Source organism: Apus apus, chromosome 4 (genome assembly GCF_020740795.1).
Source record: "Apus apus isolate bApuApu2 chromosome 4, bApuApu2.pri.cur, whole genome shotgun sequence".
NCBI classification, from domain to species: domain Eukaryota; kingdom Metazoa; phylum Chordata; class Aves; order Apodiformes; family Apodidae; genus Apus; species Apus apus.
In genome coordinates, this window is record NC_067285.1 from 97,247,453 (window position 1) to 97,307,782 (window position 60,330).

Sequence of the window (60,330 nt, forward strand, 5' to 3'; positions counted from 1 at the left end):
GAGATCACAGATAGGAAAATCAGTTTCACTTGCAAAGTGATGAGATTGCTTTATGACATTATCTTTTGTTAGCCATTGAAGTTTATTAAAGATACCATAAACTGCATTATTTCTCCTCGATTTGCAGTTTATAGTGGATATGCCAGAAGAATATACTGGAACAGGAAATGTTCTTTAAAGTAAACTATCTGTTAATAGATAAAGTCCATGCAGAAATGAGTAATAACCCAGTTTGCTGCTTAACATGTGTCTCTTAACATTTCTATAGGGACAGTATTTGATAATATAGTTCAAAATATAAACTTAGTTCCTTGAAGATAGTTTAAGAAACTTTTACTACTTCTACCAATTAATCTGTTTCCAGATTTCTGCAGCCACTGTTGTACTGCACATAGCATAAAAACCAGAACTCCTGACTGTTTCTCAGTACTGGTATTCCTATGCCTAATGAGGATCCATCTAGCTTAGACATTTTCCCACATCATTTTAGGTACCTCATCCTACAGGATCCTTCAGATATGAATGTACTGAACTGGAATAAAATCCACAAGACTTAAAAATATTATCTTGGTCACAAAGAAGTAATTTTGTGCAGTGGAGTGACTGTATGAAACAGTCAAGATGTGGCAAAACTCTTTCACTCCCTCATGTCCATAGAGGGCAAAACACACACTCCTGATCTCCTGATGCACTAGGTTAATGGGTGTCCAACTCACTTCTGCTGAAGCTATTAAACTTTGAAAAGCAAAACTAAAGTTTTTTGCTTTGTTTTGCTTTTTTACTTTACATTTTCATAGTCGCAAAAGTCATCCTCACATCATTTGTTCACTTCATTAATAGCATGAAGTCACCTCATAGCTGTATTCTGTCAGATAACCACTTAAGGTATGATGATGCAAGTCTTGATTACAGTAAGTTCTTTTTAGCATGTCTGAGTTTGGAGGTTTTGGTTTGGTTTGGGGGGGTTTTGTTGGTTTTTTGGGGGTTTTGGATTGGTTTTGTGGTTTTTTTGGTTGACGCTTAAAAATCCTAGTCTTAAATATCCAAACACCCAAACTGAATGTTTAAGATTAGGTATGTTAACATCATTTAAAGGAATTTCTGCTTCACATTACAGTTTTGTGCTATACCAGGATGCATTTTGCTTTTGCAAAAATGAAGACAGACCTTCTTCCTTTCAGCCCTGGAGAACTATCAGATGGGTCTTCACCTGGTTGTTTCCATCAACTAGAATAATCTGATATGGATCTGGTAATTATTTGGGTCTTTTTATTTACTTCCAAAGCATACACATTGTACCTTCATCCTCAGATCTGTGTTGGAATCTCCCTGTGAAGACTTCTGAACAGCTAGAAAGCTCAGACTACCCCTGGATTCTGCAGACCCCATGAAGGAACACATCACTTCTTCAGACAAATATTGCAATCTTTCCTTTATCCAGGCCTGTGTTTTGAATTGCCTCCTCTGATATCTGTCACTGTCACAGAGTTCCATACATGAAGATCACTATTCTTGAAGAGTATCCCTTTTACCCTCCTCATTTTAGTTCTGGGCTTAGGCTGGGATCACAGTTGCTTATTTTAGCTATTATGAAACAGAGAAGAATTTTTCCCTCTTTAGAAGGCAATATGCTCAGCATATACTTTTCACATGAGGAAAAACTTCATTAACTGAGACTGTCGTCTGGGAAAAGTAATTGATTTGAGTAATTGATTGAGCCAGAAAGGGTAAAAGTATAAGGTTGAGAGGGCAGGGACACAACTTCAGCTTGTTTAGACACTAGCTGTTTCTTATTAATTTCCCAGCTTGCTACTTCCAGAAGAGAATTGGGTAGATCAGAGAATATAGGGTGTATAAATTATTTAAGCAAGTTTTGCAATAGGATTTGTCATTCTTCTTATAAAAGCAGCAATTAAATTTTACATTAAGTAGCAGAAACAACAGCAAAAAAAAAAAAAAAAGGGCCAATTTCACTTGCTGTGATGCTGACATTTGCTTTACCCCCGTAATTTAATATTAATAATATTTACTTAAAAATGTTGTAATATGTCATTACAAACTGAAACAAAACTAGCATTTTTCCAACATTTTTGGACAAAGAAGAATTACAGTGCTGACACGTTAGAGATATGTTGAATTATTAATAGCCATTATTTTAAAAGAACAGTTTTTACACTACCTATATAATACAGACATTAAATGAAACAAGGACAGAAGATGCAACTTCCTGAAAGAAAGATGCACAAGATGTATGAAACTGATGTTTGAGTCTAGCACCACCAAGAATTCTGCATTAGTGGGCAGGTATAATTTTTTGAATTGCTTACAATATCAGTATTGGTATTCGAGGAAGTTAAAAGAAGGGTCTGGGAGCAGCTTCCCGTGATGAAGCCAGAAGCAAAGTCCTGCAAAGCCCTGCAGGAACCACTGCTCCCACAACTCTATCTCAGGAACATGGAATCTCTGACAGTTTCAATGAAGTTATATCAGGTTTCCTGTCTGAGCCTGAAAGTCTAAAACATGAAAGGTGGAGAGAAGGGGAAAGAGACAAACACGTTCTGACTAAAGCTGATTCTTGCTGGAGTACCCAGCTCTCCTCCCTGTAAGTCACAAGTGGCATAGCTGAGAATCATACCAACACATCCAACACCCTTACAGGCAAGTTTCTATCAAAAACATTGGTGAGCTGAACCAGAGATATGATTACGTTTCAGATTCCATACATCAGAAATTACCACAATTTTTAAAATTTGCTCCTTGAAGCTTTTTTGCTCGTCTTCTGCCCAACTGTATAGTACCTGTCTGTTGTTGCTTTTCTGGTTTTGTTGCAAGCTCCCTGGGAAAAGGATTTTGCACACAGAGAAACTGGTGGTTGCTGTAGTGATTAAAATCTTTCCTTCAGTATGATTGGTTACATGATCTATTGGCAAAGATGCTGAGACTAGCCTGAGAAGAGAAGCAGGGCACAGTGACTGTCCACCAAGACTGATTTACCTATAAGAGCAACAGCACATCAAAGGAAGCAGTTTGTCTCTTTCAGCCAGTTTCTAAAGTGTTTCAGGAAAGGCTACAGTGAAGGAGGAAAGTATTTTGTTTTGTGTTTATTGTGGTTTTTTTGTTTGTTGTTTTTGTGTGTGTGTGTGTTTTGGTTTTTTTTGTTTTTCCTAAATTAATAAAACTCATATAAAATGGATTATCATATTGCAAAGGCCTTATCAGTGGGCCTTTCATGAAGTTGTTAGGTTGTTTTTTTTTTGTTTTTTTAATTACTAAACTGTTGCAGTATGGACAAAAAAAAAGCAGTGCTAGAGACCATAATATACCAAGAAAGCTTAAATGAACAGAAAGTGATTCAGAAGCAACATGGAGTTTCTTACTCGTACACCTGTTTTCCTACTTTTCTCCAAAATCTCTCACTTTTCTTTTCTTCACACTCAGAAACCCATACAAGTGACTCACAAACAGAAGAACAGGATCAAAAGATCTGCAAACAAGCAAAAACTAAATAAGGGATCAGGGTGAACTGCAAAATAACCAGCAAACAATCACAGAATCATGGAATCACCTTTAAGATCATGAAGTCCGGCCTATGACCTAGACCGTGGCACTAAGTGCCACATCCAGCCTTTCCGTGAACATATCCAGGGAAGGTGCCTCCACCACTTCCCTGGGAAGTCCATTCCAATGTCTAATCACCCTCTCTGCGAGGAAGTACTTCCTAATATTCAACCTAAACCTCCCCTAGCACAGCTTGAGGCCATGCCCTCTTGTCTTGTTGCTAGTTGCCTGAAAAAAGAGCCCAGCCCCCACCTGACTACAACCTTCCTTCAGGTAGTTGAAGAGAGTGAGTCTCCTTTTCTCTAGGCTAAACAACTCCAGCTCCCTCAGCCTATCCCTATAAGACTTTCCCTCTAGTCCTTTCACCAGCTTTGTTGCTCTCCTCTGGACCTGCTCCAGCACCTCAATATCCTTCTTGAAGTGAGAATACTCAATAGCTCAGTGTTCTTGGCTGTTTAATTTACTAATTTCTTAAGGAAATGTTAATGAGCCTAGCCACAGAATTCCCTTATTGTGTCCAGTGTTGGAAAGGTACAGCAGTGATACTCAAGAGCCAGTTGTTACAACTTTGAGAAAGGCCCACTGATAAGTAATTCACATTAGCATTGTCTGTTCTTATATGAGTTTCATTATCTCAGAAGTCATCCCTTCTTGATCATTAAGTTTGCCTGGAATACACTGTATCTCTGAAACTTAATTGCTTGCTTTGGATGTCCTTACTCATGTTTTTTACATGTGTTAATTTAGGATTTGAATAGCCAGAGGGAAGCACAAATTGCATACCTGTGATAATACACAGGCAGAATACTACATACCTGATCAAACTTTCTGGAACAAGCCACAACAGGACTAGTGAAGACAATTTCTGGTAGTCATGAAGTAGCAGGAAGCTCAGAATTTCCCGAGTTAATACAGGTATCCACAGTGCCAAGGGATGTTTTCAGACTCAGTAGCCTCATTTACCAGTTTTCCATATGTCCATATTTATCACCCTTCAGAAAAGTGATGGTATCAAGAGCAGGAAGCAGTACTCCATCCTCCTGTTTATGTAACAGAGAATTTACTAACTTACCTGGATCATTAAAAAGATGATTTTTCTTCCTGATTTACTTTCTCACTGAAAAAAAAGAAAGAAATAGGTGTTAAATCCACAATTTTTTCTGGGTAAATTTACAGCTAACCGAGGTATGTTGAACTAGGCACATACCCAGTCAAATCAATGAGGCAAGGCTGAGAGAAATTCTGTATGGCACCAAGTTCTTCTCAGAAAAATGTTTCAACATATTTCAAAACAAAAAAACTCAAGCCAAAAAAGTAAGTACCCATCTGGTATTTATCTGCAATAGTGCAAAAGAACCACTTGCCAGAGAAGCAAGTAATGTTCTCCTCCATCAAAAACATGTAATGCTCCAGCAAACCTAAGGTCCTTCCTTATCCCTCCCCTGACTCAGTTAGGCATCTATGGTAACACAGTACATAAAGATAGTCAAAGAGTTAAAACAATGCTTGGAAAGAAAACGCAGGTCACACAGTTCTCCCAAAGAGAGTTGAAGGATTCTCAGTAACAACCAGATCTGCCGAAGCAGCTTCCCATTCCTGCCTTCCAAAAATCACATCTCCCAGCACATGAAGTCAGTTGATTAAACCAAACTGGCTATTTCACTGCACTTTGAAATCTGGATTTCCATATAGCAGAAAGGACAGTCTCTTGATTGCCTAGTTTCTCCCTGTTCATTCCCAAAATCTCTTGTGCTGTGGGACGCTCCTTTTCTCTCCAGAACTCATCTGCCCTCTCATACAGGTCTTTGATATGCCATCTGTTAGGTTATTACTTGAAAGAATGCTGTTCATGCTGCTGTATATTGAAAGGACTTTTAGCAGAGGACACTACAGCTACCACAGGAGACAGTTCAAGGCATGCTGGTGCCTCTTCCAGCCTGCGCTTTCTCACTCAAATTCTTCTTTGCAGCTACAATACCCAAAGTAGCCCTGACTGTGCAGTCAATGAGCATGCCCAGAAAAACACCTGCTTTCTTTAGAGTTCCACAGTATTACCTGTGTCTTTCTTTCCTTGATCAATCAATTGAAAATATGGGTGCAGATCTCACGAGCAGCTATTCTTTCCTCTTGGAAGAGTGAACATATACTGTTCACTGTACATGAAGAGAAGTCTGCAGCAGTGAACAGAACTAGAGTGGGTGGTATGGAGAGGCATTTCTCAATGTTTCCAAAGCAGATCAAGCTTTTCTGAAACTCTGGGTAATGCATTTAATCAGCCTGCTATGTGAGGTGAGTTTCTACAGGTGCAGAGAGAAGAGAAACATCTCCCACTGAAACAAGGTAGCCAACCCCTCAACTTTATTGTGGAAGTAAACAGCTAAGAGGTATGAGTCTTCATAATTCCTGACACATTACAGACCCTATCCTTTACCACTCAACCGTTTATTTACTGTCCTTCAAGCCTAATTCAAATTTTGCATCACTGTATGAAAGTTTGTATTGAGATTTACTGGTTTCAAAAATAAACGCATTGGGGCACAAATAAATGGAAAATAACATTTCAGGCATATATATTATGTCCCATCTTCAGCATATTTTGCAAAAGGCAGGTTACCTTCTTATTTTCATAGGTACCAAACAAGAACAGCTACAGAAGATGGATATAAATATAGAAGAAAAATAATGTGAAATGGAGAAAGAAGAAAAGAAAGATATTGATTAATTAAGTTACTGCAATTTGAGATTTATAAACTAGTATGATGTTTCAAATGTAAACAGAGACTATAATTTGGACCTTATGTCAACACATTCAAATATCACAAGGAGGGGAGAATGGTGCCTAATGTCTGATTTGAAATATTTTAAGTACTGGCCATCCACTTTGGCTGATGAGGTCTAAAAATGCATTTACAGTACCTCTTGTAATTGCATGCAAATATTTTAATAATGGAGCCAGAGTATGTTTTTAGGGCATTTGTCTCTCTCCTCTTTCTGTCTGTCTAATTAGAGTCTCTACAGAGGATACCTCTATACTCATCCTGTTGCAGATCTGCAATTTTTGGTTTATTCACCAAATAAAAAAAAATATATATACCAAGAATTAAGTCAAACATTACATCTGGTGCATATTTCATTCTGTAAGATACTCATATTCAATAATACATTCACTGTTAGAGCTTGCAATAATGACAGAATGACAGAGAAGGCATACGAAAAGCGTTTGACCTTTGTGATTAAATGACAGAGAGATTTTTATTAAGTGAAAAACGTCATAAAGCCATCAGTTATACATCCAAGGGCAGAAGGTTCCCTGCCTCAACAGAAAAATTCTTGCAGATAAGACTCAGACCCAGGAGGCCTTTGCTCAATTTACAGTTCTACCATAATACTTCTCTTTGATCACCACACAATGCACTTGGGATAGTTCTCAGAAGTAATTAGCCTTTTCAGTGTCTAGGGTCATGCATCAGTGTCAAGTTTAGAGCTGAGATTTCATGCTCAATCCACAGCCTAAGAGATGTCTAAGGAAAGGATATTAATGATCAGGGAGTAGTAAAATACAAAAAGGACTTGGGCATTTGCTAGGTATGTCAATAGGGTGTCTTCTCTGTCAGCTATAAAAGATAGCTGAGCTGCAAGAAAAGCAGATGATCATCAGGGTAACAGGTTAGCTGTGTGAGGCTGGAGGCATTTACCTCAGATATGCCCATTCATGACATGTTGGTACCTGCAGTTCAATTGACTTCTTTTGCTCCTGGTTTGAGAAGTAACATGCAAAATGATAGCATGGATTCCCCCAGGGCTGCTTCAAAACGTCACAAAGCTAATAAAATCTTTCCTGAGCCTTCTGTAAATGTTTTCAGAAATGTAATGGTTAAGAGCAAGTAGTTTTCTACTTCTTGAAGCAGTACTTCCCAAAGGCTGTTGAGAAAAGTGGAGGTGTCCGTATCTGCATATATTCAGTAACTATAAAAACACCACATGGATCATCCTAATTTAATTACAGTGAGGGACAAGCAACTGCTGCTTGTACTTAGTTGGATAAACAAGTAGTGAAGTTACACTAGTAATGATTTGCACTGTTGCTTGTTCTGATGATCGGTATAATTTTATCTTCACCATTTGTTTATTTGATCTAGCAGGGGAAATCTGCTATAGAAATGTAAGAGACTTAGAGATCCCTGACCTCAACATCTTTTTGAGACTGGGGGAATCTTCAGTCAATTGGCAGGACAAGAATACCCAAGCCATTCAGCCCACATTAGAACTTACCCTAACATTAAGAAAAACAATGAAACAGGTTTTCTAGAAAAACAAACATGATTTTCCCTCTCGCTATTTAGTATTTGGGGAATTTCCAGGGGTTTATGACCTCTTAGGTATATTCATCACACATTATACAAGGAGCCATTAACCACCTGAGCTCTACTTAAATGCTTACTTCATGTTCTTGTAAGTTAAGATAAAAATGTTACTGATTCCCATGCCAGCTGTTACCTCTCTCAACTGCACAGCCACTTGTTTTCTAGTGGAAAGAAAATATTCTTCTGTGCTGCTCATTAATATGCAAGCTTCAGTTCTTCTAAAATATTGCATGTCAAGTCACTTTAGAACTGGTCTAGTGAGTACTCATTTTAAAATGTTGGATCCTTCTGCTCTATATAATCTTCCTTGCATTCCTTATTATTCAACTTGTTTCTGGTCAGAACTTTGTAAAGTAGTTCTTCAGTACCCAACAAACCTCTTCCCTTTGTGTAGTTGATTTTTTCTTTGACATTTTACACAATAATTTTTCTCATTGAAGTCATTATAGTCAAAAAAGTACAAGTCAAGGGGAAGTTCTCATATTATGTACATAGAGGTGTAGCAGGGACAGGGAGATTTCTAAACTAGGCATAAAGTTGAATTAAAGAAGTATTCAGATAAAATGGGAAAGTTAAACTCATTAGCAGAAGTTCATTTCACAGCTGCTTAATTACCACTCCTTAAATGCCAATGGTCATCCTCCATATTTCAGATAAATCCTAGACCTTTCCTCTAATGTCTATCTGTATAACTTCCAGTAGATGTCTGCTACAGATTTGGCTCTGAAAAGCCATTAGTTTTAAATATAGATTTTTAATATATTTTTCCTTAGCATAAAAGTGAACTTTCATACCTTTCTCACATGCTCCATAGCCCTTATATTTCTCTCCCCTTCTCAACATGAAGCGTATTATTAAGAAAACCTCACAAACGATTCATCTTACCTGTTGACATCTATTAAGCTCTTCCTAAACACATAAGTTTTTAGAAACACATTGTTAAAACAAATATTATTGTTGGCTTCTTTGCATAATTGTCCAAGAATACGTTGTCTTTCCTTTGAGGAAAAAAAACCCGAACACTGGAGTGCTCTTGACCAGACACAGTCTCCTTCCCAGCAGGTACAGTTAAAACACTGTAGTTTAATGTTCTGCAGCTGTGCATCCCTCCCATATTTGTGCTTAAAGAACTTCATCACTGAGCTCCCTACCTCATCCTTCTCTTTTCTACTCAGGTTTTGCAAGCAGCTTCTCTCACTTGTGGTTTTCATTCCATCTCATTACCTATGTATGTGACAGCAAAGGCCTGGCTTTTCTCCCTCTTCTAGCTTTATTAACTTTCAGGCAAGCAATTTTTCAAATAACAGCCTTTTCATTCAGTGCCTCACTGAATATTTTTCTCTTCCTAACAGCATCCTATTTGGGGACAAAAGAAGTCATTACTGCAAATAATTAATATTTGCATAACATCAATTAACTGAGACAGATACAAATATGATTACCTCCACAGAGACACCTCAGGAACTAACTAAGCTCACATACCTATAAAGCTAGTAAGTCACAGTTACCTATCTACATCATATCCTGGAGAATTGCCATGGTAATTTCAGTCTTAAGCTCAATACAAAAACAAGCTGTGTCCTGCTTGTTCTCTACGTTATATTCAATAAATCTCCAAAGAAAAGGATCCATCATGATATTTCACTGCTGTATCACAAAGATTCTTTCAAATGGTGGGGTTATATCTGGTCATTGTCAAAAGTCAAGAGATATTTGCCAAAGATTATTCCATCTTTCAAAACGCTGGTGCCTTTTAAAAAATGTTAAATAGCCTTTAAATTTAGAACAACTAAGCAATTGTAAAACATATTTTACCATTAATGTAATTGCTTTCAGCCATGTTTCTTGGACATTTTGTATTTGAAAGAAAGAAGGAAGAAATGCCAATTTGTTATACGTAAGTGGTGAATTTGATGAACTCAGCCAATTACATGATAACCTTGATCTATTTGTACCAGAGGAGAAGTAAATCACAAGGTTTTATCTGGAATGAATTATCAGACAAAAAAGGTAAAACATTGACATTAATCTTTATAATGGTAAATAGCGTAGCCACTACTTACTGCTGCTAGATTGTGCTCCAGGTTATACAGTCACATACAGGGACATTGCTCACTACAAATGACTTCAAATGGGGGCATTTTTCATTGTGTAGGGCAGCCATGTTTCTCAGAACACCATACGGCAGTAGTATACCTCAGACTTCATGGCATATGATGAGTTCCAGACAGATTGTGACTTTCATCATCCTACTCCAACCACCCACAAGCCATTAACTGCCTGGTTTTCTCTCTCTCAAGTTCACCACAGCAGTGAAGTAGCACAATTAACTGAACAGCTAGTCTTGAGACCTCACAACCCACAGAAAATCTAGCTAGCTGTTATACACATCCCTCTAAAAGTCTCTTTCAAAAACAGGCCAAGTTCTGTAATACAAAACATATTTCTTCCCTAGTTTCTTGCCAGATGGTTTACAGCCCCCTCAGCTGCTTCCTTATTTGGTCTCAGTACCTCAGAGTTCACCTCACACATCACCTAACCAGAGGCAGCATTTAATAACATTCACCTTTCAAGGTAACCACCTGGCACAGTAAGACCAATTCCAGTTAACACCTTTTTTGGGGGGTCTCCCTTCACTTCTCATCTAGAGCAGCAAATTTCACCTCATGCTTGTTAATTACAAAACACACCTCTTAAGTTCTTTCTGCAGTTAAGTGAATTGGCACCCATGAAAATTGTCTTTACAAATTTAGAGCCCACTCTCCCTGTCAATTCCTGACTTTGAAGTTTTTTTATATTTTCTCCTTTCCTGTCAAGCATTTTCAGCACAATAGTCTGCTTTCAAAATGAACCTCTGAAACAAAGAGAGTTTGTTAGCCTTCTCTTCCACCCTTGCTTCATTTTCGCTTTGTGCTGATTTAGAAATGCTCAGACATCTTCCCAGTTCTGCTTCCTACCTGGCTGTGAGTACTAGAAAAGCTGTTTCTCTTGCCCTTTGCCCTTCTGCCAGCAGCTGTTAGCACATTCCCAGCGTGGGAGACATCGATGTTACAACTGGCTTTGTGACTTCTGCATTTTGCAAAGTTCCTGCCTGGCCATTATTCTTATAAATGTACTGCATGTTCTCACATGATATCTTGGTGATCACATTCCCTTGCACAGCCATACCTTTCTTGCAGAACTTTTCATTCTCCCTCTTAAGCACCTCTTAACAAAGTTTCTCCTCATGGCTGCCACCTTTCTCAGACCCTTCAGCATCTAAAAACTCGAACCCTTTGTAGGAAGTCAAAACAAAAACCACCTTCGGCAAATTACCACTCATTTGATCATTGCATTCAACACAACTGGCTCAGTTCTATCTTCAAATCAGAGTCTGCCAGTCCTTATTTCATCCAGTTTCTTGCAGGAGCTAATGACCTCCTTAAATCATGCACTGGTTAGATGGGGCAGCTGAACATGGCTGATTAACCCAGAGCTTTTGGACCTTGTGAAGACAGGTCGGCTGTAATTTGATTAGGTGAGAATCATCAGAGAATAAGCACATCCCTGGTGTTTGCATCTAAGGAATCAAATTTGTATACATTAGAATCCCTTTAAATTCTGTCCCTGTTTTCTCTAAAATTTTACTCATCTTTGATCACAACAAAGCCTTCTGTTTGGATATGTGAAAAAATATTTTGATTTTGGGTCCTGCTCAGAAGAATTGAATATACAACTTTTTTCAACCTAACATAAGATTTAAAGCACCACATTGTTAATATAAATTTTAGCTTAGACTTGAGTGATCTTTCCTACACTTGTGTGATTTAGGTCGACATAATTCACAATCCCCCCAAAGCATACACAGTATATTCTGAAAATGCATGGAATATAGTTTCCTTCCAAGGTGTTTGTAACCCCTTGTTACATACCATAGAACTTAATAAAATCGAACTGTTGTGTCTTACAAAGTCTTTCTTAACTGTAGATTTTGTTACCTAACCTTCAGAATGTCAAAAAAATCTGCCTAAGTATCAATACAATTTAATTTATTCCTCCATCAGAATATTCCATGCTGCTAACCAACAGGAAATTGCATTTCTTACTGCGATATAGCAGGTAGTCCTCCAGTAATCTATTGTAAACTGACTATTGATGGAAGGAAGGTAGCTGCAAATAGCCAGCAATCTCAAACTGAGATGTAGCCAGGGATAGCTGAAAAGTATTAATCCATAAGTTTGGGGTGTGTTATAGGAAAAAATTCCAGGTTAGTATGTTACCGTGATTATTGTACTTACACTGGGGAAGAAGACTATGTATATTTTACAACTGTTCTTGGGATCAGACCTTAACCCTGGCCCTGGCTTAATGCCATCTGGGAAAACATTAATGGAGCTTTTTGTCTCCCAATGTATGTTTAAAAAAAGATCAGCAACTTTTTTGCTCTGGAAAAGTATTATTCCCAGTAACACAGATGTTAATGTGAACTGAAAGTGTTAAGCATATTGGCTTGAATCGGGTATTACTTGAAGAAGAAAAACAAAAAAAAAATTCCAAATTTAATGTAAGCTGGTTAAAAACTGATTTAATTTTGAGCTTATCCTCTTATAGACAACTTCCTGCAGGCAGTATTTTGGACAGAGTTAAAACAGGACAAGCTGCTTGTACAGAAAATGGCTTGGCTAGCTTGAAAGCCCTGTATCCTGTTGGTTTTAGCTAGAAAAATCCTTTAATACAACAATACCAGCAGTTCAACTCAAGAAGCAGACAAGTGAATAATTATAAACGAAACTGGCCTTGAGCTTCTACTTAAGCATTAATTAGGTAAAGTATAATGTAATTATAAAATGGAGTTTGTAACAGACCTCTCTTTGCAGTTCTTATATGGAAATAGTTAATTAGTTTGAATGTCTCCGGTTCGAGCTGAGAAATTCGTGTTTCCCAAAGCAACAGTGTCAATATTTTAAAAGTTTCTGCCCTGTGCAGGCAGACAGAAAACTACTTCATTCTCCTAATTATTTTGATGAGTGCTAGAGGCAACACAGCTTTCTTCATGGTGCTCTGACAGTCCTTCTTTCCTTAGCAACTTTTTAACTTTTTTTTTTTTTTTCCTTAAAAGGAGCATAGGCAGGGGGAAATCTTGCTGAAGTCTGAAAGCTGTATATTCTAGGCAAAGATTTTTTTTTAAAAAGCAATGACCTTAGTAAGATGAAATGTCACTATTCTGGAACTAGACGTGACACAAAGATTTTAAGATCCTGCAAGATTTATATTTAACCTTTCAAAGAATCAAAGAGTTCAAAAAAGCTGTTTATCTCAGAGGCAATCCTTTGGATATTCAGAGCAATAAAATCATTAGAGCCATTTTTAACTCTGTTTTTGTTGCAGGAGAAAGTTTTGTCGCATAGCCTCATTAAACGAGTCTATCTACTACAAAGTGTAGTACATACAATGCTAATGGTAGGTTTGATGTGTAGTGCTTATAATCCCTCAATTTGAAGCACCTTCTTAAGCAAAGTTTACCTAAATTTGAGATCATATCAATACATATTTCATACTTATTATGCCCAAACATCTCCTCTTCATTTCCATTTCTTTTCTTTTCAAAAAGGCTTTAAATGCTGTACGGCATATTTTTATCTTGTTGATGGCCTACTAATGCTGTTACAATTAAAAATATAGATAATTTATTCATGTTAAGAGAGTATCTTTCAGAGTCTAGTCAGACCAGGAGATTATCTTGTTAGCTGATGGATAAAACGAATAGAACATGCCAAAGTTTCTTCATTGAAGAAGACAAAATGTTAACCTTTACAAATTGCAGTGGAGTTTCTTTACATTTTTATATCTTTATATCTTTCTGTGACTCCTGATACATGCACTAGTAGTCACATCCTCAGTTAATCTAAATCAACATGTTTTCTTTAGCTCCATGCTTGATCAGTCAAGTGAACACAGTTTGCACCATCTGAAGAACTGGTTATTTAAAAAAAAAAAAATCTGTACTTAAATCAGAACATTAAATTTTATTCTAAATAATAGGAAGCAAATTAAAAAATAACCTTAGACACTGCTATTCATACGGGGACAGAACACTGAAACTGGCCAGCTTTATGTACAACCCACCTACAGTCTGTCAGCTGCATTTGTTCCAAAATACATTGCATAGCCACCATCTGTCAATCATAAACTCCGTAGCCAAAGAGACATTTTTGAATTTAGAAATACTGACAAACACAGTTGCTCATGGAAATGTTAATAAGGGTTATTAAACATGTTGATAAGCATTATAAACAAATATTAATTGGTTTTAACTTGTTTGCTTTTTGAAAAGCATCTGTTCCACAAAACATTTTAATAAGAAATAAGGAATTAATTGATATTTTTTCATATTAATTAGTTACCACTTTAGTAAATTAATTAATTAATTTTGATGTTATTTTGTTGTTTCTGACTTTTTACCTTACCAAAAAGTCCAGCATTTCAAGAAATAACCTTTCTTTTCTATTTGATAATGAAAGCAACTTAAAACAGAGACTGTTTTAGGACTAAGTTTGAGCATTTTAGAATTGTAAAAGCTGCTGGAGCCCATATAAAAGGATAAGAACAGCTTACTACCCATGGGGAACCAAAAGGAGCCTTAGGGAATGAACAGAAGCCAGTACATTCCCTAATATAGAAGCAATTAAGAGGTAAATCTAAAGATAGTCTTAGTAGTCTTAGTTAGATTTCAGCAAGATTCCATCTCTGGTTAAAAGTGAGAATAACTGTACATACAGAGACTCTTTAAGGAGAGTTAAATAAAAATATAAGGATATATAATTAGCCTCCAACCTGAAGTACCTCTTTGTTAATAAAAGCCAGAAAGTGTGACAAGCCTGGGTAGATCACCCTTTCTGAGACACAGGAGAAGAGGGAAATAGGCCTCTCTTCATTCTTATTACTGAGATACATGCTAAAGTTTCCATATAGTTGCCTACAGCAGCATCCTGCAATCAAATCTTCCATTATCATCTTCTCATATTTGGATTATTGTTACTTTCTTTTCTGCTTAAAATATGGCACTATAATGCAGCTTAATAAAGCATCTCCTAGTCAAAGTTCTTAGCTTGAAAACTGTCAGTTCCCTGGTTTAAAAAATAACATCCAGCTCTGCAATTTACTCCATAAGACCCACGTACATAGAAAACATCAATATTTAATCACAGTGCAGGCTAGTTTAAAACACAAAGAAAAATGCTGTATTTCAATGGTCTGAAATTGGTATCATAATAATAATTCACTGATTTTGGCATTTTAAAGTAACCACTTTACATCTAGAAGCATGACCTCATTTTACAGTTGACGTCAAAGTGTTTCTAACAATAAGGCATTTCTTATACTAAGCCAATATACAGGTGTAATGAATGCATATACAGCATGTATCCTGACTTTTTACCATAATAAAATTAAACTTCTGGATCAAAAAATCCATCAATATCAAGAAGAGGAAGAGCATCAGACTATCATATTTAGTATTTTAAACATCTAACAGATAAAAAAATAGGAAATTAAAACTAGATAACTGAAAAGAAAGGCAATTCACTCCTAAAAAAATGTAATATGAAACCTAGCAACACTTCATAAGCAAATTCTTCACAGAAGCTGTAGTCTGTGTCTGTTGCTAATTCCTATCAGATCTGTTAATATATTTTAGAGTATATATTGAAGCTTGGATTTGGGCTTCTTTGACCAAAGATTTAAAGTGTTACCTTAACAAAATAATACTTCCCTGGGGTGTATTCAATTTCTTTTTTTTCTGTGGAAAGTTGCAAAACACAGGTGAATTTTTTCCCCTCTTGTAGGTATTTTTTATAAATTCCTATGAATTTATGACTATACTAATTTTCTTGCTGTTTAAATTGTTAATCATGTTAACCAAAGAATCATAGAATTGTTGAAGCCAGAAGAGACATCTCGAGGTCATCTGGTCCAACACCAAATAATACTTCATGAACTTTTAGGAATAGCAATATTCTGGCAATAAGTTCCCCAGGGTTGTTCTAATTTGCACTTCTAAAGCATTTCCATTTATCAAGCTTAAAAGCTTTTTTGGTTTTGTTTTCTTTTATGTCATGGTACAGGGCCATCATTCACCAATAAGAAAATGGAGAAAAACCTGGCCATTAATGCCATTCTCAGAGGGTATAAATCAAATTCTACCTTTGCAGCAAACTTGACAAATTTACTTTTTTTTCACAGCTTTATTGGTCACAAGATTAAAAGGACATGTTTATTTCCTCCAGATCTCTGAATTAAAAAAAAATGAATATTTTAACTCAATAAAGTAGTGCTCAGTAAAATCCTGCATCATATTCAGGATATGGACTCCATTTCGTTATTTAGATTATCATATGCATATTACCAAAAGGTGACATAAATATGAGTGAATCTGGCTTTTATAATATGTGTTATAATAACATTTTAATATTAATAGAGAATAAAGTGTATACTATAAATTGTATACCTGTAATTATATAGTATAATCATATAGTATAAATATAGTATAATTCAACACTATACTAATGTTATAAAATTATATACTATTTATTTTAAAATTATTATTTATACATTATTGTTGCTGATATTTAACCTAAGACCTTGAGTATTATTTGTGTTATATTTATTATTTTTCATACCACCAACAGCTGTGATAATACTTCAGAGCTGTTGATTCAGAATAGTTTCTAAGGCAGTTGTATTTTTGGTAGCACAGGCTTTTTCAGATCAATAAAAGCTGAAGATGAATGGTGCTAAAATAACAGATTTTAAATTCCCTTTAAATCTAGCTTTATTACCACACATATTTATTGCACTGACTCTTCAAAGAGGGCACAGAGGCCTCATCCTTCATGTCCATTAGAGTGGCTCTACTTCTTTACAGTACAAAACTCACCAATATCAATAAACAAGAGGTACTGTGTTATCTGGCAAATTAATGATACACCTAAAAATATAATAAATTATTATTTCTCTTACTAAATAAAAACATTTAATTAATGTTTTCTGTCAATAAATAGGATACTCATTTAATCTCTTACAGAGAGATGCAAAGCTTAATCAACGGCTACAGTATTCTGCTGGTGCTAGTCCTTTCTTGAATCAGTAAAGCCTCACCAGTTTTTCCAAACCCTGGAATTTAGACTTGATACTTGAGTCCTGAGATGGTATGGAAAAAAATAGATTTAAGCTATCTCTAACCTGTCATTTTTATGTTATATCTTTTTTACTCTCAGGAAACGTAGTCTCAGCTTTTTTGAAAATAACTGTTTACAGAACATCATAACAGTATCTGTCTAAATACGCACGAATATTAACATCCACCCTGTCAACAAGCAAGTATGGAGGAAGATTAATTCTTACATTTAATTATCTTTTTATTTCATTTAAGTTTTGCCTTTTTCTTTTTTCTGCTTTTGCACCTCATTAGTCATGATCAAAGTATATTCCTCTTAATAATGCCTTAATGTGAGGCTTTGATCACATTTTCTGACTAATTTGGAAGTCTGTTAACTGAATTACAACAGAGCCTTGTATATTTGAAGTTTTTGGAACCATTTTCCTGGGGTCATCTTACTCTGACAAATTTTAGGTATTTAATTGAGATTTCCAGGAGCCTTGGACTTCTATAATTGACAGAGTAAGACATGTCCAGTGAAAAGTGAATCCAAGAGTCTCCAGAAGGTGATTTGGCCATACTATAAGCTAAAACTTTCTCAAGTGGTTTGCACTGACTAGGAAAGGAGACTCTGTCTGAACTTAAGAAACCAATTTAAGTTCTTGAAATAACAGTGATAAGTTTGTTGTGTTTTATGAACTTGCTTATGATTCTTGTTCCTATCTTACTGATGAAGGGCTATTTTCATGGTTCTCAGTTATGTGTAGGGACCAGCAATAAAATATGTGCACCCACAAACTATCAGAGCATCTCTCTGTGGGGTTTAGAATAACCACCTTAAGCTTAAGTCATTTTTTTATTTACCTTGCACTTCCATACATAGTATATCCTACCCATTTCAACTGTATAGTTGTATTCTTGGAGGCCACCTTAAAGCCATTTTAAACCTTGCTGGCAGAAAGCTTTTATCTGAATGAGTGGTTGCACTCCAAATTTCATCCTCAAAAATGTACCCAAAGCAGTGTTACTGCATGTAAATAGTTCTACTGTTGAATTGTTTCTGCCTTGAAAATTGTTTGAGGCATCAGTAATGGTCAATGGCAACAGATACAGCAAGACCACATGATTGAGTATCAAATGTGCAGCAATCAGTAACTGCTTCAGACAGTGGAATAAAAAATGTTCAGTAGGTAATTAGGAACCCCCACAAGACGAACTTTGTCAAACCTGACATTAGCTAGATGTAGGCTTATATGCTCCCATTGTGATAACTCAGTGGAAAATAATTTTTTAGAAATTTTACATGATTATTCAGTATCCTGGAGCCATATTTCAAGAGATGTCATTCATCACATCACTACCAATGTTGAGATACTGAGTATCAGGTGAACGCTAGTTCAAGACATGTTAGTCATAAATTTGCAAAATAGTAAAGGTAAGAATTTTTGTACTGCGTCAGATTAGCTTCTGTGCTATAAAATGGTGTGCAGCCATTTCAAGTTAAATCCTTTGACACTGCCCCACTCAAAGCCACGCATGTGCTTCAGCAGAGCAACCCGATCCTGCAATGCAGGCAGTATACAAGAAGCAGGGAACGTATCATTTTTTGTGTATCCAGGCACCAATTTTTTGGACATTCTCTGCTTACCTTTGTGGTTGAACACATCTAGAATAAGGGTTAGCAGCCCTGCTGAGAAGGTGTAGGAGCACAGATGCGGAAGTTCATAGCAGTGCTGGTGATCACTCAAAACAAAACTGGAGATATGACAGGCTGTAGAAGTTCTATCCACACTGTGAACAATTGCATAATTGCAAGCAGTGTTAAAAAAAGTAGTAAGTGATCAAAAGAAAAACTAACTCAAATATAAGGCTCAAATATAAAGTTTAGCAGTGATTTTCTGGGATTCTGCTCTACTGGTGCTTAAGCAAGCTTTTTCATCTAAGTCTTGGAACAAGCACCTTAACCTGCAGTTTTGTTCTGTGCAGTAAGACTTCATTGTCTGGTCAGGACAGTCCTCATTTTTCCTTCCTAATCAGTGAAAAGAAATTTGTTAATTTGTGTAGCTGTCCAGACACTCACAATTAGAACTTTCATTTTCTACCAGTTGTTTTGTCACATCTAATAATTGTGAAAGGTACAGAAAATCTTGCTGAAAAATAGTTGAGTTTTCAAAAATGTATCTTGACAATTTTATTTGGCTTTATAATTTATTGTGTTCATTTTTCTACTCCTGGCAATGAATTCTAACTCTTACTGACATACAAATCCCAGCTGCCTCTTATTCACAGAATCATTTTGGTTAGAAAAAACCTTTAAGATCATCAGCTGATACAAACTGCATATATAAAACCCAGCATCTTTAACACTTCACAAAGGCAATGGGTGGCATTTTCTAGAATTTTAGAATCTGGTCTAACCCATTTATTTCTTTACTTATTTATATTTATTTTTAATTCCTATTTATATTATTTTATTTATATATTCATATGTATTTATATATTTTATACACGTGTACATAATATATTATTTTATATTTATATATTTATGTATATGTTTGTTTTATTTTTATATTATTTTTATTTCACAGGTTTATTTAATTATATTGGATGAAGGAAAGATAAAATCTCCAAACAAAAATTTAGCAAATCAATTCTCTTTCTGCTGATCTAGCCAGGATGTACAAGCAGATGTGTTCCTCTTTCTTGGCACACCATATTTGGCAGACTGTGACACCGTACTCTGAGAAGGTAAAATCAGAGCAAGGGCAAACTGTCAGAAAGCAGAAAAGTTAAAGGAGTTTTACAGCAGAGAAACAGGAGGACTGCTGCAGCAGCTTATGACATGCTGGATGCAACATGGGCTGGCTGAAATAGAGTTCAGAGCAGGATGTAGAGAAGCTGTGAACTGCAGGAAATCTGTGGAAGGAGCAACCAGAACTGCTTACATGTAGCTGGATGCTGGCATATTCACTTTTTATAGAAGGAAGATGAAATAAAGCAGAGGAAAGCCTCAAAGGCTGTGGGACACAGGGCCTGGAGCTAGCCCAGGCTTTTAAAGAAATAATAAAAATAATGCTTTGACAGTGAGTTAACCCAGATAAAAAAAGTAAATTGCTCTCTTACAAGCCTTTATAGTTAGATCTGCTGCAGTTTGAATTTTTGTTTTAGGAAGTCCAGCCACATGAACCTGTCTGTATAAGTGCAAGCATGTCAGTGTTTGGGGACAATATGTGTATATGGGTCACCGAAGAAGGCAGAACAGAAGCTGATCCTGAAAAACATGTATTTAAAAGGAGTGGACAGGCCCTACTTCCAAGCTGTCTTTACCCTGTACTAAAGTTTCTGCAAAGAACACACGAGACAGGGATTTTACTCTAAATTGTCCTGGAGCCTCTGTACCGAGGATCCATGCAGCTACCCACTCTGCCTTGCATTCAAGTGATCTAGCAGCAAACAGCAGCTGAAGAAATTCACCACTTTTTTGCTCTACTGAATACCTCATAGTCTGGGCTCTGCCATGGGGAAGCTGCTGTCTCGTTCAGGTCATTCTCACAGGTTTACATCTTTCTTAGAAAAAAAAAAACAACAACTTTGTGGTAGAGAGACTGATTGGATAAAATTGTCCCTATACATCAACTAAGCTCTTGAAAATGAACCCAGAATATGATCTTAATTATGCTGATGCCCCAGGATATGTAACTTCACTGACTATACATTATTCAGGCTTTGCTTACACTTACATCTAACAAAAAGAATAACAAAATATTATGTAATCATTACACAAAATTCTGTTTAATTTTTTTTTTTTTTAGTTTTGATCTAAATTTGTACTGTATCTCTGTGCATTTAAAATGCAAGGAAGCATCAGCTTGATGTCCTAGCTCAGGTCCATTGCTACTTTTTAAAAAATTCAGCTGCATAGACAGCAAATCGGCATTACGCTTTTTGACAACAATACTCTAAAGAGTAGAGGTGTAACAGAACAGGGAATTTATCTCACACATAAACAATTCTGAAAGTCACTAAGGTACTACATCAAATCAGCGGGATAAATGACTGGTTTTCATTAAGGAACTGAAACTAAGGTGAAGTAGTCTGAGAAGATGGATAATGAGATGACATAAACATCTGACAAAATTCAGTGGGCTCAGGTGTGCTTTGTATTGAACTTGCTGTTCTTAATAAATGAAATAGGAAGATGGATAAATATATTCCAGGTTTCACCAGCTTACCACAAGGTAAACTAATAAAAATAGCTCATTGATTTACAGACATGCCAGGGTTTTTAAAATGTGGAATTTGAGTAGCTAGGTGATGGTACAGATTCTTTGGTAGCAACTACATTAAGCATGTTTTCCCCAGCTAGTTTAATTAGCTTGTTAGTGTATTTTACAGGAACACCAAGTCTAACAAAACCTGAGAAGACTTTAAGCTCACATGCTCTTCCTAGTCCTTGGAAAAGTTGTGAAGAATAGGTTTATTTGGGTTTCATTGCTAAAGGGATAGCCAGGATATATCTGAATAAAAGGCTAAAATGTTCCTCCCAAAGATACTTATCCATAAGCCACTTGCCAGGCCATCATACCTCCTGCACAAGTGACTGTCAACGGGCATTGCAGTGCATGAGCACAGGGAGATAGATCGTACAAGAGGGAGGTTGCCTGGGTTCTTGTGGTCCGATGGTAAGTGTCCTTGTAAAAATATAATAGGAGGACTGCAATGACTGATAGTGTGCTTCTTCCAGAGTCCCATGGGAACATATGGATGCTGGGGGAGGTACAGTGGTGTCTGCAGCTTAACATCACCCTGCTCTCTGGCTTTTTGCACTGGATGCAGCTCATCCTGGCAGGTAAGCCACTTGGCTTCACTGTGAACATGCTGCATATCTGCAGTTGGGGGAAGAGATGGGAGAAAACGTTCAAGTCTCACACTGACAGACAATATGAGAGTTAAGAGAACTGAAGAACACTACAAGTTTTGTTTGGTTACAATAAGTCATCACCTGAAACAGAGACAAAGTAGAAAAGATTCCATTAGAAGAGAAAGGTAGGGAGTTCTCTTTTTGGGGTATCGGACCATTCAAAGGCCTCTTCTGCCTTGATCTGTAAGTAGAAGGACCAGAATTTTTTCCTTTTGTCACACATACCAGACAACAAATATATGCTAGGAACTTGCCATATACCAGAGTGAGTTAGTGAAATGTGTGTTGGACCTTCTGCTGGTATTCTTGCTACTTAGACAATGTTTTATATTAATGGGAGTTAAGGCTCTCTTTTTAGAATAGAATAGAATGACAGATACTTGCTCTTTAAAATTTACAATCAAATGTCACTATAACATAGTAATGATTTTACCTGGTCGTAATAGATTGGCAATGCTCAACAGATAGCAACTGACCCTTATATCACTGACACCTTATCAGTGGCACGCAACAAAAAGAAAAATTACTTGGAGAGATCAAACTAGAAATAGCTCACACACTACAAAACCCCACAGATCTAAGTGAGATGTTTGTTTGTTCTTTGGATTCCTCTTGCTGCAAGTGAATTTTTGCAAAAGTGGAAACCTTGGATATAAGAAAATCATTGCCAGAGAGTGAGAACCTCAGTAGTCACATATCAGCATACAGCTGAATTAATTAATTCAGTGGTGTGAGATTGATTTATACCAAGTAGACTGTCATCTAGCCTGTAGCAGAATATTTTGTACTTGTCAAAAACATTAAGAGGTAAACAAACTACACTGACACTTCTATGACGCCTCAAAGTAAATGCCACTTTTCCCCTGTAACTTTTTCTTTCTGTAGCTGAGACTAAAGAAATGCAAATGTTTAGGAGTAAAATTTAATTATCTATTAAATGTTCTATGAGTTTTCTGGTACCTGAAACATACACTGAACTATACATGTACTCTAGCTATTCCATTAGGAATAGCTGTGCTTAAGTCTTCAATCTTAGATCTTCTAAATCTCAGATACCAGTTTTCACATACTCACTGTTTTCAATCAATACATTTTTGGGTTCACACATACACATATTTTTTCATTTTTTAAATACTGTCATGTCTGTTACTAACACAGTATGTCAACTGTTGTTTTAGAAATGCTCTAGAGACAGAGCTAAATATTAGTGTATAATACATACCTACTGTGAAATGACAGGATATTGATACCTAAAGTCTCTTGGGTCTTATATTTCCCCTAAATTAATTCCTACAGTACCTAAATGACTAAGAAAGAGATTTTGCTGAAGCATGGAAATTTTGGTAAAAACCGAATACATTGTCTGCACCTAACTCTGCCAGGATTGTCTTGCATTCCCTACATTTTTGCTTACAGAGAATTATTCATTACATATATACAAAGTATGCCTAACTCCAGAGAAGACGTATCTTCTCCCCAGTCCTTCAGCCCTGACTCTTATCCTCCTTCTAAAGGGGTTAAGACAAAATCTGGGAATATAAATGTTCAGATTTCTTTTCTGCCTGTGGTAACATGAGTCCAAGTTACAGAATAATGCTGCAACAAGCAAACTGGACAAGAAAGGGAAAAAGTAAGCATTAGCATATCCATCTGGAAGTAGGTGATACTGGTTTCAGTAGCTACTTTAGTGAGTGTTTTCATTTCCAGTTTTTCCTACTGGTCAGTTTAGGTGACTTTTCATGCAGCTGAATGTCCATTGTGAATTGTGTTTACTACATCTTGAACTTCCCCTGTGATTTGGAGAGAGCTTAATAAAATTAATGGATCTGAATGCAGGCAAATTCCTGATACAATACGGAGTTGCTGTAGGTACTTCAGGAGGGATTAGGGAGAGAATTAGTCCCTGTTCTGAGCAGAAAACCTTCAAAAGTCAGCTATTAAAAAGTCAGTTATTAAATGTAGGAATTGCATGTTGGATGTGAAGTTCCTCTGCACCAATCACAAATAAAAATAACTTGAAGCTAACAAAAGACATCTTACTTTCTGAAACTGAAAGACAAAATTAAAAGAAACTGGACATATGCAAGAAGTAAAGGTCTGTAAGTTATGTTATTATAGAACAACTGATCTTGGAGTGAAATCTGGGTGCTGAAAAGGAACTCTTCTCATTTAACTTAGCAAGAAGTCTTAAACCTCCATCCTTCATCACATTCAGAAGAACACTTCCTAACCATTGGTCGTTCTAAATTAAAATTGAAAGGAAATAATGCAAAACTATGCCATATTTTAATAAAGCAGAAACCTGGCAGTATTTGTAACCTGCTTATGTCTATATTCAAATATCTATTAAGTATATTGTATCTTCATTAGGTACAACCATTTAGGATGCTAGCAAATGGTGACATTTCTGCAGCTGGAATTACAAAAATATGAAATAAGACAACCATCAATTTAGATTTAAATTAATAATTACCTGCTAAGGAAGTAGCTTCATAGTTCTCTTATATCCTAAAAGGTTGCTGTGGCATCAGAGAACGTGAGGACCATCTCTGAACTGTTAGTAATTTAACTGATTTATATTATGACAGACTCTCTAAGGTATCTGCTTGTGGCCATCTCTGTCAGAAGCCACAAACAGGGAGACTTTGTACTTCGCCTTAAATTAGTCCTGAAGTCCTAAAAAACCCCACTGACCTGCCATCTAATCCTCAAAATGCCCTTTATTCAATAGTTGTGGTTAAAGCTGCTTGCTTTAAGTTACACAAATTGTTTTTCATTCAGAAACCAGAATGGGAGGATCTATTCTTCAAGGTGAAAAATGCTGCAGCTTAATGGTATGAGAAGGTTCTCAGCTGTGCTTAATGAATCTTCTGTTTTCCTGCCTTTGGCACAGTTTCACTAAAAGCACAGAAAACCCTATGGTTTGAGAGCCTGAGTGTTCTCCCAGGATACACGAGATGTGGTTTTCAATTTCCTCGGGCAGAAGATGGAAACATGAACTTCCTACATCCTTAATATGTGCTTCCTGTACTAGTTTACTGTACAAACATGCATTTAAAATCAACTCATCCTTTGCTTTTCCAAAGAAAATGGGCTAGCACACTTCAGGTTGCAGCATCTGCATATTGACAGGATATATTTCTGTGCAGTGTTGATTGTACCATGTAGAGGATGGGATTTTAGAGAGGTTTTGGCTAAATGCAAACAAGTGCCTGCTAAGTAACTTAAATTTGTTTAATTTTTTTTTATTCTGCATGCTGAACAGAAGTCCCATTTGCTATCACTTTTTGGGGCTCTATCTGTCAGCCATATGTGAACCCTAGGGATATATATGGGTAGGCCTCTGTATGGGGTTTTGTTTGTTTGTTTGTTTGTTTATTGTATTGTTTTGTCAGAAGTTAAGTGCCTCCCTTTAAAACCTGAACATTTATGATGTAGCATTTTAGTTATGTAAAATTATAATAAATTATTATTATTTTAGTTAGCTACATTGTTTTTAGCAAAATTTGTGAAAGCACTACTTTGTGAAATACTTGTAAACCATCAAATAGCATAAATTAAGGCTACTTGGATCACAAAAATAACTTGTTTATCTGTCATTAAAACTACTGTTATGTTTCTCAAGCATTTTCATGAAAATTAGGACCAAGCCAATGCAGGAAAAATTTAATTTCAGCATGCTTTTAGGTTTAAATCTTGTTTTTGACAAGAAAACAGTCAAACCTATTCCTAAAATTGAACATACTAAATATAACCCTAAAATGGTATTCACATTGAAAGGCTTTGCTTCATTGTGACTCTAGTATTTTATAACTTTTAATAAAACTGCATTTACTACTTTGACCTTTTTTACCATCATTTTTTGTCTTTGATCTTTATTTAGGCAACAGTCAATACTCACATCAGCTTGGATTCAGACACTAAGTATACACAAGAGTACTTTGCCACTTGAATCCTTGAGCTTTATATTTGGCTACATCCGTCACAGAACAGCAACAGTAAAACTTATTCTGTCCTAGCTAAAGGCTAAAATGCTAAGAAAGAGGAACTTGGGCTCTGGTACTGTCCTCATGGTGAACAGTCTTGGTGTCGAGTAGCCTGGAAACTGAGCTTCTCCTTCATTTGTCAGGTTGGTTTCTGAGATGCTATCAGATACATCAGCAAAATCTATGCCAGAAAACTGATGGAGTTTTGGTAAATTTAGACTACTTCCCCAAGACATTTAGTCTTTCCTGAATCAACAGCCTCTGGTAGAAACATCTTATCAATCTTACTTGTTTGCTTCTGTTTCTAATAATGTACATATACAACTAACTCAGCTCAGTGCTTAGTCTCCCCTACATTAATCTGCAATTTCTTTGTGGAAACACATAATTTATATACAAAATGTCAATTATACTTTCATACATGTGTACCCCAAATATATTTTCTGGATGTTTTAGAAACTTATTTCTTAATGAATTCTTTCCACATAATTTTTAAACTGAAAGATTCTGCTCTTCAGTAGTGTCAAACTGCCACATTGACAAATACTGGTTCTTAAATTACAAATCAGGTCTATCCTGCCATCAGTGGAAGCTATGAAAGCAAAATGAGACAAACTGCTTGAAAAAACTATGAGCTTCAAATCCTGGCTTTATGTCAAAAACATTATAAAAGAGCAGGATATAGCAAATAGCATTTTGTAAATATTTTGTTCCCTAGCCTGGGATATCCTGTTTGTAAAATGGGAAACCTGAAGAAAAATCAAATAATGTGATCTAATTAAACAAGACCTTTTAAAAAAAAGGGGGCCTTACAAGGATTGTCATGGCCCATCCCATAAAAACATCTCAATAAACTAATTTCAACTGCTTTGTCAAGGATATATCAAATGCATTCAGATTATCATTAAAATAATTCCAGCTTTGCACACAGATATGACAGAAGAAAGTATAACCACATACATCTTCTGCCAGACTTCAGAGATGTGGAGGTCAAAAAAGACTTTTCAGTCCTGATTATGAGTTCAAAAATCCTGAATACAGATACCAATGATGATTTTATTATCTAATTATAAATGTTAAAGAGACATGTCCTTAACAACCATCGCACAAGAAGCAGGAAGATACTCTCATCATAACAAACAATGCTACCCCATTTTAAAAATTTATTTATTCTAGACTACCCTTCAGTTTCACCTTGCATGTCTTCAATGCCAACTTACTATTGTCTCTATTCTATACTAACTATATTTCTGAATATTTCCCCTAGGACATATTTGAAAAAACTGGCTTCTTTTTAACAAAAAGGAAATTCAAGCCACAACAATTTGACAGAAGACTACTTTCTTCCCTTGGAATACCTTTGGATAAACCAGGAAAGTCCTATACAGTGTGTTATACATAAGGTAATAAAAATACTTATAAATATTTAATCTGATTTTAAACAGTAACAAACTATATGGAATTGAAAATAAAGGAAAAGAAAGAAAGAAAGGAAGAAAGAAAGAAAGAAAGAAAGAAAGAAAGAAAGAAAGAAAGAAAGAAAGAAAGAAAGAAAGAAAGAAAGAAAGAAAGAAAGAAAGAAAGAAAGAAAGAAAGAAAGAAAGAAAGAAAGAAAGAAAGAAAGAAAGAAAGAAAGAAAGAAAGAAAGAAAGAAAGAAAGAAAGAAAGAAAGAAAGAAAGAAAGAAAGAAAGGAAGAAAGGAAAGAAAGAAAGAAAGAAAGAAAGAAAGAAAGAAAGAAAGAAAGAAAGAAAGAAAGAAAGAAAGAAAGAAAGAAAGAAAGAAAGAAAGAAAGAAAGAAAGACATCTGCCTTTCAATTCCATATTTGTCTTTCTTACATTGAAACACATTTGTATTTATAATTTACTTCCAAACCTCAGAATTAGGACAGAGTTTGCTTTGTGAATCATTTAGGGGAATAAATAGAATATTTGAAGACACAGTAAGACACAAAAGTCATGCATGTGCTTTTGTTATTCAGTGACATGTCACTACTGCAGTATTTAGGTAGACAGGCTGCTGGGATTAGATATTCAATAGTTACAGGCAGCTTCTGCCAGGATTATAAAAAATATGGCACATCTATCACAGTGATTTTGAAAACATCACAGGCAAATGATCTGCATATTGAAAGGTTTAAAACACCTGAAAATGCAGCATTTTATGGCACATATAAGGATGGACTATCAAGTAAAATATTTGCTTAATGAAATTAGCACAACCCTCTTAACCTAATATAAATAGCCCAATAATTTTTAAATCCTTAATAATTTTACATAATAGAATTCTGGAATTGCCACTGTAAAAGCTTGTCTTTCTGTGAACTATTGGCCTCCACTTTGATACCCTAGCAGGCTTATATTTCAAAGAATAAATGTTTGCAGGATTAGTGCTCATGGAAACGCTAATAAAAGTAAGTTCTCAAAGGCTTTGTTTATCAAGTCAATAAAATCTCATATTAGTATGAAACATTAATGTTCATGGCCTTACATAGATAAAACATGCCAAACAATGAGAACATCACCTATACTTAAGAATTCTTTCTCACTACATTTTAACTACCACTCATGTAAAATGGAATGACGGCTTAAGAACACATCGCATTCTATAAGAGATGAAAATTAACTCGGCTTGCGACAGTTATATTGAAAACTTTCCATGTGGAATCTCATTTGTAATAACATTCTCTGTCACAGGTCCCAGCTAAGAGAATATCTTTTCAGATCTCAGCTACCCATCATCCCACTGAATCCAACAGCAAGTCTTTCAATGATAAATCAAGAACAAGATTTAATTCTGAGAAAGATGTATGTACTACTGTTAAAATGGGATTCTTGAATATCTGAAATAATAGAATCATAAAATGGTTTGGGTTGGAAGGGACTTAGAAGATAATCTAGTTTCAACCACCCTGCATGGGCAGAGACACCTTCCACTAGACCAGCTTGTTCCAAGCCCCATCCTACCTGCCCTTCAACATTTCCAGGGAGAGGGCATCCCAGACTTCCCTGGGTAACCTGTTCCAGTGACTCACCAACCTCACACTAAATAATTTCTTCCTAATTTCTAACCTAAATCTCCCCTTCTCCAGTTTAAAAACATTACCCTTTGTCCTATCTCAACATACCCTTATAAAAAGTCCCTCCATATCCCCCTTGTAGGCCCTGCACTTGGTTTTATATTTGATTGTCCTGGCTGTGAGTAGAAGTCATACCATACAAATGGTTTATGGTGATTAAACAAAAATAAACACCTAAAAAAATACAAGGGGATAAAAATATTTTAAATAATTTAATTTGGTAATTTAATTTTCATTCCATCGGACTTAATTGCCTACTTGATCTTCCACAAATTTGATGTTGATAGTGACCAAATCAAATTCTAATACATCAGCATAAAACCACTGTAGCCAAGTACAAAATCTGCTGAAATAGGTTTCAGATGAGCTCTGATTTTCTATGTTCTAATATATCTTCCTTCATTAGTAAAGAGATATTATTATCTTGGTAGCTGATAAGGCGTTTTAATTGATTTTTAGCATTTTCTCTTAGCATTAATTTCTGGCAGATTCACACCGTTTTTCATTATACAAATTGATGTGAAATTAAACCATGCCCTGGGGAGAAAAAAGGAATGAATCAATAATATTGATATTTTATGCAGAACTTGAAGCTAAGGTTTTTAATGGAATGAAAACTCTGTTTAGTAAGGTTAGTGCAGAAAATGCGGACAGTATGAATGTTAAGAACAAAAAACTGTGAAGGTTGTTGTGAATAGGATGTATGCCTCAGGATATTTTAATAATTTTTTTCTGAACATATATTCACCCTAGTTAATAAAGTGAATGTACACATGCTTTTGCTGACTTCCTGCCATGTAGCCACAAATTCAGATTTCAAGGCCAGACAGAAGCCTCCTGTACCAAACAGTCACCACACAGTTTTATTTTAATACCTCTGTAATGAATCCAGTCGTTTGCTTCATAGCTGTGGCTGTCTCTCAGAAAGGTATCATTCTCAGTTTTATTTCCAAACTTTTTTGTACTATCAAATGACAAGACATATTCCAGGTGTGAACACATATATAGTTTAATACTTGTATACATAGCTGGGGTAGGTCTGAGCAACAATAGGGTAGAACACACTGGAATAAGCTGCTAGGAAACACACTGGTAGCCGTATCTGTGCTTCCCATTTGCCTCAAGAAGGTAGCATTTGCCAGACTGCTCAACATACTTTGTACTTAAGTGTTCATGACCACAAAATGGGACAGCTGTTATGTCTCCTATCTGGTACTCACATAGCTCTAGAAACTTTTGATATGTTGAATGCAGGGATGAGGAACATATGGTCTGATTGAAGCTGAGGAGGCCCATATCTTCAGTTATTATGACCTGTGGCCACTATCATGTTATCTAATAATGAAATGAAGAAAAAGATTAATGTGGCCCACCAAAGGTGCTTGAAAGGCCTATCTGAATGATAGCCAAGAGCGTAGACTATTCCTTTATCATCTCTCCTGCACAGACATGTAGCATGAGTCACATTTTTCACCCACTTTCATAATCTTTCGAATTGTACCCTGTGTTTCTTGCAGAATTATAAAACAGCTTGTAGTAGAAAATATCTGAGTATGAAACTGGATCACAGAGCTGAAGAGAACAATCACAACATTTGATGCAAAAAGGTTTAAAAGAAATCAGTGTACTGCTGTATAGTAAGGCATTCATAGCGTGATTTACTAGAGTAATTCAACCTTATAGAGCTGACCCTGACACAAACATCAACTGCTTTTGTTCTACCTTCAACAACTGTATTAGCTGTGTTGCAGTGGGATGGGTTGATGTTGGAATACAGCCAAGCACTCATACAGCTGCTCGCTTACTCCCTCTCTTGTGGCATGGGGAGAAAGTAGGAGAAAGGCAAGAAGACTCATGGATTGAGACAGTGACAGTTTAATAAGTGAAGGAAAAGCTATATGCACAAGCAAAGCAAAATAAGGAATTTATTCACTACTTCCCATGGGCAGACAAATATCCAGCTACTCTGGCAAGCAGGACCTCAGCATGCATAATAATTACTTAGGAAGACAAATGCCATAACCACAAACCATCCCCCTTCCTCCTCCTTTCCCTAAGCTTTTATGGCAGAGCACATCATATGGTATGGAATATGCCCTTTTTCAGTTCAGGTCAGCTGTCCCATCTGTGTGCCCTCCCAGATTTTTGCCCAACCTTGGCTCACTAGCTGGGAGCAGAGGTAGAATGTGAAAAAGGGAAAAATTCAGGGTTGTGCAGGTAAGAGGCAAAACGTTGGTGTGTGAGCAACACTGTTTCAACTACAAATCCTTAACACAGCACCATATATATCTCTGCAAATCCACTACATAGCACCACACTGCTGCTATGAAGAAAATGAACACCATCCCAGATGCAGTATACCTATCTACATAAAGAGACAAGACTGATATTTAGTGTCTTTAATAACTTTATCAAGTATCTGGATGAGGGGATTGAGTGCACTCCCAGTAAGTTTGCAGATGATGCCAAGTTGGGTGGGAGTGTTGATCTGCCTGAGGGTAGGAAGGCTCTACAGTGGGACCTGGGCAGGCTGGATTGATGGGATGAGGCCAATTTTATGAGGTTCAGCAGGGCCAAGTTTTGGGTCCTGCACTTGGGTCACAACAACCCCATGCAGTGCTACAGGTTTGGAAAGGGTGGCTGGAAAGCTGCCCAGTGGAGAAGGACCTGGGGGTATTGGTCAATAGATAGCTGAATATAAGCTAGCAGTGTGCCCAGGTGGCCAGGAAGGTCAACAGCATCCTGGTTTGTATGAGAAATATTATGGCCAGCAGGACAAGGGAGGTGATTATTCCCCTGTACTTAGTACTGGTGAGGCCACACCTCCTATACTGTGTTCAGTTTTCACCCTTCTCTACAAGGAAGACTCTGAGGTGCTCGAGTGACAACAAAGATGGTGAAGGGTCTGGAGAACAAGTCTTACGAGGAGTGGCTGAGGGAACTGGGGCTGTTTAGTCTGGACAAAGAAGGCTGCATGGAGACTTACCGCTCTCTACGATTACCTGAAAGGAGGTTGTAGTGAGGTGTGTGTTGGTCTCTTCTCCCAAGTAACAAGTAATAAAACAAGAGGAAACTGCAATTTTTTTAAATTAAAAAATAGGCAAAGTTTTGGTGTTTTCTGTAGCAAATATGTCAGCTAAAATTATTTTTGTTGAATAAAATTTTCTGTTTTCTGTGAAACTGTAGTGAGTAATATAAGTAATAATAAAGTAATAATATAAGTAATAATAAGTAATGATAAAAGCACAAGAAAGGAGAGATTCCAAAAATACTTTTTTTCACTTGAAAGGATGAACAGAGATTTGACTTGATAACTCTTTGCAAATGTATGGGGGGAGGAATTAATAATTGGACCAGTTTAATTTCAGTCTTCATATAACTCATTTAACTTAGTTTCATCCAAATAAGGAACGTTTTTCCTGGTCCTATGTAATTTTTTAAGTATTTCTGTCACACCAAAGTACTTTGAGAGTCTATATTCTGGCACCCACTGATTAAGTTCTTTTTAATTAGGTTTTAAACAAAGGAAAATTAATTACAGCTGTTGCATTAGTTCTTTCATAGAGTCCTGGTACCTTGGGGAAAATGTACAGATCTACTAAAATATCTCGCCTATGACTGTGAATAGCTCAAGCCATTATTTAACACAAAATATTTCAAAATGTTATTCACCACTATCAATGCCAGAAATATAACCAATTTTTGTGAACTATACATGTATTAAATGATATATGTAACCAGGTGCAGTAAAAATAGACACTAACCTTTTTTCCCTGATGAGAAACCAGTTAGCATAAACCACATCATCACATTTTACTGCACCATTGTGAAGAGTGACCTAGTTCTGTCTTTTCTTTCCAGTATCTTCTTTTTGTTATGAGATTAGAAACGATGAGGTTTTGTACTAACATAAATTACATTTTTCCCACTTTGTGCTCTGTGATTGTCAGTATGAAGTTTTCTGTAATGTTTGAAAAATTGCTAATTACATTTATAAAAAATCCTTGTCCAGTTGTATAAGCTGTTCAAAATTTATATTGAGTAAGGACTGTTCACTTTTATACCTGCAAAAATTATGACTTACTTAATTTTTGGTTCCTCTAATGTTTCCATTGCTAATATATCATCTGCTACACAGGGAGTTAATGGAAATTTTCCAACAACAGAGCTTGTACAAAGTTAACATTATCTGTCTAAGCCACTGGCCTTTACTTGAATATGTGAAGTATGATCTCATGCTGGATTACTAGTAGTGCAAACTAGTCTTAAAACCTTCAGAGAAGTTTATTGCAGAACTATTATTGTGTAGACGTATGAATTATTTCTGCTTCTTACACAAACGAACATTTGGATGGAAGCTGAATTTACAGGCCATTTCAAAATGGATGTAAAGGCAGGAAAGGCTTTTCTTGGCCAAAGCATGTATGGGATAATAACACTTCTGTTTCATCTTAGATCAATAAGAATTTCCTGAAATGTCTTACGGTATATGAGGAAGTATGGCCTCATCCATAGTACTAAAATCACAAAAATTGAGTTGGGTTGCTGTACAACAGGATTCGTGGCCACTCCTTCCATCCCACAGATAGCTGAGACAGAGGGAAGAATCAGCATTTGTCAGCTGTCATCAAAATTATAAGAACTTGGTTTTTTTACTCACTAAAATAATTCAGATTCTGAAACATGCTGCAACATTTTAACCGAGAGCATCAAGCTCCAGCTAGCATATAAACCATAGCTATGTATCTTGTTTTTATGAATTATGAAGGAAATTCTTGTAGGAAATGTCCCAGTCTAGGTTAGAGTTTGGTGTTGTAGATTATGGGGGGGGAAGGGGGAAAGGAAAAATTTTCAGATTTAACAAATGAGAGTCTTGCAAACTTGATGTATTTTGCCCCAAGAAACTGCAATCTTAGCACTTCTGCAGACATTTCAAAATCAAATCACACCTCCTGAAACTCAAGAGATGTTGTAGCAAGGTATTAGTATTACCAATGACTGGAAATTATTTTAGATCAAGCCCTATATGAGAGCCCCTGTGTGTTTCTCATGTGCCTTAGCACAGATTCCTGAAGGATCTGCTCCCTGATCTTGCTAGGCACAGAGGTGAGGGTGACCAGCCTGTAGTTTCCCAGATCTTCCCTTTTTCCCTTTTTAAAATGGGGGTTATGTTTCCCCTTTTTCAGTCACTGGGAACTTCTCCAGTCTTCCATGACTTTTCAAACATGATGGAAAGTGGCTCATCAACGTCATCTGTCAGTTCCCTCAGGACCCTTGGATGCACCTCATCAGGACTTGAGCACATTCTGGTTCTTTAGAAGGTCTGATCTTCTCCTATGGTGGGCAGTACTTCATTCTGCCAGTTTTCCTATGTACCTGAAGAAACACTTCTTGTTATATTTTATGTCTCTAGCCAAGTTGAGCTCCAGCTGTCTCTTGGCTTTCCTGATCCCTTCCCTGCACTTCTGAGCCACAGCCCTATAATTTCTCCAGGATGCTTATTACTGCCTCCACTGCCTGTGCTTTTTGGTTTTGTGTTTTCATTTGGCTAAGAGGTCTTGACTTAGTCAAGCTGGCGTCCTGCCTCCCCTGCCTGATCTTTTGCACATTGGGGTTGAGAGCTCTTGTGTCCTGAATGAAAATGTCTTTAAATATCTCCCAGCCCTCACCTGCTCCTTTATCACTGAGTGCAGATCCCTAAGGAGTCCCATGCACTAGTGTCCTAAATAGCAGAAAGTTTATCTTTCTGAGGCTTATGTTCCTAACCTGTTACCTGTCCCATAACCACTGAGATTGAGAATTCTACCAAGGCACAATTGCTGCCACCCAGGCTACCTCCAATCTTGACCCATCTGAAAAGCTCTTCAGCATTAGTGAGCAACAAGTCCAGCAATGCCTCTCCTCTGGTTTGCCTCTCCTCTGGTTAGCCTCTCCATCACCCGTACTAGGAAGTTGTCCTCAATGCACTCCAGTCATTTTCTGGACTACTTGCTGCTCACTGTGCCACTTTTCCAGCAGATGTCTGGGTCATTGAAGTCCCCTGTCAAGATCAGCGCCTGTGAGCATGATGCTTCTTGCAGTTGAATAAAGAACTCTTAGTTAATCTCCTCTCCTTGATCAAGTGTCTGTAGTAGACATCAACCACAATGTTTCCTTTGTTGGCTTGGTCTCCTTGTCTGTCCCTTCTGAATAGTTTATAGCCATCAATGACAGCACTCCAGTTGTGCAATTCATCCCACTGAGTTTCAGTGATAGCAATCAGGCCAGAGTTTTCCATATGGACAGTGGCTATCAGCTTCTCTTGTTCGCTCTCCATGAAGGGTGCATTAGTACAGCGGCACTTCAGCTGGGCTATTGCCCATGTCATCTTTTTCAGCCTTAATTCCCTTGAAGCAACTCACAGGTGTTTCCTTCTTGCTTCTTAATGCTTTGGCAGCCCCACACTCTTCTCTAGTGCTTAGAATTCCATCCCCTTCCCCCTGCTAAATCTAGTTTAAAGCTCTGTTTATAAGTCCAGGATACTCTTGCCACACCTGGTCAGTTGAGCCCCATGACCTGTCAACAGGCCTTGTTTCTTGAAGGTATGCCCAAGATCATAGAAGATGCTATCCTGAGCATGACACCAGCTTAGCCCATACTAAGGGTTGACATTATTTTTCTGAAAGTTACAGGGTGAGGTACAGTGACTTGATTTCAGTGGCAGCGGTGATAGAAAATCTGTTGGATCAGTTATAGGGTATTACAAAATAAATTGCGTAAATGAGAGTTATGAATCATAAAAAAAAAACAAAACAGCAAAGCCTTTCTTGATGTTTGTGACTAGTCTCCTCAAGAGATTCATAGCAGAGACAGTTTGGGTTTTTTCCTAATACAGGCAAGTTGAAATACTTAAAAAATTAGTATCAATGCATCCTGTACTTCTCAGAGTAAACGAGAGTTCTGTAATTTCCTTTAGCTAATATGAAATTGAAATTATTTACTAAATTTAGTCAGCTACTCAGATTACTAAACTTCCCAGTAGCTACAGAATTAACATGATCTGATATACTTTGCTTCAAAGTCAGAATTGGGTTAAGATGGACTGAGGAATTTTAGAATATTTATCATTTCATCTTGTTTGTTTGCACACTTAGGAAAAATCTCATTACAAAGGACACATTCAATTGCCTTTTGAAAGTTTATCTTCACCTACAGGGCAGCCAGCAGTGTTATTCTGAATTTTTGCAATTTCAAATTAGTAGATCCAGCAAAGGCAAATTAAGATTGTAAACCAGCTTGTTGGCTGCTTCTGTGTTTAATGAGCGAAACACTGCATAAGTGCTGTTTTAGCAATGCACAAATTAGTAGGTTTGAATGACATTTAAAACACTAACTGAAATTTAAAATGCTGCAATAGGTGGATAGAATATGGAAAATTGTTTACTGCCACCTATATAAAAATTATTTTAATTTACTTTTCCAAACTAATTTTGAAAATTAAGAAATTATTTTATAGAGATTTATTCTCTGAAGGATAATACTGTGTACTGTAATTTAGTTTGGAATACTTGCTAATAATTTTAGGATAGATGGAAATTAATAATCTGGAATTAATTGGTTTTCTCTGTTATTGTTACTTAGAAACATTGAATTTATGTTTTCTTTCAGAATCTGATGGTTGCTAAGGAAACTGCTTGTATTATGTCTACAGTTGACATCATAGATGTTAAGCATAAAAAGAAAATTGGCAAACCTTAGTTCCATCCAGAAAGTACCATACATTTTAATCAGCAAGATCCCCATCCATCTTAATTTCTTTTTTTTTTTTTTTACACAACAAAAATTTATATTGCATACACTTTTCCAGAAGGATTAATGCATAGTTAGTATTTTCAGGTACATGAAGGTAACCTGATAGTAAAAGTTCAATGTACAGTTAAATAAATGAAGACTGGGTTGAGGTGCAAATGAGAAACCATGTCAGGACATCCTGTCTTTTTTCCTCTTAGATCTGCCCTGGTCAAGCAGAAGTACAGAACATTGTTCGGAGGGAGGTACTGCCCTTTGGGAGGGAATTAAAACCTAATACTCTGAACAGTCATGTCCATCAAAGGCTGTGACACTTCATGTAAAGTTACCTTTGAGGACACAGTCAAATGATAGCTTGGATGAGCTGCTTGCTTTATGGAGGGAGCCCATCTTTGGGAATCTATCCACTAAATAAAACGGGCTTTGGATTAGACACTTGAGCAAGTGATTCAACTTGCCCTAAAGATGGCTGAATTTAGATAGGTTATATAGGTTACATTCCTATAGGAATAGGTTGAAGAGAGAAGGAAAGGGGATACGACTTACCAGCCCACAAATGACTTCCAAGTATACACTGAATAAAGATAAGATCAATATGATCACAGTCAGGATTTTTATAATGAAGATATGAATGACGTTTAAGAGCTGCCTGCTGCCTGATGGCAAATACCAGGGTGAATACAATGAATCTCTTACCTTGATTTATTGTTAGGTAACTGTGTGTTCAGGCCCTGCCAGGCCTGACTGTCTATGCCAGCCCCTCTGGGTTTCCTCCAGTCTGCCCAGGGCCCAGGATGACATTTTAGCCCCTTTCCTGTGACTGTCAGTCCCTACCCCACTGACGGCATCGCAGGTTTGGTCTCTCGCTCCCCAAAGCTAGGGCCTGGCCATGAGCCCTGCTGAGCTGGGCCCACCTGCAGGCCCCTGTCCTGGCCTGGTCTTGGCCTGTTCCCATCCCGTGGAAGGTGCTCGGTGCCCAGGGTGGTATCTGACTTCTGTTCCCCTTACCAGGTTTGATCCTGACTCCCATGCACAGGTTGGCAGCCCAGCTTGATCTTGGCCCTGTTGTCACCACAGGAGTTGACTGGTGATCTGGGCTCTTGGTTAGATCCAGCCACAGTCTCCAGGCCTGCCCTGCTCCCTCAATCAGATAAACCTGAGATGTTTTGTCGGATCTGCACTCTTCCAGTTGAAAAGTCTTTAAGTGAGATTAAAAGTAAGGTTTCCCTTGATTACAGTAAGAGCCCAGATCTAACCTCAGCAAAGAAGCATAGAGAACAGCTCCAGGATGACATAGTCCGTGACGGGGAGGGAGCAGCCAAACAGAGAATGAGCAGGTTGGTGCATGCTGTGCCCAGCAGATGTCATGCCCTGCTTCTCCATAACGTATTATAAGTTTATCTAATGTTATTACGTACAGAGCACGTACAAAGAGTACTGAAGAGAAAACTTGCTGTTGTAAGGCAACTTTAGCCCAGGGACTGCAGGAGGGCCTTGGGGTCTGCTCTAAATGGTGCTGTGTGATCCTTGAAAGCCCAGCTTGGGGACTGAGCACACAGCTGTGGTACTGTGGCTAGTTTCCCTAACCCAGCTAAATCAGACACCCGAGTCTCCGGTAGAGAAGAGATCACAGAGTTTGTGGATTCATTCAGTATGAAACTGAGAATTGTAGAGAGGCTTAATGAGAGAAAAGGATAGCAGCCTGCAGCATCTCAGAGCCCAGACAACATGCTGTGACTAAGAGCAGGATTTTGATACTGTCCCTTTTTGGTACAAAATCCTTTTTCATTAATAATCCATAGCTGCTCACAGTCCCTTGGAATTCGCTTTTCCTGTTTTCACCCTTTCACCTTGATAAATATGCTTAGCTGAAAGGCAAGGTTTATAGTAGAGAGCCACCTCAGTTGTTAAACAACTGTTGTGCCAGAGGCAAGCAGCAGGTAACACAAGACTGCTTTCCCAACCTCTGCATCGTGTTTGGGATCTTGCTGAAGTAAAATAAAGAGTTTCAGAAAGGGTCTGCAAAACCATATGAGGGCACAGAGTTTAAAGAAAGGTTAGTACCAAATACTGTGAACAGATTCTTCTGAAATTTCAAAGAGGCAAAGGCAGCTTTTTCCTTTTGAAGAATAAGGTTACGGCTGGAATATGGTTATAGAGAACTGCTTCTGCAGAACTAATGTAGCTTCTAAAGTGAATTTAATTAATTCAGATGGGCTGGAAGATATAATTTGGGAAATGCTACCTGCAGCTGTGACTCACTTCCCATTAATTTTCTAGTAGTCCTGGGTTTCCTACCCATCTGGAAGCTATTATTTAGGATTATAGTTGAGTTTAAACTCCTAGAGACTAGGAGCTTTGATAGGAGTGTAAGTAGGCCAGGCACATGAATAGGGAGTTGTTTGAGAGTAATAAAAACCTGCTTATTCTCAGTTTTCAAGGTGTTCAGAGAACTTTTCCTATTGATTAATTCAGTAATAGAGTTAAGTATTTTGTTTACAGAAAATGGAGTCCATTTAGATATTCTATTATAAAACTGTCAGGCTCAAAGAGGTAAATGGTGGACCAAAACTGGAAAGTATGAATCCTGAGAACCTTGCCTATCTAGAAAGCTGGAGTTCAGAACAGGACTAATGTCAAAGAATTATTTCCATGTAAAGCTTCAGGACAGAAAGTTGCGCTCATAGAATCTGTTCAGATAAGTTCAGTGATGACTGAAATCTGTTTCCAGGGGAAGCTTCCTCTAAATTTTCAGTGCTTACCTTGCTTACCTGAAATTTAGGTATAAAGTTAGGGTTAGGGGTGGATTCTAGGCTGATGTATTGAATTAAGTTAATATTTAATTCAACAAACAAAGAAACAAACAAAACATTGCTGCCAGGTGGTATAAGATTATTATCTTCAGTTTTTAGACAACCATAAGTATCCTGTTTATATGGAAAGCTATGAAGCCCATATGGAAGAATAAAGACTTTGGTATAAAGGATCTAGAGAGTATGTTTACTAACTGCTGAATTTCAGTTAATTCTCTATAAGCAAAGCAGAAACTGTTATTGCTTAGTGTCAATGCATTTTCCTCCATTATTGGTACTGTGTTGCTTGCCTAATTGTAATGCTACTGCTAAGATTAGGGCTTGGATTACAGCTGCAGGACGGTCTCACCTCAGGGTGCTCTTTGGGATGTTTGAATGTCCACACAGACAGTTACTGTGGGGTATCTAACACAAACCCAGAAAAATGACTATGCTAGGTAAAATCTAGTCTGTCTCATCTAGTTTCCAGTCAATGGTGCTGGCTAACACAACACTGTCTAAGAAAGACAAGAACAAGTTAATTTTGACTCTTCCCAGAATACTCACTCTTTCAGCTCCAGACATGTTTGATGTAGAGGTTTCCTGTGCCAGAAGCATTGCCTTTGGTTTCAAATGTGCCATGCAATATACATGTTCCTATCTTCACCTAACTAGAACCCAAGGTTCAACTATTACACTGGGGAATACTTATGGTTTCCTCAGTGATAGTGATGTTGCATACTGGGCTAAGCCAGTTTTTTTCAGAACCAGGGAAAATGTAGGCCCACTGATAAATGAGTTGGGCACCCCAGTGGTGGAAGACCCAGAGAAGGCAGAGTTACTGAATGCCTTCTTTGCTTCAGTCTTCACTGCTAAAGCTGTCCTTCATGAATCCCAGACCCTGGAGGCAAAGGGAAAGGTCTAGAGAGAGGAAGATTTCCTTCAGTAGAGGACAACTGGGTTAGAGACCATTTGGCCAAACTGGACTTCCATCTGGGCCACTCTCCATCATATTTGAAAGGTCATGGAGAGCAGGAGAGGTGCCTGAGGACTGGAGAAAGGCCAATATCACTCCAGTCTTCAAAGAGGGCAATAAGGAGGACCCAGGGAACTACAGGCTGGTTAGTCTCACCTCTTTCCCTGGGAGGGTGTTGTAGCATCTCATTATAGATATCATCTCTAAACACATTGAAGAACAGGAAGTTGCTAGGAGTGGTCAACATCTATTTACCGAGGGTAAATCATGTTTGACTAATCTACTAGCCTCCTATGATGACATAGCTGGTTGGCTGCATGAGGGGAGAGCAGTAGATGTCATCTACCTCGACTTCAACAAGGCTTTTGACACTGTCTCCCATTACATCCTCATTAGGAAACTGAAGGAGTGTGGGCCAAAGGAGTGAGCAGTGAGGTGGATTGAAAGCTGGCTGTGTGACAGAACTCAGACGGTTGTGATCAATGGAGCAGGGCCAAGTTGGAGGCCTGTAACCATCAGTGTCCTCTAGGAGTCAATACCTGGTCTGATCTTGTTCGATGTATTCATCAATGACCTGGATGATGGGACAGAGTGTATCCTCAGCAAGTTTGATGATGATACCAAACTGGGAGGGGTGGCTGACACTCCAGAGGGCTGTGCTGCCATCCAGCATGACCTGGACAGGCTGGAGAGCTGGGCAGAGAAGAACCTAATGATGTTCACCAAGGGCAAGTGTAGGGTTCTGGGGAGGAAGGACCCTATGCACCAAAATGGGTTAGGGGTGGACCTGCTGGAAAGCAGTTCTGAGGAGAAGGATCTGGCAGTTCTGGTAGATAGTAAATTATTCACGATCCAGCAATGTGCCCTGGCTGCCAAGAGGACCAATGGAGTCCTGGGGTGCATGACAAAGAGTGTGGCCAGTAGGTGAAGAGAGGTCATTTCCCCCCTCTACTCTGCCCTGGTGAGGCCACATCTGGAATACTGCATCCAGTTCTGGTCTCCCCTGTTCAAATGAGACAAGAAACAACTAGAGAGAGTCCAGCCAAAGGCAACAAAGGTGATTGGGGGACTGGAGCATCTCCCTTATGTGGAATGGCTGAGAGAGCTGGGGCTCTTCTGCCTGGAGAAGAAAAGGCTGAGATGAGATCTTATAGACCTATAAATATCTAAAGGGTGGGTGCTAGGAGGATGGAACCAGACTCTTTTCAATAGTTCCCAGTGACAGGATGAGGGATAATGGGCACAGGTTGGAAGATAGGAAATTCCACTTAAATATGAGGAAAAGCTTCTTTACGATGAGGGTAACAGAGCACTGGAACAGGCTGCCCAGGGAGGTTGTGGAGTCTCCTTCTCTGGAGATACTCAAGACCTGCCTGGATGCAGTCCTGAATAACGTGCTCTATGGGATCCTGCTTTAGCAGTGAAGTTGGACTGGATAATCTCGAGAGGTTTCTTCCAACTCTGACAATTCCATGATTCCATGAAAGAAAATGTGAAGTTAAAGGTGCTTTCCAAAGCAGAATTATAATGCTTCACATGAATTTATTGTTATCATCCAGTGCTAATGATAATCAGCTTATGAAACAAGAATGAAATTCCCTGATATAACTGTTCCTGGAAAAACACATAGCCTTGCAGCAGAAAGATTGTTTGGCAGATATCTCCAAGCAACAGAAGTCACCTTGAGAGCAGATGGAATAGAATCAAAGATTAATGGCAAATTTATGATCCTTTTAAGAAGAGGAGCCAAATAAAGTCAGCTTGAATAATATATTTAGTGGCTATATAGGATCAGAATATGCAAAAGTAGACATTATTGGTAAAATCAATTTGGCTACATGAGTAAGAACAGAGAGCACTCTGAAATGCTGCAGGATGGGTTTTAGGCCAGTTTCGCTAATCTCCCTAAGTAATTAAAAGATGAGGAGGAGGGGAACTGAAACAGAGCACAGCAAAAGCTGTAGGCTTTCTAAGTTTGAAAAAACCCACTTTTCTGCATATGGCCTTTGAGAATCCCAGATAGTTATGGAATAGCAGTTAAGCCTTCTGTCATAGCAGAATAACTTTGCATTCCCTATGTAGCACTAAGCGCATATTTAACAACTTATATGAAAGGGACTGCAGAAGCCTAGACTCTACTAATCATGCAGTGCTTGAAAAAAACCACCCTAGTTGTTTGTTTTTTCAAGTTCTATTGAAAGAAAACTATGAAAGAAATTTGTCTATAAAATATTGATATCTGAGATGTGGTGTTTATTAATAAATATTTATTATAGAATGTTTATTATAGATTGTGCCAGCAGCAAAGCTATATTACCTTCAAGTATGCTAGCCAAAGTGATGCCAATTTCTTTGTGTAATCTACCTTCTAGCTAAAACTAGAAATTTCAGACACAAATTACTTTTAACTTTACCTTTTTTTAGACAGTGGGGAGTCTGTAAATTATAACAACTGAGGAGAAGAAAGTGAAACCAGAAAACAAGCATTAGTACAGTGCTTCATCAGTTTTACTTATGGGTTGCCTTTCAGTACCAGGTATTGCTTGAGAATAGCCAATGAAATAAATCCAGAAAATAAATTGGAGTATTGTAGCTGCAGCAAGCAGGCTGAATTCAGTGCGTATATATATATAAAATTTTATTTTATTTTAGTAATATTAAGTAAGGCTTGTTTGATTAAATTCTGCACTAATATTAGTGCAGCTAAATGGTCTCCAAAGAAGCTTTTGCTCAGTTTTATCACCTGAGACTCAGGTGACAAATATCCCTGCTCACTTCTAGAAACCCAGCTCTTACTGATAGTAGTGAGATGGACAGAATATTGTGTAAAACAGAACAGAGTTGTGTATAATTTCAAAATTTTCTTTAAGGTTGCAGATAAAATTAAACAAATTCTGCATGAAGTATTCAAAGAACAAAATTTTAGAGGCCAATAAAATATAAATCAGAAGTCTTAAAAAACTTCCCTTGAATTAATGTGGGTACTTAATGTGATATGGTGTTTCACATGGAACTAAGGACTTGCTGGGTCCTGCACTTCAGTCAAAACAACCCCAGGCAATATTACAGGCTTAGGGAAGAGTGGCTGGAAAGCCGTCCAGCAGAAAAGGACCTGGGGGTGCTGGTTGACAGCTGGATGAACATGAGCCAGCAGGGTACCCAGGTGACCATGAAGGCAAATGGCTTCCTGGCCCACATCAGGAATAATATGGCCAGCAGGACCAGGGAAATGATTGTCAACCTGTACTCAGTGCTGGTGAGGCCATGCCTTGAGTACTGTGTTCAGTTCTGGGCCCCTCACGACAAGGACTTTGAGTTGCTGGACAATTTCCGGAGAAGAGCAACAAAGCTGGTGAAGGGTCTGGAGCACAAGTGTCCCAAGGAGTAGCTGAGGAAACTGGGGTTGTTTAAAAAAAAGAAGGCTGAGGGGAGACCTCACTGCTCTCTACAACTGCCTGAAAGGAGGTTGCAGTGAGGTGGAGGTCAGTCTCTTCTCCCACATAACCAATGCTAGGATGAGAGGAAATGGCCTCAGGTTGTACCAGGGAAAGTTCAGATTGGACACTAGGAAAAATTTCTTTACTGAAAGGGTTATCAGGCACTGTAAAAGGCTGCCCAGCAAAGCGGTGGAGTCACCATCCCTGCAGGTGTTAAAAAAAACATGTGGATGTAGGACTTCAGATTATGGTTTAGTTGGATGGTGGTGTTGGGTTGAGGGCTGGGCTTGATTATCTGAGAGGTCTTTTCCCACCTTAAGGATTTTATAATTCCAAGAAGTAAAAAATTCCTCCTGATGAAGAACTCATATATAACTGAATACATAGATATGAGTTATCCCAAATTTATATTAGCCAGATATAAGTCAGATGTTATTATTGGTATTAGTCAGATTAACTGATCCACAGTTAATGATGCTTATATTCATTCCAATACTGTCAAGAAACTGCACCTGAGAACAAGACACTACCCTTTGATTGAATTTCATTACTTTAGTTTTAGTTATTTTACTTCTAGTTATTTTAATAGGAGAGAAGACTCTACAGAGTCCTAATTCTACAACTGAATATTTTGCTCTCAATGAGAAATCTGTTGAAACCAACAGAACTTAATATAGAAGTGCTGTCTTTGCAGAAACAGCATCAGGATCAGAGCTGAAGATGGCAAGCTGGAAATTAGCTGTAATGAGCTTGAAAGGAGGAACATGAAGGTAAAAGTGACAAGAAAATAGGCTACATTCGACTAATGATATACATATTGAGATGCATTTAAGAATTGCTGTCTATATCTGAAAACTTTAGGGTCAGGAAGGAACACCCCCAACTATTTCAGGGGGAGCTATGCACCTGCACATAACTGTGAATCTGTTTTGCTATTGATTCGATGGGTTCACCATTTCTGAAATCATGCATCTCTGTGAATCTTACAAACATGTCAATATAAATGATTGCTATAGCCATGGAAAACCTCCAGCTAATAAATGGTTTCAGATTCTGCACGTTAAGCTACAGTAACTTTTTATAAATAACCCCAAGGTAAAATTTGAGCCTTGGATTTCTGTATTCCTTGTAAAGATAGATGCAGCCAAACACAAGCAGTATCTGCAATCTTTTCATGAGGATATGTATCTACACCTATTCTTGTAACATCTAAGCATATTAACTCTTCATTTTCAAGTATTGGAGGAGAAGGTGAGCTTTTTAATAATTGTATAGCAGGTAGAGCCTTTACAGAGGAAGTAGGACTGAGTTCAGTTTTCTCCTTGCCTCAGAGGACTTAAAACCATGTGCTTCCTGTGAATGTTCTGATCATCGTCAGCTCAGTCCACCAATTGTTTAGGGGGATTCACAAAAAAATCATAATGCATGGTCAAGCTACAAAACAACTAATGTAATGGGAAACTCTCCACTCCTGTCACTGAAGTCAAGGCACACTACAGCAAGAAGCCAAGAGGCATGGAGTTCAAAGCAGTGGGTGTCTCTACACAGCTGCTACAAAAAGAGAGGCCATAATTTCACTCCATGCTCTTGGGATTGCTTATACATTCATATTGCCAGCCATGATATTAAAGAGTGGAAATATTTGTAATTAATTATTATAAATATTACACAATTTTAGAGTCAGCTACCATCTCCTGGAAAACAGGGGTAGCATATACTTGCATTTCAGTCCATGTATTTCAAACTACACTTTTTTACCTTGCCATTTACCTTCTAACCTTTAGTTGCATTTGTGAGTTCAGTTTAAAAAAAAACAATAGTAATAAGTAGAACACTGGTTAATTGGATAATAGGAGAATAAACAGATAGAGAAAAAAAAATTATTTACAAAGTAGATAACAGAATGCTGCCCAAGCCCAAATACTGATTTATCAAAAAAGAAATAATAATCTGTTAACAGCATTTTCTAACATAATTTTCATTTAATAGTTCTTGTAATCTGTATCAAATATTGTCTGTTAATTGATGCTCTAATGTGTGATTTTCTAGACTTTGGTAAGAACTTCTGCTTTCGGAATGCAACTCATTATTAATGATAATGGAAAATTTTATGTGGTAAAGAATTACATTAAAAGAGTACTAAAGCACTGTATTATCTAAAAAACAATAAAAATCTAAAGTAAATTCCAAATTGCACAGATTATGTAAGAGGGGAATAAAAAATGGGCACTAAAATGACTGTGATTCTAACTCTAATTAGATTTTGCCAGATACTCTTTCAATATGCTAAATGTAGATATTATTCAAGAAAAGTGTCTGAGTATGTCATTTATTACTTTCTAAAGTAAGAATTCAAATGTCCTAGCCTAAGAAAGTGGGTAATATGGGCAATTACACTTCAATCCATTTCTTCTGCTGCTTTAACAAAGGTATTAGCTGGAAGACAGATCTTACACTTATGACACTAGTGCAATAATCTCTAACATTGTTTCCATGGTTGATGTTATTCTTGTAGATTTCTGTTTTGGTTTTAACTGTTAAGGAAACAAAAAGTGTTTTGAATGAATGTTAGTAATATCTGTCAGTGAAAATGTTTGTGTACTTTGAAAGCAGAGAATACTAATCTTGAATTTTCACATACAAGCAGATCTGTTGATTTAGCTCAAGTTTATTTTGACAGGAATGGCCTGTAGTCTATTAATATTGTTTTTTATAGCAAAAACTTCCCACTGTAGTCTGTGGATTCTGGTGTTTGACAAAACTGGTAGATGAGATAGGTTTTTCCACTCCCAGCTGCAGTGCAGTGTGACACTAGTGGCTGTATAGTGAGGAATGTCTTAGGCATGTGGGGTAAGAAGTTTGACATAACTGCATTTTTTTTTTTCTTACAGAGATATGATAAATAAAGGCTTACCCACATTTTGTCACTCTTTAAGAGGTATTATGACTTCAAGAGGTAGAGCTTGTGAGCTAATTATATGAAAAAGAATAAGGAAATTAATTTGTATCCCCATCCTGTGTGCTTTTTTCCTTCAGCGTTAAGGATGGCTGGAGTCTTTGCCCACTTGCATATGCTTCAGGAACAATATTACACAGACCTAATAACTTCTTAAAGTACTAAGCTTTGAATTGTCTATAGGAAATTAGCACAGTTTCTTATCTTGGTGGACAGGACATAATTATTAGAGACTCTCTACTAGTACATACTCTTCTTCTCCACAATATTCTTTCCACTTGTGCACTACTGGTAAATCATTACAAAATGATGAATATTTAGGAATGTTGAGTTTAATATGTGCATTAAATATATAAAAAATATAACATTATAAGTTGTATGAATCAGTTAAAAAGTTATCTTTTATCACAGATGCTGCTAAGCATTTGTCAATGAAGTGTTTCAATGCGTAGAAAACATCACTGACCCAATTACTAAAGGTACAGTTCTGAAATAGACTTACTGCCATAATCTCCAAAGGAGTTTTTTTAAGCACCTACAAAATGTGATTAGGAAGGCAGCTGGAGCTGAATCAGAGTAAGATATATTTGCAGTCAAGTCCTGTGGCGACACTACTAAGCTATTCATGGAGAAAATAATAAATTTGGACACTTTGGTAACTCTGCATTGTTCTCATTACTTGTATCCAAATTCAGGAAAAGTAATACATTTTCAGGGAATCAGACTATTCTCTTAGTTGTATACCAACTTGTATATTTAAAAGTTGAAATGAATATTAACGTGTTTTCAGTCAACATTATGTATCATGAGTCAACATTATGTTTCATAGTGGAATTGTGTGAAGATGGACTAGAAAGTTGGCAGGTAATAACAATTTGTCCCTCTATTTGTGAGTAGAGTACTGCATCTGCCAAGATTTCAGAACTGCTTTCTGTTTCTTGCATGAATACAAACTGAGCCCCACTGGTTTAAGAGGTGCTAATCCTTGCAAGGTAATTTAAATACTTTGGTAGCAGCTGCTGCAAGCTACACTTTTAGGTTGCTAAACCCTGGCATTGTTTTTTTTTCCCTGAAGATTTCTTTTGGTAGCTTAGGGCTCTTAAGTTTTTGTTCTTTTCCACTTAACATTTGTAAATTAATGAAAATCAGTTTTTTGCAGTTTTATTTAGTTTCTACTGTATTTATCAATGTGTCTCTCCTCATCTCTTTCATTTATTCCAATTAAATTTTTGTATATCAATCAAATGAACTATCTTGGCTGTCATGCACTTACATTTCCTGCCAATGACACTTGATCAGCTCCTCTAATTCAGGTATTGCTTACATATTGTTTTCTTCTATGGTATAATTTTGCTTGTGACCATCTTTGATTCTCAGTTTGTAGATCATCTTCTCATCTCATCCACTGGCTTGAATTTAGAAAGGGCTGAAACTTACAGCCTTACTATTTGACACTTAGTTGACTGGTTCTCCACAAATAAACAAACAAACAAATAAATAAAATAATAAGAAAATTGAATAACATAGGGATTAAAGAAAAAGTGTAAACTAACTTCTCTATCATAGTGATTCAATTGAACCAAGGCTTTAATTTCTGTCAATTTGGAGGGGCAGGTATTAAATTTCCATAAATCCATTGGATCAGGGTATAAGCTTGCGTCTGTGACTTTCAAGGCAATAGGAAAATACTTTGAAAACAGTATTAAAAATAAGTAGCTGATACTTCAATACTTTGTTCCATTTCAGGGTATTTTTTGTGTCTCCAAGTGAGTTACAGAAGTGCAGTCTTGTTATGAATTCTCGTTTTGAGTAATATACAGGATCCATGTCAAATGGTTCTCATTGTCCTAGATTATGTTCCAGTCTGTATGATCTTTTCAAGGGCTTTTAGATTCTGTATTTCTCTGCAAACTGTTTTATTCAAACTGTTTATATATGTCTACGTAGCATTAGTATGTAGCTGCTTTATACATTTTTGCAGGGTATATATATATCACACCCACCAATGCCTCTTCCATATTGCACTATTTTTTCTTCAATGTAATATACAAAGAGTGGCATAAGAGTTTCCATAAAACAGTGAAATTGCTTAATTAATGTAATTCAGTTACTTAATCTTTCCTCTCATCCTTTAGTAACATCCAATTTCTTCCACTTCTGTTTGCTGAAAAGGCTTGTCCAAGATCTGTCTCAGCTTTTCACCCCTAAGAATTGTCAAGACTTCTAGGATCATATGTATGCATAAATAATTATGCATAGGCATATGTGTAAGCACATATAAAATATATTTACATTTCTAGATATTCTATACAAAATACCACAGTCATCCAGGAAGATTAAGCTTGCATGTATCATGTGGTACTCTGTAGTCATGATACTACTTTTCTATTGCAAAGCAATAGAAATATTAAATTGAAATTATTGAGACTCATTAAATTAAATGTATGTAAATGCCTCTGGAGTTTCCTAACTCTTCTTGTTCTGCTTTAAGCTCCTTGGATGCCTCCAAAAATGAATACAACTAAATGGAAGACTAGACTCTTGACCATTTCCATACTGACCTCTTTCTCTATTATGAAAAAAAAAGAAGTTGTTGGCTGCACCTGTCTGATTCCACTCAGCCACTTTGGAATATATCTAAGGCCTCAGGGAGAGCTGCTGGATGCATTTGAGTTGTTAATTATGGCCAATATTGCTCTGCTCCTTTGATTTTGAGCAGGGGCCCCTGAAAAGCATCTACCTGGGTCTACAAACTCACATTCTAATTAGAAAGACTCTAGACCCTTACAATAATATTAATTCAGAATTAAACAGCTTCCTAAAACCTAATAAAAGGACAATCTTATAAACTGCCTCAAAAATAGAGAAAAGAAGAGGGACAAAAGTGTAGGGGATCCCTAGCTCCAAGGGCAAAGAAAAAAAAATACTATAAGTAAAGTATGCGCATGAAGAAAAAAATATCCAGACTGTAAGCTACATGTGAAAAGCGTAGAAGCTGTTTTAAGCATATGGTGTTACTATGTACTTATAATAAAGAATGTTGCAATGACAATTTTTAGAGAGACTCCCAGTACTACAGTTTCAGCAACAACAATCATTAGGGATGAAGCAGTGTCTCATAATTCTTCATCTAGGTTACAGGAAAAGCACCAAATCAATTTGACTTGAATAGCTGGCAAAAAAATTATGAAAAGAGAGTTTTGGTTAAGTGGTATTATATGGTATGCCTTCATCTTTCGGATTTATGCTTTACAAAATCACATTGTCTCAGAACATAACCTCATGATATGCAAGAAACCTGTTAGCAATGGCAAAGAAGTCTTTCCTCCATCTCTGAAAATAATCAAATTACAACTTGGTTGTAAATTGTTAGAGCTGTCACAACTATTGCAATACAGAACTGAAACAAGGGCTGTAAAAAGCTTGATTACTAATTTCTTATTTTTGTAAGTTCATAACTTTTTAAGGAAAGAAATCTTCCTGATGTAATAAAAGTAGTATAAAAATAACCTAACCCAGTCCTCTGTTTTCTTCTATTTTGAGCTTCTGAGAAACTATAGACACTGTCAGTGATACTATTAAAATGTAAATTAACTGAAACTAAAAAGCACTGAGGCTGTAAAAATATTTATTACCTGCAATTGTGCAACTCTGTGATTGTGTTCTGGTGTCATAAACCTCATTCTTAGAAAATACTGGAATGCTTTTGATATTTATGTACAGGGCAATTTGTTTTGACACTAAGGCCTTTGTTCATTAAATAAAATAAAAATGAGTACTGTAAAACTGATTAAGGTAAGGTTATAACATAATTCCTCTGGGGAGATGATCACCAAACTTACAAGAAGAATGGTAGTATAACCATGAAATAGTATCTTAATTTCTCCTTGTATTAGGGGGTTTGTTTGTTTACTACGGTACCTTATCTGTTGACATATTCACTGAGTTGCACTCCATTCCTGAGTATGCATAAAACCAGCTATGATCCCCTTCCACAGTGATTGCCCTTTCCCTTTGGATAAGAGCTCTACTTTTGTTTTAGAAACTGTTCCCCCTCAATGTTCCATAAAAAACCTGAGATTTTAAGTTTTTTTCTTTGTGAAGCCCACCTGTGGGCTCATTCTTCCAGCTGCCTGACACAATCATCCAAAATGCCACTTCACAAACAGCCAAAAGGTTTTGATTTTCAGACTCAGCCAAAGGTGAAGTACACGCACTTCGACTCAGGTTTGTTTTTCTTTCAAATATACATAGCACAGAAATGTTTCTTTTCTGTGTGCTTGCTTAAAGCTGTGCAAAAATATATTGGGTGGTACAAGACTGGGAAGAAAATTGTAACTTTGAGCTGTCAAACAGTACCACCATTACACCCCCATGTAGTTTTTGTTAATTCTGCTACATTGGCTATTAGACTTCAACACTTTATTTCACAGAGAGGACTGAAAAAAGTGAGACAGAATGGGATTAGGAATCAGGGAGGAGAAGGCTGATGTACTTAACAGTCTTTTCCAACCAGAATGATTCTGTGATTCTATGAACTGTGTTCCATGTTGTGAGAGAGTACCAGTCTGTGCTGTTTGCCTTTGATCTTACTTCTGTGTACTGATATGCAGGAACACAGCAACAAATTAGAATTTCAGCTCCTTCTTACTACTGTTAAAAAGTTTCTTGAGGGTGAAAATTTTAATTTACACCTTAGGGTCCCTCTGGAAAATTATTTTTCCCCCTCTGCATAATTTGAGATGTAAAAAACTGTGTATTCTTTTTCCAAACACAGAATTAATGAATACATAGATGTTTTTTACAGTATCTCTGGTTAGCTCAAAAAACATTCAAGTTAATAAAAATGCCTTTAAATTTCCAGTATGGGAATAAGCAGCTGGATCACGTTTTCCATTGAAGATGTGTTTTCAGTGTGACAATGGCTTTCATTCATTTTCTCTTTGTTTGTCCTGAGCCAGAGTAAGAAAAGTAAAAATGATGGCTTCATCTTGGTTTAATTTTTTTCTTAATACTGAGTCCAAACTTACAGACTTCAGGCAAGCCCATTCATCTGCTTGAATCAGAAGGACTTCTGCTTTCGTATGAAACAAATAATTGGTTCTTATTGCATGATTTGAATAACAAAACAGTTTTAAAGTAAGTTTATTTTGAAACATTATAGCTGGCTTTGTCTTGCTTTTATTACAGTATCTTCTGAGCTGTAATTTAGAAGCTTAACAACTTTTTTGTCTTATATAGCTCTCTATATATTCAAAAGTATCCAACAGAAAAGTTCCAGCAAGAATTTAGAAGTCTTTTTCTGCTTATACTCATCCTAGCTTTGTTTTACAGATAAGGAAACACAAGAGCTAAGATTTGCCACAGCTCTTTAAGGAAATTGATAAATGAGTCCAGATTAAAACTCTAGTACTGTGAGATTATCCTTAATAAGTTAGAGGACTTAATTAGTAAGGTATGCAAGTAATAAGTAAGGTATCTATTTACTTCAGATACATTAATAAAAAATGTTTTGACAGTGAGTAATCCAGGTGAAAAGAAATATCCAGAGGGAAAAAAAAAAGCAATATTTTTTGTAATTTGGGTATTACTGTTCTAGAGACGTAATTTCCTAAGGCCTTTAGACCGAAAATTCCTTGTCATTCCACTACTTGTTACTGATGCTCTGACATAAATGGAAATTTTACTGCATCTTCTGTTATGTGTTACTGCATATGTGACTTCATGGGTTGTGAAACTTTTACACCTATTCCAGAATTCAATTTCTTCAAAAATACATGATAACGCACAATTATAATGACGTTTTCAGTTTGAATCTGTATGTTGCAGGCAGTTAAGGCAACACATTGCCTGTCACTGAAGCTGAGCTGAGATTAATGTCTATGCTTCTGTTTCTTGTTACTATGTAAATTGCCTAAACCAGCATTTAAGCACTGAAACCAAAGGGTTTTTTTAGCTCAATTTTCAGAAACAGTCCTATACAAATTAATGTGCTACAAAAGCATATCCGTATGCATATCTTTAAAAAAAAAACCACAATTGTGTAGTTAGTCTTGAAGCCTGTAAGACTGGTATGAAGATAACAAGTTCACTGATTATCTTTCATGCTATAAAAGCAATAACGTTTATGTTTTTATTAGCTGTATTAACTGTCAGAGAATTTATTCCCACAGCAACAAGCTGTTTAAAAGGAAATTTCTCCTTCCATATTGAGCTTATGGCTTATTTTTCTATTACTTTTTAACTCTCCGAAGGTAATCAGATATGATGGGAATGAGGATTTTTCTTGCTGGATAGTGGATTTATGTCCATGAACTTAGCTTATGCTGTATGTTTCTGTTGCACAGAGGCAGATCTTAAAGAAACAAATGCTGAATCTGCTCTTAGCATCAAATAAGTTTTAAAAGAGTTCAGACTGCCTTCTGAACTGATTAGAATGTGTAGCATGGATCTCTGGCACAGTAATTGATGGACACTATTAGGTCTTCCCTTCAGGAGACTACATCAAAACTTCCCCCTCAAGCAGTATTTTGACACCTGTGCTTTTATGTTTGACGATCTTGCTAAACAACAAATAACAAATCCAATTCTATTTCTTAAGATCTGTTGTCTGTCTCATACATTTTTGAAATGTTGGAAGTCTTTTGGAGATTGAATTACTTTGAGCTAGAGTTTCTTCTGATTTTTTTAAACTGCTTCTCAAGGTCAGGAATCCATTTACCTGACGTTAGACAGGTTGCTCCAGAAGGTTGTTTTTGTATAGTTACTAGTTAGTAATAAATTTTGTTCAAGAAATATGTTATCACTATATTTTTTTGTGAAATACAGCCACCATTTGCCATCTAAGATACAATAGAACTATGAAATGTTTGGCTAAAGCTGGGCACTGGAAGAAGGCTAATTGGTAGATGAGTGTCATCAACTGGTTGAATGCAGCTGGAGGATTACAAGAAGTTTCATGAGCAAGAAAATGCAGTCCTTATCTGCTGCTCAGGAAAAAAGCTTGGAATTTGTACTAACTACTGTACTGCTGTTTGATGCTCAGGGAATAGTACTAGCAAATACACTTTTCAACCATTACATTTTTGGCATTGTCTAGTCTAAACTATTTTTTTCTGTGATTTTCAGGTGTGGTGGCTTAAATCTATGGTAATACTATGGCAGATGACGATCCATGCTGTCATGTAAGTATGACATGAAAGTCTGCTGACAACGGGTCTCCCTGAATGTGAGTAAAAAAAAACCACAACAAAACAACCAAAAACCCCCCAAACTTCCAGCTTATTATATCATTCTTTCCTGTCTCTGGTAGAGTTTCAGAGCTATCAGTCAGCTATCATAAAAAGCCCAGGGATGTTACTTCTATGTGAAGACTGTACATAGTTAATCATAAGAACTTTTGAATAAATGTAGTACCCAGCAAAGATTGTAGAATAAAACATCAGGAACTCAAGATGATGCCAATTTAGAAAATATTGCTTCCATCATATCATATCACATCTACAAAGCCCAGTCTTCCTAATATCTATGGTAGAAAGTGGCTGTTTTGAATTATGAATTCTAACATAGGAATTAACTACTTAAATTGTTGTGTCTCTTTTGTTATGTGTCTAAGTTAAGTAGACATTTCCTCATATCCAAGAATTCTTTGTTTTCCTCTGAGAATTATAGTATTTGTTTTCTAATGGTTTAGTAATTAGAATGCAAGAAATGGCAGCCTGAGCTCTATATGCTGCGGTATGGTGGCATGCAGAAAGACTTGCAAGAGCTGTATTGCTAGCTAAGGTAGCAGTGGCAGGGTAGGCACCATAGAAGTGTTTATGTTATGCTTTGAAGTTATCACAGAATCACAGAATTTTTTTAGTTTCAAAGGACCTTAAAGATCATTGAGTTCTAACTTCCCTGCATGGGCAGGGAAACCTTCCACTAGAACAGGCTGCTCAGAGCCCCATCCAACCTGCCCTTGAACACCTCCAGGGATGGAGCCCCCACATCTCTGGGCAACCTGTTCCAGTGTCTCACCACCCTTACACTAAAGAATTTACACCAGATCTCTAACCTAAATCTCTCTTCTTTCAGCTTAAAACCATTAACCCTCGTCCTCTCACTGCAAGCCCCTGTAAAAAGACCCTCCTCAGTTTTCCTGTAGGCCCCCTTCAGGTACTGGAAGGCCACTATGCAATCCCCCCAGAGCTTTCTCTTTTTCAGACTGAACAACCCCAACTCCCTCAGCCTGTAAGAGAGGTGCTCCAGCCCTCGGATCATTTTCGCGGGCCTTCTCTGGACATGCTCCAACAGGTCCACATCTTTCTTGTGCTGGGGGCACCAGAGCTGGACGCAGTATTCCAGATGAGGTCTCACCAGGGCAGAGTAGAGGGGCAGAATCACCTCCCTTGATCTGCTAGCCACACTTCTTTTGATACAGCCCAGGATGGAGGTGGCCTTCTGGGCTGTAACTGCACATTGGTGGCTCATGTCCAGCTTTTGATCCACTAGTACCCCCAGGTTATCTTTTACTTTTAAAAGGTGAGGTGCTATATAGCCAACATGAGCTTGCAGTCTCTTCTACTGGGTTGCTGATCATCTTTGTCAGTATGTAAGGATCCACGTGGCAAGACAGCATTTTTATTTTGCCAGTTAGTCAGTGCCACAGGAGAAGGAAGACTTGATAAATCCTGACAGCTGAAGCTGAGCTTGTTAGCCTGGTTGCTGGTTTACCACAAACTTGGCCAATTTTCAAGGCTGTTGCAGAATCATAGAACCATAGAATGTCTTGGGTTGGAAGGGACCTCTAAAGGTCGTCTAGTCCAACCCCCCTACAACAAGCAGGGTCATCTCGCACTAGAATATATTGGTCAGTGCTTCATTGAGCTTGACCTTGAATGTCCAGGGTTGGGGCCCCCACCACCTCTCTAGGCAACCTGTTCCAGTGATCCACCATCTACATATTAAAGAACTTTTTCCTAATGTCCAACCTAGATCTACAGATTGCTTTTGTTTATAAAACTTATTTCCTAGCTAAATTTATGTCCTACTTGCTCAATTCTGTTCCCTGCTGCTTCTCCTGTTCTCCCCATGTAATCTGCTTTTCTAGACGTCGGCACAGTGCCTGCAGTATTTGCTGCAGAGACCTTTGATGTTGTGGAATCAATTTCTTCCCCATTTCCTGACATTGCTAGCCCTGGCCATGGTAGCAACTTCGTATCTCCATTTCTGAATCCACTTTTTCTGACAGTTTGTGCCTTAATAGTATTAAATATGTACATATGCCATTTAAAGAGTACTTTATGCTGTAAACAGTCGTGTTTCTCCTGTTAAAGTAGAATTGAGAAGATGAATTCATCCAACAGATTTTAAAGAATACAAACCTGTAATTTCATTTCTGATTCAACATTTCAGTCACAACCTCTCTCCATTAAAAAAAAATATATATATACAAAAATATGCACTAGGTAGTTTAGGTCAGATCATCCCTTATGAGTGAGTGGCAGTATTTTTTTAGATACTTGTCACTCCCAAAACAGGCTTTGTGAAGTGGTATTCAGAACAAGTTCCAAATTCTACTTTATGGAGAAATAACTCCTTTTGCAAGGGATTGGTTGTTACTTTAGAGACAGAACTGAGGTCCCTGACATGACAAGGCAATGTGGTGACTAATCACATACCTTCAGGGTCATATGCAAAAGGAATAACTTGGAAGTTAACAATGTTAACTTCTATGCTAAGAAACTAGTTAAGAATTTTACTATACCCTGCAGTAGCCCTAGCTGCATGGCTCAAGTCCTGCTAAGGACCACATGGTATAAGCTGGGAAAAGGTTATGCACACTCCCTCTAGACCCTCAATTTCTGGTTTACTTACTGGTTTCCGTGAGCATAAAGAATCTGAAATAATCTCCAAAGTGTTGTAACCTTAGTGAGAGGGAAGTGCAACAGAAGTGAACTGTTTTTGTGTTCTGCCTCCTGTTGCTCACATACCTCAAAGCCAGACTGAAGCTGACAGTAGGGATTTCCTTTCCATGTTAGCTTCCCTTTACAAGTGGGAATAGCATGGTGAAAAAATGCAAAATGTCACCAGCTGAGGCTCTCTGCTTTTGTGCTACCTGTTCAAAGCAGTGAAAAATTAATTCTTCCTGAATAATTCTTATAGGTAATTGTATTTTTCACATAACTTATTTTATCCTTTACATGTCAGGAATTGGAAAAGTGAAGTAGTCACTTCCTAGCTCTGGTTTCTTAGGTTTTCCTATAGTTTCCTGTGTTCCTGCACCTTGCTCCTACCAGGGTCTGAGTCACCTGTGGAAATTATTGTCATGGACTCTTTGCATTTCTTGAGTTTGTATGTGCCCTTATCTTGCTGAAACTAGCCTAGGCTTCTCCTTTCTGATTATCCTCCTTGGCAAGGGGACGGGTCATTATGGGGAAGATCAAACTGCTTCAGTTTAACCCCAGATAAAGGAATCAACACAAGCTATTAGCCTCATAGTTTTAGAATAGCAGAATAGCAATACTTAGTACAAAGCTCTTAATTTATAGTATTAGTTATTTGACATACAGCATTAGTTTATAAATGAGTACATTTGGTCAGGGATGGCACATTTGAGAATTTTCCTTTTTTTATTATTAAGATTCTAATACTCTTCCGAAAGATGTAAAACCAAAACGCATATCTAATATTTGAAAGCCAGAAATGGTAATTTGAATAAGAATTTGATACAATAGGGTAAGCAAACTGATGATAATCTGTAATATATATATATGTAGTGGTTTGGGCCTAACATGACAACAAAGAACTAGCCCCATGGCTGCTTACTCACCTCCTCCCCTCACTGTGGGGAGGATGAAGGCCAAATAGAAGCTTGTGGGTTGAGACAAAGGGCAAGGAGGGTTCTTCACCGATTAAGGTCCTGGGCAAAACAGACTCAACTTGTGGAAAAAATAATAATTTAATTTCACACTAATCAAATGCACACAGGACACGGACACAGACAACACAAGCAGCAGGGCTTATATACATTACCCCCACCACTCCCTTCTTTCTAGGCCCAAATCACTTTGTTCCCAATTTCTCTACCTCCTTCCCCCCAGCAGCACAGGGGGACAGGGGATGGGGTTTAGAGTCACTTCACAGGCTGGTGGTTCTTGCTGCTCCTTCCTCCACAGGAAGAAGGATTCCTCACAGTCCTTCCCTGCTTCCTCACGGGGTCCCTCCCATGAGAGAGAGTCCTCCATGAACCACTCTTCATGAGTCCTTCCCACGAGGTCCAGAGCAAGCTCCTCCAGCATGGGCTTCCCACAGAGTTACAGGCTGCTTCAGGAACAGTCACATCCCCTGGTGCAGGGTCTTCCATGGCTGCATGATCCAATCCCACTAGCAGCAAATCCACATTTATCCTTCCTGGCGCCTTCAGGGAATGTTCTGCCATGTTCCTCCATGAATGCAGGGGGACAGCCTGCCATCTTGCCATAGGTTGCAGGGAAACTTCTGCTTGAGCACCTTCTTCCCCTTCTTCCTCACCAGTCATCTAGGATCTGAACCCTGGCTCTGCCTTTCCAGCTCAGCTCCTTTCTCACTGCTCCCTCTGCTCAGGTCTTTCCGCATTTCTTTCATATGTTGATCACTGAGGAGCACCCGTTGTCCTTCTAATGGCTCCTTGTCTGGTTTTGGAGCTGGGGGAGCTTCTCAGCTTTTTACTGGAACCACTCCTGGGGCCCTTCCCCTGCTACCAAAAACTGCCGAAACCCAACCAGCACAATATCAAAAGGAGGAGTAGGGTGTTTTAAACTGAACGAGTAAGAACTTAAGCTTTGTGAGTACAATAATTTATGCTTATCTGCGACAATGATCTGTCATGATAACTAATTTCAGTTCTGGAACACACAGATGCATAATCTTAAGTCAAAAGTCACTGTGTTGATATATTTTTTCATTATGGAAACAAAAAAAAGTATCTACTGTAATTAAACTAATTTGATCTGCAGCGGTTAGATTCTACAGTAAAGGAACAAAGTAATTAAGAGACAATTCTGGCTTTCAGCCTAGTCTAGTGGATCAGATCAAGAGGATGAAAAAACTTATGACAGCAGTTAAGAGACTGAAACCTGCCTTATAGATTTAATAATAAATAAAAATATGATCAGTGACACTACTTCATACTCCAATCATTACTTATGTTATATGCATATAGGGGAGGCTATTGAAAAAAATAAGGAAGCAGGTTCTGCTTCAGTGTGCAGATAACACAGAGCTTTATAACTGCATTTCCAGCTCCTGATGAAAGATTACGTTGCTCTCTTTCACTGGAAGCTCTAGCACAAATAAATGCAATTTGGATGAAAAATCAAGATGACATTGGGTCAGGCAACTAGTTAGGTAGTATGGTAGAGATATTCCTGTATCTTTAATTGAGGCTTTATATTTGCTCTTAGCTGACTCAGGTCATTGGCTGTCAGGTTGACCTTAGCAGTTTATTGAATGTTGAGTGTCCCTTTTGTCTCATGCTTATTTTTTTCTGATGTAGAACCTTAACTGACCATATGATGAACTCATTGTGAATGACCTTCTAAAATCCTTCCAGAAACTAAAGCTTTATAGTTTTGTGGTCTATTTCTTTATACAGTTGTCTGTTTTCCTGTATTTATATTGTTCAGTCTGGAAAGGAGAAGGCTCTGGGAGTACCTTATAGCAGCCTTCCAGCACATGAAGGGGGCCTACAGGAAAGATGGGGAAGGACTTTTACAAAGGTTTGTAGGGATTGGACAAGGAGCAATGGCCTTAAAGTAGAGCAGGATAGATTCAGATTGGATATCAGGAAGAAGTTCTTTACTAAGAAGGTGGTGAAGCACTGGAACAAGTTGGGCAGTAAGGTGGTGGGGCTCATTCCTGGAAACATTCTATATTAAGTATATGTTTCTTCTGTGAAATACAGTATTTATTTCCAAGCTTCAAGTAAAATTCAGTGAAATAATGTCATTACTAACCGTGGCAGTCCTAACCTGACTGATCCAAATCTCACTATTTTTCTTTGTGATCAGTGAATACACCTGAAGCTATTTTGGCTCTGAATGGTGAAAAGTAAGAGACTGGTAGGTTTTATTGTGGAAGGAGAGCTGATATGACTGATTTTTGTCCTTTATCAAGTATTTCATCTTTTGGGACAGACTTTGAAACTTCCTCCAACCAACATAAAAAGACAGGCAAAGACAAGACATTTATACTGTGATTATTCAAACAATTATATTTGAATTTCATTGCTATCTATATCCTTTTTATAACTTCCTGCTTGATTGCTGAGCTGTCAAACATCTCTATCAAAATTGATGGTCCCTCAGTGAAATA

The 60,330-nt window shown here is 37.4% G+C and overlaps 1 long non-coding RNA gene across 1 annotated transcript; it reads left to right on the top strand.

Moving 5' to 3' along the window:
• Window positions 1-1,123: 1,123 nt before the first annotated feature.
• On the top strand, window positions 1,124-26,041 carry LOC127384411 (uncharacterized). The gene is made up of 4 exons (XR_007889415.1): window positions 1,124-1,251; window positions 19,647-19,806; window positions 21,803-21,907; window positions 25,863-26,041. It is a non-coding gene; the product is annotated as an uncharacterized LOC127384411 (long non-coding RNA).
• The last annotated feature ends 34,289 nt before the right edge of the window (window positions 26,042-60,330 follow it).